The following is a 72,089-nucleotide window of genomic DNA, read 5'->3' as shown; positions in this document are numbered from 1 at the left end:
AGGCAGAGAAATGAGTATGTAAGGAATGTGCCACCTATGCCTGGATGGTGGACAACAAAACTGTGGGAGCTGCTCGTGCTTGTTGGCATATCAAATGATTTTCTCTACTGGTGGTCTGTCTGGGCCTTTCAGGGCCTATTGACTGTGTATGCATGACTTCACGTAACCACTGCCTCAATAGAAGAGCCTAGATAGTGGGCAGTTTGTCATAAAGATTATCCTGTACCCCGTAACAAATTCTGTTAATTGGGCAAAATATCTTCAAGTGCATAGTAAAGACATGTCTAGCAGTCAACAATTTCTCACCACGAAGTACGCTACTTAAAAGTAGCCTCTAATAGCCTTTTTTTTATATATAGAACAGCAGGGGAAGCACTTTTCCGCCCTCTTGTGGCAAGACCCGGTGTCTAATCAGACCACACCTGTAACTGCATCCTAGTTTTGAAGCAATCCAACATATTTATTTGGGTGCATTATTTTTTGTCAATAAGTATATACAGTGGATATAAAAAGTCCACACACCCATGTTAAAATGTCAGGTTTCTGTCAGAATCTTAGAAACCCCTTTAACTTTGAAGTTGTAAATTATGCTTCAACTGTATTTCTAGGGACATTCATTACCTTTGCTATCTGTTTGTATCCTTTGTCTTATTTGTTCAAGACAATGGTCTCTTAACATTTTACACTACTATAAGTTTCTTTCAAACATCATAGTCAACTAACCCCTAGCCAGTTGAGTTATTTCATTTGTTTTATCTCAAGGACACCATGATTGGATTAGTTGCATCAGACATGTCTAAGGCAACACATAATTTGCAAATATATGCTTTTATGAGGGATACTGTTCAGGGGAATACATTATTCTGAGACTGCAATAGGCATTAAAAGCATTTTTGTTGAACTTGGAGAATCTAATTGTTATATTTGTTATGCTGAGTTATTTTAAGTGTTTGTAATAAACTTACCTGTCTGGGCTCCAGGGCGCAATCCTTAGCCTTGGTACGGGCTTGCCGGGAGAGACAAGCTGCTGAGATTCCCCCTCCCCCAAGTCACGCGACAACATCCCTACTAACAGGATGCAATGCTCTGTTTCTCCCTGCAGCGGGTGCATGTTGTGGGAGATTAGCAGTAGATTGATTAGCTCAGCTGCTCTATTACTGTGTACTAGAATTTCTGTCTAATGGAGGGCTGAGTCAATGGACCCAGCCTGGGCCTGTAGATCCTGCACACTCGTAGATTGCCAAAGCTGGTAAACCAGCTGGTCCTATAAATTCCATTTTGGTGCAATCTTGTGGAAGCATTCCTGGGAAACCCTTGCTGTGTTTGGAAAAATGAAAAAAAAAAAGCCACTTGGAAGCCATGCCATGAGAGGCAACACATGTGGCCACAGGATGTTCTACACATATTAGTAAGTTGTTAGTGTCCCTCATATCACTACTAGGGCTGAACGACAGGTATAGTCAATGAATCTTCAGATCATCGCACCAGCAGTTTGGTGAAGTGTGTCTCTCCACAACAAAGACAGGATTGAAGTGCTCACCACAAGGCCTTCATATTCGAACATAACTGTTGTCGGATTCCAAGCATAACCTAGATTGATCACTAAAGACGATACGGTTCCAGATCGTAGGAGTCCAGGTTTTTCGATTACAGCACCACTGTAGACAGTGGTTGGCTGTCATTTGCAGGGCCAGAAATGGACACTGTGACACTAAATTTCCTTCTGCTGAGCCCTTGGAAATGACCCAGGCAGAGAAATGAGTATGTAAGGAATGTGCCACCTATGCCTGGATGGTGGACAACAAAACTGTGGGAGCTGCTCGAGCTTGTTGGCATATCAAATGATTTTCTCTACTGGTGGTCTGTCTGGGCCTTTCAGGGCCTATTGACTGTGTATGCATGACTTCACGTAACCACTGCCTCAATAGAAGAGCCTAGATAGTGGGCAGTTTGTCATAAAGATTATCCTGTACCCCGTAACAAATTCTGTTAATTGGGCAAAATATCTTCAAGTGCATAGTAAAGACATGTCTAGCAGTCAACAATTTCTCACCACGAAGTACGCTACTTAAAAGTAGCCTCTAATAGCCTTTTTTTTATATATAGAACAGCAGGGGAAGCACTTTTCCGCCCTCTTGTGGCAAGACCCGGTGTCTAATCAGACCACACCTGTAACTGCATCCTAGTTTTGAAGCAATCCAACATATTTATTTGGGTGCATTATTTTTTGTCAATAAGTATATACAGTGGATATAAAAAGTCCACACACCCATGTTAAAATGTCAGGTTTCTGTGATGTAAAAAAAAATGAGACAAAGATAAATCATTTCAAAACTTTTTCTACCTTTAATGTGACCTATAAACTGTACAACTCAATTGAAAGACAAACTGAAATCTTTTAGGTAGAGGGAAGAAAAAATATAAAAATAATATGGTTGCGTAAGTCTGCACACCATTAACTCAGTCTTTTTGGGAATGAATCTATCAGCATGGCACATTTTGACTTGGCAAGATTTGCCCACTCTTCTTTGCAAAAACACTCCAAATCTGTCAGATTGCGAGGGCATCTCCTGTGCATAGCCCTTTTCAGATCACCCCACAGATTTTCAATCGGATTCAGGTCTAGGCTCTGGCTGGGACATTACAAAACTTTAATCTTCCTCTGGTGAAGCCATTACTTGGTTGATTTGGATGTATGCTTTGGGTCGTTGTCATGCTGAAAGATGAAGTTCCTCTTCATGTTCAGCTTTCTAGCAGAAGCCTGAAGGTTTTGTGCCAATATTGACTGGTATTTGGAATTGTTCATAATTCCCTCTAGCTTAACTAAGGCCCCAGTTCCAGCTGAAGAAAAGCAGCCCCAAAGCATGATGCTGCCACCACCATGCTTCACTGTGGGTATGGGGTTCTTTTGGTGATGTGCAGTGTTGTTTTTGCGCCAAACATATCTTTTGGAATTCAACCTTGGTTTCATCAGACCATAACAACTTTTCCCACATGCTTTTGGGAGACTTCAGATGTGTTTTGCAAAATGTAGCCTGGCTTGGATGTTTTTTTTCGTCAGAAAATGCTTTCGTCTTGCCCCTCTACCCCATATCCCAGACATATGAAGAATACGGGAGATTGTTGTCACATGTACCACACAGCCAGTAATTGCCAGATATTCCTACAGCTCCTTTAATGTTGCTGTAAGCCTCTTGGTAGCCTCCCTGACCAGTTTTCTTCTCGTCTTTTCATCAATTTTGGAGGGACATCCAGTTCTTGGTGATGTCCCTGTTGTGCCATATTTTCTCCACTTGATGATGACTATCTTCACTGTGTTCCATGGTTTATCTAATGCCTTGGAAATCCTTTTGTACCCTTCTCCTGACTGATACCTTTTAACAATGAGATTCCTCTGATACTTTGGAAGCTCTCTGTGGACCATGGCTTTTGCTGTGGGATGCGATTAAGAAAATTTCAGGAAAGACCAACTAGAGCAGCTGAACTTTATTTGGGGTTAATCACAGACACTTTAATTGATGGCAGGTGTATGCTGACTCCTATTTAACAAGATTTTGAATGTGATTGCTTAATTCTGAACACAGCTACATCCCCAGTTATAAGAGGGTGTGCACACTTATGCAACCACAGTGCAGAGCAGAAAAAAGTCGCACATTTGTGCGCAGTTTTAGCGTTTGCGCATTTTTTTGCGACTTTTTCACTCCATTATTCTGACTTGAGCTAATGATAAATTTGGCCCATAGACTAAACACATAGTCAGTAATAGGCTGAGGTCAGCGAAGGCAGGGCTTATACATGTCCATAATACAGGTCCAAGGTCAAGGCATGCAACAGGAACAAAAGCCTTAGCAGGAACTTAACAGGCAGGGAAATGGGGTCGGTCAGTAGATGAGTGTTATAGCAGAAGATGATTAGGAATTAGAAGCAGGTATGTAGCTGTAACAGAGCAAGGAGAGGAGTGGTAGTGAAGGCAAAGAGAAGTTGTGTGAGTACAGGTAGGAGCAGCTGACATAACAGCTGATGTTCTGGAACACCAGGAGAAAAGCTCTGATAGCAGGAAAGAGAGAGAGAGGGGGGTGAGGGCCCTAGTACACCAATACAGGCCAGGTATTTTGCCATCAGATGGGTGCAATCAAGCACTAGGTATGCAATCCCTTAAAGCAGTGGTGTCCAACCATTTTTCGTCTGATGGTCGCACTAAACTTGGTATAGATTTTGCGGGCCAGAACCAGGTAGCTTTGCCAGAAAGAAATGAAAACACTGTGAGGGGCACGTGTGAGCATTACTACTGTGAAGAGGGCACATATCTGGCCATTATTACTGTGAGGGGGCATGTGTGAGCATTACTACTGTGAAGAGGGCACATATCTGGCCATTATTACTGGGAGGGGGCATGTGTGAGCATTACTGCTGTGAAGAGGGCACATATCTGGCCATTATTACTGTGAGGGGGCATGTGTGAGCATTACTACTGTGAAGAGGGCACATATCTGGCCATTATTATTGTGAGGGGCACGTGTGAGCATTACTGCTGTGAAGAGGGCACATATCTGGCCATTATTACTGTGAGGGGGCACATGTGAGCATTACTGCTGTGAAGAGGGCACATATCTGGCCATTATTACTGTGAGGGGGCACGTGTGAGCATTACTGCTGTGAAGAGGGCACATATCTGGCCATTATTACTTTGAGGGGGCATGTGATGTAAACATGTGTATGATGTATGTAGTGCAGTATGTGACGATCACACACTGCTCTACATACATTACACACATCGATACATTACACCCTGCGCTGTCACCTTCTTTTGCAGGTCCATCTTGATGTCTGGGCTGTAGGCTTCAGCTCCTTAGCCGCCATGTCTCTCAGGGTCCTTGAGCAGCGTGCCTGGCACTCTTTGCTTCAGCCACCCCTGGGAGCCGGACCCTCCTCCTTCCAGCTTCTGCCGCCTTCCCCTACTGCAGGGCACGCTATCGCTCTGGCGCCCGCCCAATCTAACCAATAGCAAAGCTCCTTACTTTCCGGAGCTTTGCTATTGGTTATTGCGGACACAGGCAGCATCGCCGCGCTGCTTGTGCCATTCACAGCGCACCTTGCGCTGATAAAAAACGGGGAAAAGTCTAAGGCCTCTGGTCACTGTGGGGTCCACATGACACAGCTTAGGGCCGTAGGTTGGGCATCACTGCCTTAAAGCATACAGTACCTCTGAGTTCTCCAAAAAAATAAAAAGTTTGCATAATGGCTGTGCTTCTTTGTACAATCATAACTGTGAAGGAGTAATGTTTGGGCTTCCCTAATGTTTTTTAACCATATTATCCCCTGTATCAACTGCACAGCTAGATGCATTCCACTCAGAAGCAGAGGTGCCCCCCTTCTAACAGCACTGTGCTATTGTGATATCCTTTCTCATACCTCCCACTATGTTTGTTTTCAGCACAGAACAGATAAGGAGGGGGAGATCACACTTGCAAACACACTGGAGGCTCCTGTGATGTTCAGAAGCTGTGTACAAGCAGTTATTTTATCAGGCTCCTGATGTCAGCTAGCTCAGACACGTCCCCACTTCCTTTTTGCTGTCTTCTGTGTCTCTTTTAGGCTACTTTCACACTTGCGCTTGATCGGATCCGTTCTGAACGGATCCGATCATATTAATGCAGACGGAGGCTCCGTTCAGTACGGATCCGTCTGCATTAATAACTTAGAAAAAATTCTAAGTGTGAAAGCAGCCTGAGCGGATCCGTTCAGACTTTCAATGTAAAGTCAATGGGGGACGGATCCGCTTGAAGATTGAGCCATATGGTGACATCTTCAAGCGGATCCGTTCCCATTGACTTACATTGTAAGTCTGAACGGATCCGCTCGCCTCCGCACGGCCAGGCGGACACCCGAACGCTGCAAGCAGCGTTCAGCTGTCCGCCTGTCCGTGCGGAGGCGAGCGGAGCGGAGGCTGAACGCCACCAGACTGATGCAGTCTGAGCGGATCCTCTCCATTCAGACTGCATCAGGGCTGGACGGAGGCATTTGGGTCCGGTCGTGAGCTCCTTCAAACGGAGCTCACGAACGGACCCATGAACGCTAGTGTGAAAGTAGCCTTACCAGGGATGGATCTTGCTTGACAACAAACAGTGGACTGCAAATTAGGTGGAAGTGAGACCCCTAGTGGTTATGATTTTACAGATTTTTTTTCAGGTGGATGCAGGTAGATATTTTAAATGAAACAATAAAAAAATTCACTAGTTTCTATTTTACATTAACCACTTCCTGACATGTGCCGTACATGTATGGCCGACGGATCTTTAAAGATGGTGTCCGCTCTAGAGTTTTCATACGGCAGACACCTGCGGCTAATTTCCACAATCAGCAGTAATGCCGACTGCGGACATTTAACCCCTCAGATACCGTCGTGAAATGTGGCCACAGCATGTGAGAGGGCTAAAACCTGGAAGCGTGCACTCCTGGGTAAGGAAGGCTCCGGGGTGGAGATTGGGGAAGAAGTTCATACATAGTAATGAGCCTGAGCCTGTACTGGGATTACTTATATATTACAGTTCAGGCCAGCAGGTGGCAGCACTGAACTGTAATATAGTGATTTCTGTATAGAATAATGGAGCAAATTCCAAAATTCCATTATTCTATACAAATTGCAATCATCAGATTGCAAGTTGGGATCCAACTGGGGACCTAACAAAATTTTTATTAAAAGTAAAAAAAAAAAAAAAATTATAAAAATGTAAATCCTTTCTCCAAAAACAAAATCTAAATAAACAATAAAAAATAAATAAAATTCCCCATACTATAAAAAAACAAAAAAACTATCCCATATCATAAGGAAAAGAAAAATGGCCGATTCGCCATTTTTTTGTATTTTACTTCCCCAAAAAATGTAATAAAAAGTGATCAAAAAGACATACACACCTCAAAATAGTATTAGCAAAAACTAAAAACATCGTAGATATAACTATAAAAAAGTTATGGAGGTCATAATACAGAAATAACAAGAAAAAATTCAAAAGCTTTTTTTAATTTCAGTATTAAAATGCATGAAAAACTATACATGTGGTATCGCCATAATCATACTGAACAGGAAAATGAAGAGCAAAAGTCAGTTTACTGCAAAGTGAACGTCGTAAAAAACAAAACTGGATTCTAGATTTGTTGGTTCTAGCTTTGTTAGAAATCTAGAATTCATTCTGTTCCGTTGTGTTATGGTTGTGTTCCCATGCCGGACAGAAAAACTTTTTCAGCCTGGCATGGGATGCGGAGCAAGACCCATTTGGCATGAAACAAAATGTAAGTCAATGGTTTTTGTACTGGATCGGTCATGGCCATTTTAGAGATAATACAACCGGAACTGTTTATAACGAATGCAGACGGTTTTATTATCATAACGGAAGCATTCTTGCTGATCCCTTCCAGATCAGGCAAAATAGCAGATGTGAAAGTAGAATTAACTTCCCCCCCAAAAATGTTTTTTTAATTACAACTGTGTGGAATATAAATACACATAAACTGATGATTGAGAGGCATTAGTAGCATGGTGCAGGGAGCTGCAGCAGCCATACAGAACATGATAATAGTCAGATAGACAGCAACAGTGGCAAGATGGGGCACTGCCAGCAAGGCGAGGTGGGCAAGTTCTATACAATGGATTCAGCCAGGGGAGTGGGAAAATCCTCCTGAATCCAGGCTTGGTTCATTTTGACAAAAGTGATGTTTTGGACACCGGCAGATGTCTGTTTGGGTGTCACCACACCCCCTCGGCACTGAAAACCCTCTCCAAGATGACACTGGAGGCAGGGCAAGAAAGAAGATAGAGAGAGTGCTGTGCCAGTCTGCCTGCCTAGAAATCCATGGGATCAGGGAACTGGGTATGCGACAGAGACTGGTCATAGTTTGAGGCAGGAGCTGTCAACTTGCTGACTGGCCTCAGCTGGGTGCAGCACATGGAAAAACATCTACATCATGTTGAGGAGACTGAAATGACTGCTGTTGCTGCTACTGCTGCTGAGGCTTCTAAATCGGATGGCGGCGGAAGGGGGGTGACACTGCGGGGGACAGAAGGGAGCCTCTCTTCGAGACACTCTGATGACCGGTGGGTGTCTTGGCCCATGCCATCCTCATCATCGTCCTCTTGCTCCTCCACCTCCGACTCCTCCTTCTCTTGCAGTGGCAACTCCTCATCCTCCTCCTCCATGGCAGATTCCCATTGTTGTCACTAGTGTTGATCGAGCACCAAAGTGCTCGGTGCTCTGGCCGAACACATCGGGAGTATAATGGAAGTCAATGGGAGAACCCGAGCATTAAACCAGGCACCCCCTGCTCTGAAGAGGGCAGGGTGCCTTGGTTCATAGGAAAAGGTCAGAAATTGATGGAAACACCACCTGAATGGTTCAGGAACAACATCGGGAGGATGTCTTGATGCATCTTGGACTCCCAGGTCGCTGCTTGGAACCATGTTGTCTGACCAGTGCGCCACTTTTACAAACTGACAATAATACACTCAAAACCGAAAAAAAATATTTTTGGGAGGAAAAATTGTTAAGAAACATTTTTTTCCTGTATATTTACATGTATATAAAGTGCAAGTGCTGCCAAAAATTACAAGGAAGAGGTACTTCAAAACAACCTGTATATCACATAATGAAGGGCCTCATTCACATTGTGGTACAATAGTTCAGGTAGTAGGAATCCTACTCTCATAAAGCCTATGCACAAGTGAAAGGGCTGCCAAAGATTACAAGGAAACGGCACTCCGATACACCCTTTGTTACACATAAAGGAGGGCATCATACACACCCTTGAAAAAGTATGATTGATGGCCTGCTGGTAACCCTCAAATACATTAGGAGCAAGGGCCTGCTGATCTGACTATCTAAAACATTAGGGGTGAGGGCCTGCTGCCGCATTGGTGACTCTAGATAACCTCTGGGCAATTGCACGTCCATATGAGAGCGACGATCCATTCGGATGTCTGCCCTATCAACTTTCAATGTCCTTTTCTGCGCCTACCATGTGATCACGGGTAACAGGTAATCAGGGTTCGATGCCGGAGAAGGAGCCTGAAAAACAGCTACCACATCCAAGGGAGGTCAATGGCTGAAATCTGATTTGCTGTTGTTGCCTTGCCCCCTTTTTTTCCTAAGTGTGAACCACCCAGAGAGGGTGGGTCAAGTTATTCAAGCACAAGCGTACAAGGAAGGCAGCAGGCGCGCTGCAATTACCCACTCCCGACTCGGGGAGGTAGTGACGATAAATAACAAGAGGCCCTGTTATTGGAATGAGTACAATTTCCTTTAACGAGGCTCTATTGGAGGGCAAGTCTGCTGCCAGCAGCCAACTTGCTCCTGGCCTCCACCCAGTGTTGTGTTGACCAGACTCTTGCCTACTGAGACTGGACTTGTAGGTGAGGGCCTGCTGACGCTTTGTTGACTCAAGATAACTTCTATGCGATCGCACGTCTCCGTGACAGCGACAATCCATTTGGATCAACTTTGGAGCAATTTTTCAACAAGGACCTTCTGGCACCATTTTGCTTGTCCTCTCCACCAGAGGAATGAGAGAAGAGAAGTTCTCTTTGTAGCGGAGGTCAAAAAGGGTGAACAACCAGTAATCCATGTTGTCTAAAATGCGTATAACGCGCGGGTTGTGGGAAAGGCAGCCTAACATGAAGTCAGCCATATGTGCCAGAGTACCAACAGGCAAGACTTTGCTGTCATCATCAGAAGGTGAGCTGACCCTGTAAAAGATTGTCGGTGAGGGCCTGCAGGTGAGCTGACCCTGTAAAACATTATATTCGAGGGCCTGCAGGTGATCTAACCCTGTAAAAGATTGTAGTTGAGGGCCTGTAGGTGATATGACCCTGTAGAACATTATATGTGAGCGCCTGCAGGTGAGCTGACCCTGTAAAATATTGTAGGTAAGGGCCTGCAGGTCAGCTGACCCTGTAAAACATTATATGTGTGGGCCTGCAGGTGAGCTGAACCTGTAAAACATTATATGCGAGGGCCTGCAGGTGAGCTGACCCTGTAAAACATTATATACGAGGACCTGCAGGTGAGCTGACCCTGTAAAATATTATATGTGAGGGCCTGCAGGTGAGCTGACCCTGTAAAAAACTATATGTGAGGGCCTGCAGGTAAGCTGACCCTGTAAAGCATTACATCTGGTATTGTTATAGAGCAGGTTGTTACGGACGTGGCGATACCTAATATGTATACTTTTTTTTTTTTTTACATTTAACACAATAAAAGCATTTATGAAACAAAAAGATATCATGTTTTCGTGTCTCCATAGACTGAGAGCCATAGTTTTTTTTATTTTTTTGGCGATTGTCCTATGTAGGGGCTTATTTTTTTTCGGGATGAGGTGAAGATTAGATTGGTACTATTTTTGGGGTCATAAGCCTTTTTGATCGCTTGGTGTTGCACTCTTAGTGATGTAAGGTGACAAAATAGGCTTTTTTTTTACAGTTTTATTTTTTTATGGTGTCTATCGGATGCTGTGGATCTTGCAATATATTTATATAGTCGGTTGTTACGGATGCGGCGATACCTAATATGTGAGTTATTTTTTTTATTATAAAATCAGAGGAAAGGGGTGTTTTTTTTCTTTTTTTTAACTTGAAACTATTTATTTTTATTAAAAACACTTTTTTTTTTTAACTTTATTTCTGTCCCACTCTGGGACTTTAACTTTTGGGGGTTTGATCCCCTCTGCAATGCATTACAATACATCTGTATTGTAATGCATTGCCTGTTAGTGTATTACACAGGGTAATACACTAACAGGTTGCCTAAGATGTGCATGTGCTGAGTGAATACATTGGAGAAAAAAATATTTAACAGCTTTGCTTTCTCCTCGTCGCTCTCTGCGACTCCCCCCTCATTACTCTTTAGAGGGCCGACACCTACAGATTTATACTTTTTAACATTTATATAATTGAAGAACATTTTAGGGTTAGTTTTACTCTCTTTAAAAAATAATCTCTCTGTCTCTAGTTTGGCCGCTTTTATTGGTTTTTTACATGTTCTATTTTTTTCCTTATAGTTTTTCAGTGCTTCCGTGCTACACCCCTGTTTTAGTGATTTTAAATGCTTTCTTTTTGTCATTTATTGCTTTCTTTACAGTTCTGTTTATCCACATTGGTTTCTTTTTGTTCCTTAACCTTTTATTCCCATATGGTATGTACCTCTAACAATGAGATTTTAGGATGTTTTTAAAGATATCCCATTTAGTGGCTGTAATAAAATTTTTGAGGACTTTGTCCCAGTTAGTTCGGCCTATGGCCTCTCTTGGTTGGCTAAATTTAGCTTTTTTGAAGTTTGGTATTTTGTTCCTCCCTGTAGAAATGCTCTAATTAAGGCCGAATGCACACGGCCGTGTTCTGCGGCCGAGTGCTGGCCGTAGAAACCTGGCCGGGATTCCTGCTGACTGCTGGAGCGCACGGCGTCATAGCAACCCAGCAGCGGCTGCATGAAGCGCATGGCGTCATAGCAACCCATGACGCCGTGCGCTCCAGCAGTCAGCAGGAATCCCGGCAGGGTTTTCACGGCCCGCTCTCGGCCGCAAACACGGCCGTGTGCATTCGGCCTAAAGCATAACTTTTATTTTATTCTTGTCTAAGTACCAGACAAATAAATACAAATAAAAATAACGGTCTTACTGGTATGTAGGTTTAACAATAAACTTGAATAGCTGACTAAAAAGGTGATGCCAGTATTTGGATGGGTCAGGACACCTGATGCTTGCCCTAGAAGACCCTGTCAGGGCTATTATACCCTAATGACATCCTAATTAGAGTGCCCTTGTCATCTCTAAGGGTGGCCCCGTCCAGAACCAGTCCTGCTATCAGGCCCTTGACATCACTTTGGGTGGGGGGGAAGGGATACATCACCTGAAAACCCAAAGGGATGCTTTCATCTTATTTCAATTGCCCCAGACTTATCAGGGGACAAGGGGCCAGAAGAATAGTGAGACCCACAAATAGTTAATCCAGGTCTCACTTGTACTGTATGTGAAAAGGGCCAGGTCGTCTACGAATGATTTAGCACTGGGTTCCCAGCGAACGCGCGATGCGCTCCTGGACAGGTTCAGGCACCTCTCCCCGGTCACAGGGCTGATGTGACATGTCAGGGGAGACCCCGTTTCCCACACCTTGCGGAAGAAGGTAGAGATCCTGACCGGTTCATGCTGCCTGCTGGCATCCAGGATATGAGCGCCTCTGGCCGGATGCAAGGTGCACCTATTCCCCGTTGTTGCCTCCATCTCTCTGACGCTTCCCTGGAGCTCCCCCTGGGTAGGGGACTCACTGGACAGCCGCTGACACTAATATATGCCCTTCTCCTAGAGTACAGCGCGTATGGCGGCCTGACTGATAGTAAGATTCAATAGTGTCTGTCAGCCAAGGTGCCACTATTACCACCACCATCAGCACAGGTATGCATGGGGTCACCTGCCTCCTCCTCCACCTCCTCCTTAGTGCAATACAAAAGCTGACTGCTCTGCCATACGGTGTGGTGGGGTTTTCTTGACGCTTCTTAGGAAAAAGGAAGGCACCCCTCTAGGAAGGGTCAGTGAAGACTTTGAGGACTCCACTGAAAGCCTTCTTTGGAGCTGCAAGGAGGAGGACCAGGAAGAATGCTGTGACCCCTGGCTCCACAGCACAGTGTCCGACTCTGAACTCAACTCCACTGAGAGAAGGAGTGAGCTATCCCATCCACAATCACATCTTCTTTCTCCTCAACTATAATGTTGCGCCTTTCCAAAGCCAGCAGGGACAACTGCGGCCTACTATGTACTACTACTACGTCTTCTGGCCTGATAGTTGGTGCTGCTACTATCCACATTCTGGCTCTGGGTCTTTTTTTTTGGAACCCTTCTGTTGCCTGGACATTTTTGAGCCTCTCAAATATACCCTCAATTACAAAGTGCAGCCTCCTTGATGGAAAAGTGCTCAGTGCAATCAAATAAATACCAAAATCCATCGAAAAATAATGCATGCTCATTATCCACATCCCCACCTCATCTCTGTACTTTATGTCTCTTCATGAACTCCATTCCTACAGAGATTCAGCTGAATATCTTATTAGCTTGCAGTATGCAGCCCTGCAGGGTGAGGCGAATGGTGAGGTCACAGGGATAGTTACTAACTGAGGGTGGTTATAGTACTCACAGTCTTTTATATACCCAGGGCAGACGTACAGCAGTGATGGAGAGGCTGGCACAGGGGTCCTCTGGGGCACTCTCTGTATATAGGGACCAGGCCGGGTGGTAGGTGAGGTGCCCTGGGTGTTGCAAGTTTAATGTGCCGGTGGCAAGATCTCTTTAAGTTCATGACGCCAGTGCTGGTAACAGTGGCACACCGATTTATTGTAGTAATAATTGAGGAACAACAAGTTGCAGTAAACCAGAACTTACAGGTCCTTCTAAAAAAAATTAGCATATTGTGATAAAGTTCATTATTTTCTGTAATGTACTGATAAACATTAGACTTTCATATATTTTAGATTCATTACACACAACTGAAGTAGTTCAAGCCTTTTATTGTTTTAATATTGATGATTTTGGCATACAGCTCATAAAAACCCCAAATTCCTATCTAAAAAAATTAGCATATCATGAAAAGGTTCTCTAAACGAGCTATTAACCTAATCATCTGAATCAACTAATTAACTCTAAACACCTGCAAAAGATTCCTGAGGCTTTTAAAAACTCCCAGCCTGGTTCATTACTCAAAACCGCAATCACGGGTAAGACTGGCGACCTGACTGCTGTCCAGAAGGCCATCATTGACACCCTCAAGCAAGAGGGTAAGACACAAAGAAATTTCTGAACGAATAGGCTGTTCCCAGAGTGCTGTATCAAGGCCCCTCAGTGGGAAGTCTGTGGGAAGGAAAAAGTGTGGCAGAAAACGCTGCACAATGAGAAGAGGTGACCGGACCCTGAGGAAGATTGTGGAGAAGGACCGATTCCAGACCTTGGGGGACCTGCGGAAGCAGTGGACTGAGTCTGGAGTAGAAACATCCAGAGCCACCGTGTACAGGCGTGTGCAGGAAATGGGCTACAGGTGCCGCATTCCCCAGGTCAAGCCACTTTTGAACCAGAAACAGCGGCAGAAGCGCCTGACCTGGGCTACAGAGAAGCAGCACTGGACTGTTGCTCAGTGGTCCAAAGTACTTTTTTCGGATGAAAGCAAATTTTGCATGTCATTCGGAAATCAAGGTGCCAGAGTCTGGAGGAAGACTGGGGAGAGGGAAATGCCAAAGTGCCTGAAGTCCAGTGTCAAGTACCCACAGTCAGTGATGGTCTGGGGTGCCATGTCAGCTGCTGGTGTTGGTCCACTGTGTTTTATCAAGGACAGGGTCAATGCAGCTAGCTATCAGGAGATTTTGGAGCACTTCATGCTTCCATCTGCTGAAAAGCTTTATGGAGATGAAGATTTCATTTTTCAGCACGTCCTGGCACCTGCTCACAGTGCCAAAACCACTGGTAAATGGTTTACTGACCATGGTATTACTGTGCTCAATTGGCCTGCTAACTCTCCTGACCTGAACCCCATAGAGAATCTGTGGGATATTGGGAAGAGAAAGTTGAGAGACGCAAGACCCAACACTCTGGATGAGCTTAAGGCCGCTATCGAAGCATCCTGGGCCTCCATAACACCTCAGCAGTGCCACAGGCTGATTGCCTCCATGCAGTGGCGTACCTACCATATAGGCAGACCACGCAGCTGCTATGGGGCCCGTGAGGAAGAGGGGCCCGCAGTGGAGAAGAGGCCCCGCCCCCGTCTATCTTCCTAACTGTCTCCTGTCTGCTAGCCCCGCCTCCTAGCCCCGCCTCCCGCCTGTTAGCTCCATTATGCCTGATTCCTCTCTGGATTGCCACTACCCCACCAGTAATGAAGTAAGTGACCAGTTGTTGGTGAGGACAGTGCAGGGGGGGGTGGGGTCACTCAGCTTTCCCAGGCTATTCCTCTGCACATATGCCATTCAGAACAGGAGGAAAGCTGGGTGCTATTATGTAATGTGACTCAGCTTTCCTGATGTCCTGCATGGCACAAGTGCAGAGGCAGGAGAAGATATGAGGGGAGGTGGGAGCTGTATCACTCAGCTTTCTCAGATTATTTTCATGTCTCTCCACATGTGCCATGCAGGGCAGTAGAAAAGCTGGGTGCTATTACATCATGCAATGTCCCTCAGATTTCCTGCTATCCTGCAAGGCATAAATGCTTACATCATGTAATGTTCACCCAGCTTTCCCAGAGACTCCTGTCTCTGCACATGTGTCATGCAGGATAGCGAGTAATGTCAGTGTCTTCTAGCTGTCCTGCATGACACAGAGGATGGGGGGCACTCGCTTCCTCAAACTTTTCTCATGTCTATGTGCATGTGCCATGCTGGACAGCAGGAAAGTTGGGTTGTATTACATCATGTAACGCCCCAGATTCTTGTCAATATATGCTGAACCCAGCCAGAACTATCAGATCCCATTCTCTATAAGGCGACTTTCACACTTGCGGCAGGACGGATCCGACAGGCTGTTCACCATGTCGGATCCGTCCTGTGGCTATTTCCCCATTGACTATAACGGGGGCGGATCTCTGGCGCAGCATGGCGGTGCACGGCGAAAGCCACCGGACTAAAAGGTACTGCATGTCTGACTTTTTAGTCCGGCGACTTTTGCCGTGCACTATATAGTCAATGGGGACGGAGCGGCGGTCCGGCGGCACGGCGAAATAGCCACAGGATGGATCCGACAAGGTGAACAGCCTGTCGGATCCGTCCTGCCGCAAGTGTGAAAGTAGCCTAATGGGTCTGTTGGGATCCGGCATGAGTACTGCCATTTTGTAGAACAAAATACTCCTGCATGAGGCAGGGGAGAAGTTAGGGAGGGTAGTAAGAGGAGCCAGGGCGCATAGTAGGAGGGACTAGGACGGGCATGGGGGCCCAATCTAAATTCTTGCTATGGGGCCCAATGATTTCTGTGTACGCCCCTGCCTCCATGCCACGCCACATTGAAGCAGTCATTTCTGCAGAAGGATTCCCGACCAAGTATTGAGTGCATAACCGAACATAATTATTTGAAGGTTGACTTTTTTTGTATTAAAAACTCTTTTTTTTTCATGGTCAGATGAAATATGCTAATTTTTTTAGATAGGAATTTTGGGTTTTCATGAGCTGTATGCCAAAATCATCAATATTAAAACAATAAAAGGCTTGAACTACTTCAGTTGGTGTGTAATGAATCTAAAATATATGAAAGTCTAATGTTTATCAGTACATTACAGAAAATAATGAACTTTATCACAATATGCTAATTTTTTGAGAAGGACCTGTAATTTACTGAAACAGTAAAATACATACGGTCATGTGCATGAGCCCTTAGGCTATGGGTGCTTTCAAATTTTTCTGTACTGTTGTGCGACGTGAGTACGCGCTGGAACTTGATGTTCCACATGTTGGTCAGGCTTTGTAAGCAGCAGAGGGCAGAAGTGAAATACCAGCTGCAACATTGGCATCGCCATTCCAGTCAGCTTCCACTCTTCACAAGCGAGAAGTGGGCATAGATGTCTGACCTCTCTAAGGTTTTAAGAAACTTTGAGGAATCAAAACAGATGGTGAGCGGCGATAACGCTGTTATTAGCGTCACCAACCCTTCTGTGTCTACTCAGACGCTCACAATTAAGGCCGATGCTTTGTATGTGGAAGAGGTGGAAATGGGGGAAGAGATTACACAGGGTGATAGACAGACAACCCTTAGTTTGTCTTCTCAGTGCAAATTGGATGATAATGAGGAGGAGCAGGAGCAGGAGACGGTTGCCTCCGCTACAGAGGGTATTACCCATGGAAGTTTAATTCCATCTGTTCAGTGTGGAAGGGCAGAAGAGGAAGAAGAGGATGAGGAGATTGAGAGTTATCCTCCTGGTGACGACAGCGAAGTCTTGCCTGTTCGGACTCTGGCACACATGGCTGACTTTGTTAGGCTGCCTTTCCCGTGACCCACACATTTTACGCATTTTGGGCAACACAGGATTACTGGTTGTTCACCCTTTTCGACCCCCGCTACAAAGAGAACTTCTCATCTCTCATTCCTGTGGTGGAGAGGACAAGCAAAATGGTGCAATACCAGAAGGTCCTTGTGGAAAAATTGCTCCAAAAATTTCCAGCTGACAACGCTGGAGGCAGAGTACGAAGTTCCTTGGGCAACCGAGGAGGGGAGACAAGGGGAACACACAGCAGTTCCAACAGAGGCAGAGCAACACACTCCAAAGCCTGGGACAGTTTCATAACACCCTGCCAGCACCCTCACCCTGATGCGTGGCCTAGTGTCACAAGGAGGGAAGTATTTTGGAAGATGGTGAAGGAGTACGTAGCAGACCATGTCAGCATCCTCAATGATCCCTCTGTGCCTTAAAACTACTGGGTGTCCAAGCTGGACACGTGGCACGAACGTGCGCTCTATGCCTTGGAGTTGCTGGCCTGCCCTGCCACCAGCGTTTTTTCTGAGCAGGTATTTAGTGCTGCTGGGGGCATAATAACTGATAAGCGCATCCATCTGTCAACTGAAAATGCTGACAGGTTGACTCTTATAAAAATGAACAGGGCCTGGACTTCTCTACTCCACCAGAAGAAAGCGGCTGAACATAATGGCACTTTAAATGTGTTTTTTATAAAGTACCAAATACACTGTATTCCCATGCACCCCTTCCTCCTCAAAAAGGGTATATGGTTCAACCTTCCTTTTCTCCACCTCCTCCTCCTCCTCCTCTTCCATCATATCAACATGCCTATTAATCTGCCTTTGCTCCTAATGTTGTAGCAGGTCAGCTCACCTCCAGGCCCTCGCATATTATGTTTTAGAGGGTCAGCCCACCAGCAGGCCCTCACCTACAATCTTTTAGAGGGTCAGCTCACCCGCAGGCCCTTGCATATAATGTTTTAGAGGGCCAGCTCACCAGCAGGCACTCACCTACAATCTTTTAGAGGGTCAGCTCACCTGCAGGCCCCTGCATGTAATGTATTAGAGGGTCAACTCACCAGCAGGCACTCACCTACAATCTTTTAGAGGGTCAGCTCACCTGCAGGCCCTCGCATATAATGTTTTTAAAGGTTAGCTCACCAGCAGTCCCTCAACCATAATGTTTTACAGAGTCAGCTCACCAGCAGGCCCTCACCTTCATTCTTTTAGAGGGCCAGCTCACCTGCAGACCCTTGCATATAATATTTTAGAGGGTCAGTTCACCAGTAGTCTTTCACCTACAATCTTTTAGAGGGCCAGCTCACCTGCAGGCCCTTGCATGTAATGTTTTAGAGGGTCAGCTCACCTGCAGGCCCTTGCATGTAATGTTTTTAGAGGGTTAGCTCACTAGCAGGCCCTCACGTACAATCTTTTAGAGGGTCAGCTCATCTGCAGGCCCTCACTTATAATGTTTTAGAGGGTCAGCTTACCAGCAGGCCCTCACCAACAATCTTTTAGAGGGTCAGCTCACTGGCATGCCCTCACATATAATGTTTTAGAGGGTCAGCTCACAAGCAGGCCCTCACCTACAATCTTTTAGAGGGTCAGCTCACCTGCAGGCCCTCGCATATAACGTTTTAGCGGGTCAGCTCACCAGCAGGCCCTCACCTACAATATTTTAGAGGGTCAGCTCACCAGCAAGCCCTCGCATATAATCTTTTTGAGGGTTGGCTCACCAGCAGGCCCTCAACCATAATGTTTTACAGGGTCAGCTCACCTGCAGGCACTCGCCTATAATTTTTTCTATGGTCAGCTTAGCAGCAGGCACTCGCCAATAATTTTTTAGATGCTCAGATCAGCAGCAAGCATTTGCCCCTAATGATTTAGAGAGTCAGCTCTGCAGCAGACCCTCACCCCTAATGTTTTAGAAGGTCACTAGCAGGCCCTTGCTCCTAATGTTTTTGAGGGTCACCAGCACGCCAGCAGTCATAATTTTTCAAGGGTGTATGATGCCCTCCTTTATGTGTAATAAAGGGTGTATTGGAGTGCCGGTTCCTTGTAATTTTTGGAAGTCTTTTCACTTAGTGCATAGGCTTTTAGAGTGTAGGAGTCCCACTACCTGAACTTTTGTACCACAATGTAGATGAGGCCCTCCATTATGTGATATACAGGTTGTATCAGAGTGCCTCTTCCTTGTAATTAGTAAATATACAGGATAGAATGTTTCCTAACAATTTTTCCTCTAAAATCTATTTTATCTTCGGTTTTGTGCGTATTAGTGTAAGTCTGTAAAAGTGGCGTACTACTCGGACAACATCATTTCCAGCAGCGACCTGGGAGTCCAAGATGCATCCACACATCCTCCCCATGCTGTTCCCGAACCATTTCGGTGGTGTTTCCATCAATTTCTGACCTTTTCCTATGAACCAGACACCCTCCCCTCTTCAGAGCAGGGGGTGCCTGGTTTAATGCTTGGGTTCTCCCATTGACTTCCATTGTGCTCAGGTGCACTTTGGTGCTCGATCAACACTACAAACCAGCCATACTTTAATGAAAAATCCAACACAAAAATGTCATAATTCATCTGCTTTATTTGATACTAAACTACAGCATGCAAGAAATGTGAATGGTAAAACATGTAATACTTTTATTATTGTCCCATTAAAAACTGATTGGAATGTATAAATTTCTTGAATGCTCAGGAGATGCTATCTGGTTTCTGTGATATGTTGTCAGGCACCGTTCACATTAGAGGTACCTATTTCTTGTTTGTCTGCCTCGCATGTATAATGTAAAAAAAATTAGAAGGAATTTATCATGTCCTTTCCATCAAAAACCAAAAGGTTTAAAATTTTCCAGATATTTTTGATTATTAAAGGGGTTGTCTCATCATGGATAATGGGGGCATATCACTAGGATATGCCCCCATTGTCTGATAGGTGCGGGTCCCAGCGGTATATCGAAAATGGAGCCTCTCAAGTGAAGGAGGGCGTACTGCACATGCGCAGCTGCCCTCCATTCATTTTCTATGGGGCCAGTGAAAATAGCCGAGCGCTGGTTCGGCTATTTCCGTCGGCCCCATAGAAATGAAGGGGAATGGGGGCCGAGCATTCACGTTACGCTCCCAATCACTTCTATGGGAAGCCAGCTTAGTGGTGGCCGGACCGGAGTCCTCCAGCCACCACCTTGCGAGGCTCCATTCTCGATATAGGTGTGGGTCCCAGCGGTGGGACCTGCACCTATAAGACAATGGGGGCATATCCTAGCGATATGCTCCCATTGTCCATGATGAAACTTTCCAATATTTTTTTTTACTGATGACCTATTCTGGGATATAATAATGGAAAAAGAACAGCACTCTGATGAATACTTCTGTTTAGACTTTTTATTATGCAGGGCAACTTCACCAGAAATGTGATGTTTCGGTCGTAAGACCTTTATCAAACACTGTGTGACATTAGAACAGAAATAATCTATAAGTATAGATATAATTGACAGCATCAAAATTGTAAATGCATGATACCAAATGTAGTAATACTATCAGGAAACCTTACATGTATAGTATAAGGCATTATTAAATGTTACAGAGGTATAACTGCTGTTAGATATCAGCTTCATTTACAATAGACATGGTTTGTTTATGCATTTGAATCCTCTATATCCATTTTTCAGCCCACCATGGGCTCTGGCACAGATGCCGTTTTAGTTGTAGTAGTTGTTGTTGATCATATCTTAGGGATCGCAGAGAGAATACTATAAATTAATACATGCCTATTATTTATCCTGAATATTTGTCTAACAGATATGTATTCCCATACTTACCGGTTCAACTTACACGACAAACTGTTAACAAACCATGTCTATTGTAAATGAAGCTGATATCTAACAGCGGTTATACCTCTGTAACATTTAATAATGCATTATACTATACATCTAAGGTTTCCTGATAGTACTACTACATTTGGTATCATCCATATACAATTTTGATGTTGTCAATTATACCTATACTATAGTGTTTGATAAAGGTCTTATGACCGAAACGTCACATTTCTGGTAAAGTTGCCCTGCATAATAAAAAGTCTAAACAGAAGTATTCATCAGAGTGCTGTTTTTCCGTTATTATACGATTCTGGCTGGGAAGTCAGCGCAACAAGCACCACCGAAACATCAGACAAGAGTACCATGCCTTATCTGTATCAAACTATTCTGGGATATGTTATTAGTATCTGATCAGTGGGGGTCTTACACATGGGACCGCCGCTGATCAGCTGTTTAAGAAGGCACTGGCGTTCACAGTAGCGCTTCAGCCTTCTCCAGCATTTCCTAGACCGTGTGACATGATGTTCACCTAGGTGCAGGTCAGCCCCATTTAAAGTAAATGGAGCCGTGCTGCGATACCAAACACAACTGCTATACCATGTGCAGAATTGTGCTTGGTAAGAAGAGAGAAGGCTGTGGCGCTACTGCGGGGCTGCTGCCTTCTCAAACATCTGATCGTCAGGGGTTCCTGATGTAAGACCCCCATGGATCAGATACTGATGACCTATCCAGAGGATAAATCATCAGTAAAAACTCTCGGAAAACCCCTTTAATGCCATTTACAACTTTGGGGGTTTAGTGGGAGGAGGAGTGACATCTGTGGCCTGCCTGCAACTATAATATATGCCAGAAACTGATAACATATAGCTGAAATCCATCCAAGCTTATAGTTGGCACAGATTTGCATTTGTGCACATGGACTGTTGAAGATGCACCAAATAAAATTTACTAAGAGGCCTGCACTCCTTAATAAATTTGGCAAATCTTTCTTCAGCATATTTAAGACTGGAATATGAAATGCCAGTCTTAAAGAGAATCTTTTAGGTCATATTTTCATCTATATAACTAACAGCATTGCCCCACATAAGATGGCAAACACATTTCAAACACCAGAATCGCAGCAGTATATTGCATTGGAAGATATAGCTGTTAGAAATCAAGTCAGGAGTGAAATCAGTGAAACCTGCATTCTCTGTCATCTCTATTTCTAACAGCTATATCTTCCGATGTAATCGATATAAAGCAGTGGTTCTGGTATTTGATATTGGGCCAGACCTCTAGCTGCTACCAACCCTAAAATATGATCAGCTAAAGCAGCCCTCTGCTCTTAGTTTGCTTTGGGCACTTGGAACAGCAAACGCCACCCAGCCGGGCACATGGGAGCTGTTTTGCAGCAGAATAAAAGCACTTTTTCTGGACATGGAATAAAGACACAAAGTTCACACAGGTACGTGGATTGTGTTTGTAATCTTCTGTGGGGCAATGCTGTTATATAGGTGAAAATGACGTGACATATTCCCTTTAATAAAGTTCCCACTCTATGTCTAGAACACACCTAAAGTACTATATATGTAGATTATATGTGGATATAGATCAAGGGCACCTAATGATGCCAGGGCAGTTCACCTTACTTTGGTTTTCGGGCATGAATATAGTAGAAGCCTTGGTAATCGGCAACATCCATGTTTGATCTGTCTTTACGAGAAGTATAGACAGCTTTTTCAATTTCATATCCTGCCTCTTTTAAAGCCTGCTCTAGCTCCTCCTTTCTTGTGGTCATACTGGAAAAATATTTATCACCAACATAGTAAAATGTAGCATCTAGCACACTCAAGATCACTAAGTGACCTCCAGGTTTAATCAGATCCTTGAAATTTTTCAGAACATTGCAATATGACTTAATGTCTTCACAAGGAGCTTCAAGGCAGAGACAAGTAAGGAGGCAGTCAGCAGGTTGCAGGACAATGGGATCAAAAGGATTTCTTTTCAAGGCATCACATTTCAGGACTTCTTTCACTTTACTGCGGAGTTTTTCAGCTTTTTTCTCATAATTCTCCCTTAAAAATACAAAAATAAATAGTTTTTTAACTCCATTTTATTTAACGAACAGCTGCTGTGAAAAGGACCTGTCACTTTTTGGTAACTACTTGCGTTGCCCATGAAATAATAACAATTCTGAAGCATCTATACTCACGACTCTATGTTGTGCCATTCCTTTATTATTCCTACTAGAAAATTATGAATACATTGCTAGCAGTCAGCAATTAAGGTCCACCTAGGTATTTAAAGTTAGGGGTGTGTCCCAGCACTGTCTGAAACTGCACTGATTGATAAGTGGCAGACTGTGAAGGGACAAACCTCCAGCTGGACCTTAATTTCAGATTCCTGGCAATCGATTCATAAACCTCTAGTTTGTAATGAAAGCACAGATAGAGAGCCTAAGTAGCAGTGCTCTGCTGACCTCATGGTCAGTAGCAAGCAGAATTAGATGGGTGCTACTGCTGGATACAGCCCAGGTGATTGATACTGGAACTAAGAGTACACCGCCTCGGGAATTAAAAGGGGTAATCCCATGACTAATGTAAAAAATGAAAATCAACGGTTATATACTACATGACAATCTCTTTCTAACAAAATTAGAACCAGCCGTGTACCTCACATAGATCCAGAGATCTTCCCTATTCATTGATCTGCTAGATTTATATCAAGCTGGCAGCTCAAGGGGAGTGTCTTTTCTGCTGCAGCTAAGGGGGCGTGTCCATGGTCTCCCTATCACAGATCAGGAGGAAGTTGAAGGATGAAACTGAGCATGTGCGGCCTTCTCAGTGAGCAGGATAAAGAAGAACAAGCACAGCAGGTGGCGCTATACAGATACATTTTACTGAATAATTTGATTAATAAAAATATAGCATAGCCACTGAGTTAGACCTCTTGCACACGACTGTATGCCCTCCGAGACACACTGTCCGTGAGAGGGCCATATGTTCTGGAGCGGCATTGATTGTACACAACATCATAGATTACAATGATGCTATACGCGTCAGGCCGCCGGCAGGACTATTATTCCGCATTTATATAACATACTAAAATAGTAACATAGTACATAAGGCCAAAAAAAGACATTTGTCCATACAGTTCGGCCTGTTATCCTGCAAGTTGACCCAGAGGAAGGCAAAAAAAAAAAAACTGTGAGGTAGAAGCCAATTTTCCCCACTTTAGAGGAATAAAAAATTCCTTCCCGACTCCAATCAGGCAATCAGAATAACTCCTTGGATCAACGATCTCTCTCTAGTAGCTATAGCCTGTAATATTATTACGCTCCAGAAATACATCCAGGCCCCTCTTGAATTCCTTTATTGTACTCACCATCACCATCTCCTCAGGCAGAGAGTTCCATAGTCTCACTGCTCTTACCGTAAAGAATCCTCTTCTATGTTTGTGTACAAACCTTCTTTCCTCCAGACGCAGAGGATGTCCCCTCGTCACAGTCACAGTCCTGGGGATAAATAGATGATGGGATAGATCTCTGTACTGACCCCTGATATATTTATACCTAGTAATTAGATCTCCCCTCAGTCGTCTTTTTTTCTAAAGTGAATAACCCTAATTTTGATAATCTTTCAGGGTACTGTAGTTGCCCCATTCCAGTTATTACTTTAGTTGCCCTCCTCTGGACCCTCTCCAGCTCTGCTATGTCTGCCTTGTTCACAGGAGCCCAGAATTGTACACAGAACTCCATGTGTGGTCTAACTAGCGATTTGTAAAGTGGTAGGACTATGTTCTTATCACAGGCATCTATGCCATTTTTGATGCAACCCATTATCTTATTGGCCTTGGCAGCAGCTGCCTGACATTGGTTTTTGCAGCTTAGTTTGCTGTTTATTAAAATTCCTAGATCCTTTTCCATGTCAGTGTTACCGAGTGTTTTACCATTTAGTATGTACGGGTGACTTGCATTATTCCTTCCCATGTGCATAACCTTATATTTGTCAGTGTTAAACCTCATCTGCCACTTATCTGCCCAAGCCTCCAATCTAGCCAGATCCCTCTGTAGTAGTATACTGTCCTCTACAGTGTAAATTACTTTACACAGTCTAGTGTCATCTGTGGAAATTGATATTTTACTATGCAAGCCTTCTCAAGATCATTAATAAATATATTGAAGAGAATAGGGCCCAATACTGACCTCTGAGGTACCCCACTAGTGACAGTGACCCAATCTGAGTGTGTACCATTAATAACCACCCTCTATTTTCTATCACTGAGCCAGTTACTTACCAACTTACAGACGTTTTCTCCCAGTCCGAGCATTCTCATTTTATATACTAACCTTTTATGTGGTACAGTGTTAAATGCTTTGGAGAAGTCCAGATATATACGACATCCATTGATTCGCCGCTGTCAAGTCTAGCACTTACCTCCTCATAGAAACTGATTAAATTAGTTTGACATGACCGATCCCTCATGAAGCCATGCTGATATGGCGTTATTTGCTTATTTCCGTTGAAATGCTCTAAGACAGCTTTGCTTTCTCCTCATCGCTCTCTGCGAATTCCCCCTCATTACTCTTTAAATGGCCGACACCTTCAGATTTATACTTTTTAACATTTATATCATTGAAGAACATTTTAGGGTAAGTTTTACTCTCTTTGGCAATTAATCTCTCAGTCTCTAGTTTGGCCGCTTTTATTTGTTTTTTACATGTTCTATTTTTTTCAGTGCTTTCATGCTACCCTCCTGTTTTTTGTAAGAGGGATGGAAATGGTGATTTTTATTTAAAACTTCACTTTTAATTAATTTTTATATAGAATAGGGTCCCTAGATATTCTCTTTAGAAACAAAGAAAGTGTATGATAACACCAGGGATACAAAGAAAGATTGTGCACAACGGCACCTTAGATACAATAAAGTATGTGCATGGCGGCACCTTGTAAAAACCAGTGGTCCTACCGTTCAGGCCAGGATCCTCCGGTCACCGTGGATGTTCAGTGAATTCAGTTAGCTGCAAAGAGGAGCAATTAAGGCTGGGTGGGGGTATTAGTTGGGTGGGGGCACCTAGACAGCCCTAAGATATAGGTACTGACTCGGCCCTAGCATCCTAACACGGAGCACCCGTTCTAATAAGAGCGACCCCGTCCGGAACCTTGCCCTTTTTGTCTACTTGGCCCTATTGTGCCCTAGTGTAGCTAATCCCTACATGCATGTTTCGTATATAAAACTCATCAGGGGAATTTTAGGCACACACAATGGGGCAATACAATAAGAACTATAGTGTTGGCCTTTTTGTTAGTTGTCAACATATAGTTATATATATATATATATATATATAGTTATACACAGTTGCATTAAGCAGTGGGTGACACAAATGGTACCTTTCAGTGGTGGCCTTTGATCCAGGCTCCACTCAAGTACCAGGGCACAAAACTTGCCTGAAGGTATTCGGGCAGTATTGAGAGGTTGACCTAGATAGTGGTCCGATTCTTATCATGGAGCGCAGCGTTGTGTCCGGAGGCCGTCATGTAGCCTGTTTGCCGGAGAGCGCTGGCTCCTATTTAAACATCCATTGGCCTCAGAATGAGGCTTGAGACGCAGCACGATGACGTCAGCGGCACATACGGCGCCATCGCGCATGCGCTCAAGATGCTCCTCAGAAGGAGACTTGATGCGCAGCGCGGTGACGTCAGCGGGCCAGCCGACGCAGCCGCGCATGCGCAGACTATGCTGGAGATAGGCAGCAAGCTGACTGACGTAATCAGAGAGAGACACGTCATTCCAAATGGCCGGGGATTAGGTCATCAACCCGGGACCAATAGTTGTCAGCGGCCAGTGTTTGGAGAGTTGCCTAGTAACCGGGACGCTGTGGGGCAACCTTTATTAGAAACACCGTCTATAGCAAGTGCGGTGTGTTTTAAAAAAAAAAGGAATTTTTTGCAGTGCGATTTAGAATAGAATAAAGGTGTTCTGGTCGGTATGTTCCAAATACGGATACATATAGAAAAGTATTCAGTGGATGTTTACTACTATATGCCTTTTAGGAGTCACAGGCACATGTATATTGTTATTAGCAGGGATTAACGTCATTATTAACTTATACTTCCTTTGGGGTATTTCTAGTCTCATAAGAGTGTGTACAGTGCGATTTATAGTCTGTGCATTGTCTAGGGCATGGGTGTCAAACGCGCGGCCCGCAATGAATATCTTTGCGGCCCGGCAGTCTAGTATCTCTGAACATGAGCGCGCTGCTATCGGCGCGCTCATGTTCTCTCAGCAGCACAGGGAGAAGGAAGCTGTCCTCCCTCCCCCTGTGCTGCTGCCGCTGCCACCAATGAGAAGAGAGGGGGGGAGGAGGGGCGGGCGCACTGCGCCACCAATGAGGAGAGAGGGGCGGAGGAGGGGCAGGCGCACTGAGCCACCAATGATAGGACTATTCCCATTTCCCACACAGAGCAGCGCCCAGCGATGTCTCAGCACTCACCATTAGTCCTGGGTGCCGCTCCGTTCGCCCGCAGTGCCCCATTACTGTCTCCTCTCCTGCTCCACATGCTGCTGATTACTATCGGAGCGATGGGAGGAGATATCAGCTTCACTAGTGGGCGTTCCTTCTCCCTGCGCTGCGATTGGACAGCGCTACAGCCAGGAAGAAGGAACGCCCACTAGTAAAGCTGATGTCTCCTCCCATCGCTCCGATAGTAATCAGCAGCATGTGGAGCAGGAGAGGAGACAGTAATGGAGCACTGCAGGCGAACGGAGCGGCGCCCAGGACTAATGGTGAGTGCTGAGACATCGCTGGGCGCCGCTCTGTGTGGCCTGATAGTGAAAGTCAGTCTTTAACACAATACAGGAGGCGGGTGCCGGCAGCAGAATCGCATTGCCGGCACCCTGCCGCCTACAGGGAGCTGCGATCAGAGGCAGTTAACCCCTTAGGTGCCGCACCTGAGGGGTTAACTGCTGATCTGCCAGTACCAGCCTCCTGTATAAAGGGGTAATTTATCATTGGTGGTGCAGTGTACCGCCCCCCTCAACCCCCCATCCCATTAAAATCATTGGTGGCACAGTGCGCCAGCCCCTCTCAACCCCCCCAGTATTAAAATCATTGGTGGCAGTGGCCACAGGGACCTCTCCCCTCCCCCTCATTGGTGGTGCAGTGGCAGCTTCTGATCGGAGCCCCAGCTGTGTAAGCCTGGGGCTCCGATCAGTTACCATGGCAGCCAGGACGCTACAGAAGCCCTGGTTGCCATGGTAACATCCCTGATGCTGTGTGCACAAGACACAGAGCAGCAGGGACAGTGTGAAGTCCTATTCACCCTGATAGAGCTGAATAGGACAAGGGATGAAAGATCCCAGGTTCTCGCCCCTAAGGCTACTTTCACACTTGCGTTCAGAACGGATCCGTCTGCATTATATTGTAAAAAAAATTATTATTTTTTGATGCGGCCCACATAAACTTAAATTTAGTTTTTTGTGGCCCATGTTAGCCTTTGAGTTTGACATGCTTGGTCTAGGGTGACAGATGATAGGTACAGTTAAAGGGAGATTGTCAGCACTGTTATCAATGTGACAGGTCTATAAGATAACCTGTGCTATTCTTTTTGGCACATGCCCTTTACTTGCCTTTTATGGACCTAAATTTCGTGCTACCCTCCTGTTTTAGTGATTTATATGCTTTCTTTTTGTCATTTATTGCTTTCTTCACAGTTCTATTTATTCACATTGTTTTTTTTTTTGTTCCTTAACCTTTTATTCCCATACGGTATGTACCTTTCACAATGAGATTTTAGGATGCTTTTAAAGATTTCCCATTTTGTGGCTGTATTTTTATTTGTGTGGACTTTATCCCATTTACTTAGGCCTATGGCCTCTCTTAGTTGGCTAAATTTAGCTTTTTTGAAGTTTGGTATTTTTGTTCCTCCCTGTAGAAACACTCTTTTGAATAATAATTGGAAGGTTATTACATTATGGTCACTATTTCCCAGGTGTCCCCCAACCTGCACGTCTGTTGTTCTGTCAGGTCTATTGGTTAATACTAAGTCCAGTATGGCCGTCCCTCTAGTCGGGTCCTGAACCAGTTGGGTGAGGTAATTGTCTTTGGTTTTTGCCATGAACCTGTTTCCTTTATGAGATATACAAGTTTCAGTTTCCCAGTCTATATCTGGGTAGTTGAAGTCCCTCATAATAACCACCTCATTATGATTTCATTTAGTAGTAGATTTTCTGTGGACTCTGGTATATTAGGTGGTTTATAGTAAACTCTTATCAGTAATTTATTATTGTTTTTAGCTCCAGGTATCTCTACCCACAGTGACTCCACATGTTCATGTCCCTCACTTATATCTTGCCGGAGTGCAGGACAATAGCCTCACGAGCGGCGCGACCTTCACAGCATCATTGTAATCTATGATGCTGTGTACTCCCGTGCGCACGATCAATGCCGCTCCGGAACATATGGCCCGCTTATGGGCCATATGTCTCGGAGGGCATACGGTCGTCTGCAAGAGGCCTAACTCAGTGGCTATGCTAAATTTGTATTAATCAAATGCAAATACAAAAGAATTCAGATCTAGGTGTTGGTTTGAAAGCTGTAAAATATTTTTTGTGGGACAATCCCTTCAAATAGAGCAACTGAAGCCAAATACCACAAAGAAGTTAAATTGGAGCTGATGGGAGAGAAAATGCCAAGTACAGACAGCACATTGTGGAAGCAGCTAAGACCTGTTGAAAAGGCAGACTAGTAACAATAACTAGCTAACCTGAAGCTTTGTGAAACATTGTTTACCCACTCCCCCCATACTTCCCATTGTGGCGGAATGAGTGGGAGAATGAGTTGAGCATTATCTGCAACTGCAGTGAGCCCCTGAGCAGTCAATGCAGAAGATGGGAGTGGTAGTAGCCCTAATTAGATGTTGTGTCGCAGTGTACTCCCTCGGGTCATCACTCCCTGAAGTTCAGTGCAGTGAAAAGGTGTGAAAAAAATCAGGCAGACATAGGAGAACATTCACATCAAATGGATTTCTTTACTGAGTGGAAAACTTGGATACATCCAGTAATTAGTAGGGAGAACGTGCAGTTTCTTTCACCAGATGATGAGCTATGGTGACTACTTAAATGACAATTTATAGCACTCAGAAGTATGCTAGCTGGCAAGTCTCTATCTCCTCATTCCCCTAAATTACGGCTATAAAGCTGGCAACGTGGCTGTATGTGTCCACTATGTAATGCAGGTTTCAGGTCTGCCTGTTCTGAACTATGGTGATGGGTGCCTTAACTTCTTATCCCCTCGCCTTGTAGCTTAGTCTGTAGTGCTGTGGTAGCTGGTGACTGCTGACTGTAAGCTTTGATGGGTCACTGTAGCCCTTGGACCTTTCCATCTCCTTGGTCAATTTCTAGTTCTAAGGCCCAAGGAGCAGCAACTGATGCATGTGCTCCCTGTCTCCTCACTAACCTAGCTAGCTCTCCCTCCTGACAGGAAGTAGGACCAGCCCACTCCTATCATGACAGATGGGGGGGGGGGGGGAGGAATTATTAGCTCCATTCCCAATGCCACCCATATACCATCTGCTGATGTAACAGTGTATGACATAGGAAAACGTAACAGTAGCGTTATAAACCAAACAATTTGCAGATACCCTATCTGGGGTATTGCAGATACTGTAAGTGACACTTTTACACCAGCGGCATAGCTATCCAGCTGGCTGTTGCAGCGAAGAAATGCCTGCTGGAGTCCTCCGGAATCTGCATAGCCAAATAGTTGCGCCTGCCCGCCGGACTCCATAGACTACAATGGGATCTAGTGGGAATAAAGCTGCTGAAAGGCATTTATGATAGGATTCGGTCTGACAAATATTGTAGCATTCAATGTTTTCTTCCAGCCGCATCCTGGCATAAATGCTGGTTAGAGGCCAGATTACCACCGAATACCATTATAGTCAATGGGGTCCAGCAGCCACGTAACACTATCCAGTAAGGCCATATCCGGAGAACTCTGGAAGGCAGTTCCTCTGCCACAACAACCTTCTGGGTAGCTATGCCGCTGGTGTGAAACTAGCCTAAGCATGTTTTGAGACTTATGCATGACATGACCTTGGAGGTGGCGTTCAGCTGGGCCACATTTGATGTGGTCGTACTTTACTCCTCCATTCCACATGACTTGGGTTTAATGTGGTCAGAATTAAAGGAGCACTTGTGCATCTCCACCTAATTTCTACTCCAACATAATTTTTTTCACTTTCAGTGGACGGTTCTTTTTTAAAAAAAAAAGGGGGGCTTCTATGAGGGAGGAATTTCCCCCTCGTTTGAAAATATTATATATGGTCAGTTGGGAGGCTTGCTATATATTTTCTTCTAATCCTTTTATTTCCTCCATAGTTTGGCTGGGCTGTTTCAATGATAACTTTCTGGTCAAATGGAAGGATTCTGAGGCCAGTTTCTATGATTCTGTATTATTGTATCTTAATTAAAATTACATGATTCAAAAATGTAATGCTAATTTTGAAGTAGAAAGTACTTCTTCCCTTGATATTATATACCTCAGTGATCACAATAATAGGGTACAGGTTGAATCATTCAGGAAGCAAACAGCAGGGAACTCAGTTCTTTTGGCGAGCTCATGTCCCCCTAGGCATGTTACAAACATTCCTTGTGCTAAATGGGGTTGTCTAGGAATGTTCCTCTATAGAGATATTACAGATAGTCATCTGCGTTATGTAACAGCTTATAAGACCCGGGTTATTCTAGGTATGTTCTCAATGCCACATATCATAGGGCATAATTTATGGCTAGGGGGGGTTGAATTCAGGATAATTGTGCTGCCATGTCCCTCTCTAGGAAGGATAATGTTCCATTCACACGGATCCGCAAAACACAGACACCTGCAATGTGCGATCCGCAATTTGCGGACAGCACATCACAGACACTATAATAGAAAATGCCTTTTCTGGTCCGCAATTGCGGACAAGAATAGGACATGTTCTATTTTTTTCAGGAACGAAATTGTGGATCCCGAAAAAACGGATACTGAAAATGCAGATGCGGATCCAGGAAATGTGGATTTGCATCCGTTCCAGCCCCATTGAAAGTGAATGGGTCCGCAAATTGCGTAACGAATGCGGACCCAAATTACGGACGTGTGAATGGACCCTAAACAAGAACACCACAGGTAATAGCAAGCAATATTATAAAGTTAAAAGGATTGTGCAAACCTGGTCAAGAACTGCAGGCTTCTGTACCAAATATTAACACAGATTTTCTCAGGTGTTCAAATACTTATGTGCAAGACAAATAAATTCTTTAAAAATCAAGTAATGTGATTTCCTGATTTTTATTTTATTTATTCTGTCTCTCAGAGTGGGAATGCACCTACAATGTGAATCTCAGACCCCTCTGATTTCTAAGTGGGAGAACTTGCAAAATCGCAGGGTGTTCAAATACTTCTGTTCCTCACTGTATATTCCTTTATTATATTAGGATGAAATTTTAATAATCGTGCAATTCTAGAAGTTCTACACTTTGAGTTCTCCTTGGCTCTCTTATAAGGGAAGTTAAATGTGGCCACAAAAACGTAAAACTTGCCCTTTAGGCTACATGCACACGACGCAAAACACGTATGTGTTTTGCGATCTGCAAATTGCGGATCCGCAAAAAAACGGATGAAGTTTTTTTGGTGGATCCATTGTAATAATGCCTATCCTAGAATAATGCCTATCCTAGAAAAAAATAGGATATGCACTATTTTTTTTGCGGAGCAACGGAACGGACATACTGATGCGGACAGCACGCAATGTGCTGTCCGTGTTTTTGGGGGACCTATTGAAATGAATGGGTCCGCATCCTATCCGCAAAAAAAAGGATCGGACATGGTAACAAAATACGGTCGTGTGCATGAGGCCTTAATGGAAGTGGAAAAACATTTTTCATTTTTTATCATCCAGAATTCTTACAATATTAAAAACTACATCCATTGCAATAATGCCAATGTGGTGCATCTTCATCTTGTTTTAGTTGTCATAAACAGTATGTCAGATGCACCACAACCCCCCTTAAAGTCAGAATCAGAAGACAGTTGTCTGAAGCTGAGGGCATAACACCTCCGATATTTCCATGTTATCTAGACATTTTAAAGAGATACAGGTCCTTCTAAAAAAATTTGCATATTGTGATAAAGTTCATTATTTTCTGTAATGTACTGATAAACATTAGATTTTCATATATTTTAGATTCATTACACACCAACTGAAGTAGTTCAAGCCTTTTCTTGTTTTAATATTGATGATTTTGGCATACAGCTCATGAAAACCCAAAATTCCTATCTAAAAAAATGTGCATATTTCATCCGACCAATAAAAGAAAAGTGTTTTTAATACAAAAAAAGTCAACCTTCAAATAATTATGTTCAGTTATGCACTCAATACTTGGTCGGGAATCCTTTTGCAGAAATGACTGCTTCAATGCGGCGTGGCATGGAGGCAATCAGCCTGTGGCACTGCTGAGGTGTTATGGAGGCCCAGGATGCTTCGATAGCGGCCTTAAGCTCATCCAGAGTGTTGGGTCTTGCGTCTCTCAACTTTCTCTTCCCAATATCCCACAGATTCTCTATGGGGTTCAGGTCAGGAGAGTTGGCAGGCCAATTGAGCACAGTAATACCATGGTCAGTAAACCATTTACCAGTGGTTTTGGCACTGTGAGCAGGTGCCAGGTCATGCTGAAAAATGAAATCTTCATCTCCATAAAGCTTTTCAGCAGATGGAAGCATGAAGTGCTCCAAAATCTCCTGATAGCTAGCTGCATTGACCCTGCCCTTGATAAAACACAGTGGACCAACATCAGCAGCTGACATGGCACCCCAGACCATCACCGACTGTGGGTACTTGACACTGGACTTCAGGCATTTTGGCATTTCCCTCTCCCCAGTCTTCCTCCAGACTCTGGCACCTTGATTTCTGAATGACATGCAAAATTTGCTTTCATCCGAAAAAAGTACTTTGGACCACTGAGCAACAGTCCAGTGCTGCTTCTCTGTAGCCCAGGTCAGGCGCTTCTGCCGCTGTTTCTGGTTCAAAAGTGGCTTGACCTAGGGAATGCGGCACCTGTAGCCCATTTCCTGCACACGCCTGTACACGGTGGCTCTGGATGTTTCTACTCCAGACTCAGTCCACTGCTTCCGCAGGTCCCCCAAGGTCTGGAATCGGTCCTTCTCCACAATCTTCCTCAGGGTCCGGTCACCTCTTCTCGTTGTGCAGCGTTTTCTGCCATACTTTTTCCTTCCCACAGACTTCCCACTGAGGTGCCTTGATACAGCACTCTGGGAACAGCCTATTCGTTCAGAAACTTCTTTCTGTGTCTTACCCTCTTGCTTGAGGGTGTCAATGATGGCCTTCTGGACAGCAGTCAGGTCGGCAGTCTTACCCATGATTGCGGTTTTGAGTAATGAACCAGGCTGGGAGTTTTTAAAAGCCTCAGGAATCTTTTGCAGGTTTATAGAGTTAATTAGTTGATTCAGATGATTAGGTTAATAGCTCGTTTAGAGAACCTTTTCATGATATGCTAATTTTTTTAGATAGGAATTTTGGGTTTTCATGAGCTGTATGCCAAAATCATCAATATTAAAACAATAAAAGGCTTGAACTACTTCAGTTGGTGTGTAATGAATCTAAAATATATGAAAGTCTAATGTTTATCAGTACATTACAGAAAATAATGAACTTTATCACAATATGCAAATTTTTTTAGAAGGACCTGTACATGGAGGGGATACCAGCAGTTTCTGTTTTAGAGGAATAGAGAGGGTATTCAGACCACAGAAGGAAATTGTTAAATAGGGAGGTTTTTAGGATCTCTCTGGTAAATATGAGATTACTTTTGGGTTTGAATCTTTGTCTCAAGATTTGATTTATCACTATTGCAATTATTTAGTCATTATTTATTCCATATACATCTATTCAAATACTTGTATTATGAGATTGTTGAACAAAAAACAAGCCTTCTCAGATGGAAATATAAAGTTATGGGAGTCAGAAGATTGTGATGCAAACCAATTTTAGATTTTTTTTTAAAGTAGTTAAAACATAACAAACACTGCACAAATTTGGTATTGCAATCAGTGGCGCACCTACAGGGGGGGTCCAGCAGGTCTGGACCCCCCATAGAACAACCAGACAAAATTATTTTTTCCTTCAGGGCCGCACCGCCGATCAGCTCAGGCAGCGTGGCCCTGGATGTAATTGCGGCGGTGGAGGTGGGGGGGAGGCAGTAGGAAGCACTCATCTCCATATCTAATGCATCTGTATCGCTGTCCATAGGACAGCGATACAGATGCCTGTGCTGCGGCAGGGGAGGGAGAGGTGTGTCCCTCCCCTGTTCTTCTGATAGGCCGCAGGCACTAATGCCTTGTTTTTTTCCTACGCAGCTTTTAGAATCGCCAAGTAAAAGAATCAGCGCAACACACTACACCCCGTCCCTGCAGTTTTAAATATAAAGGGGGCTTTGAAAAATTGAATTAGCACAGCGTACTACACATGCCACATTTTTTGGCCTTTCGGACCCCCCCTAGACAAAATTCCTGGGTGCTCCCCTGATTGCAATAATCGTATTGTCCCACAGAATAAGAATGTCATATCATTTTAGTGCACAGTGAAATCTGTAAGAGCAAAACCCAAAAAACTGTTTGTCAATACAAGATAAGCCTTATTCATATGACCGTTGTTCTGGTCCGAGCCGACTTTGTTCAGGGAATGCAGTTTGAGGGAGTGAGGGGCTGGGTGGAGCACAGTCAGTGTTTAATAAAACCATTGCTATTGAAATTCATAGCAGTTCTGTGTTACACAACCAGCTATCTGCTGCTTGTGCAATTGCACTTTTTTTTTGCATTATATCTGTCCAATTTTATTTAACACATTAAATTATAGCAAAAAGCATTTTATGGCATTAATACCATTTTATACCAATGAAATTATAGACAAAGGGGTGTTTTAGACGCCGGTCTTAATAGGACCCTGCACTGGTGGTGGATCCACCACCGCTTCTAAATGTAAGATAGCTTCCTAGCTGTCTTACGTTTAGACCATTTTCTAAGCCTAAAACAGGTGTAGAAAATGGTAAACTAGAGCGCTTGCATGAGAACATTGCTGCACGCCCGCCATCATAGGCGTGCAGCGTCTAAGTTTGCTACAGCACTGCTACACTCCAACGTATATGGGCGCGCAGTGCCTCCTACACCCTACAATTGCCGACTGCTCCTGATGATCTGCTCGTACATGGGGGCATTTCTCGGGGGATCAAAGCATTTAAGGTGCTGCAGGCAGTAACCAGCGCCTAAAATATTATCATCATATGTTTATGAATGACCCTGGGATAACATTCTAATGTATCCTGAGGAGAGTGTTACAAAGACAGTGATACACTGACATTCGCAACAAGGCAATCATCACACATCTCCTGTAGAGGATATTAACATTTTAGTGTGTGAGAGGCAATCCAATTAGAAATAGGGGTGGTGTCCCTATAATTCTGCGGACTACCACCATCCTCCCACATTAAACCTGAATAATATATTAAGTGGGAAGCCACAGGTTTTAATGAATTTGATTTAATAAAATAGTCTTTTAAGCCCGAAACAAACTGAATCTCATACGATTTGCTCATCTTTAGGGTAAATGGATTGTCCAACTAAAATAATTTATCACCTATCTGAACAACAGAGGGTCCCTGGGTCCTGTCTCTGAATGGACGTGTAGTGCGCATGTTGGTCCGTGGATCAACTTATTTCTATGGTCCTGACAGCATTCCTTCATGACAGTCCCATAGAAGTGAATGACGTGATGGACCAGCATACGCATTACCACTCAGAGAGAGGACTCACGAGCCACTTCTACGGATAAAAGCAGTCCCAGTAGTCGGACCTCCCGCAATCTGATATTATATCTTATTATAAGTTTTGTGGGTTTAATACCAAGCAGTGCATTCTTGCTGCAGACTGGAAACCCTAATTGGTGGTGCAAAGCCTTGTGGTACACCATTGCATATTGTCTGCTGCTTGTAGATGATGGCATGGAGAGAAAGAAGTGGCAGACTACAGCATGTTAAAGGGGTATTCCGTTTTCATGAAATTGTTGATCTATCCTCAGGATCAGATATGCGGGGTCTGACTCTTAGCATTCCCGCTGATTAGCTGTTTGAAAGGGCCGAGGCACCAGTGTGGAAGCTGCGTCGTCCTCAGTGTTTACCTGTATGCCGTCTGTATTGTAGTGGTGGTGCAATCTAATTCTGGCTATTTGCCCTATTCAAGAGAATGTGATAGGAAGCTGTAATTCCATTGCACCACCAATACAACTTAGACTGCGTACAGTTAAACACTGAATAGAATGCAGCCCCTTCAAACAGCTAATCAGTGAGAGGTGCCCAGAGTCAGACCCCTGAAGATCTGATGTTCATGTCCTATCCAGTGGATAGATCCTCAATACCATGAATCAGGACGACTCAATTTAAATGGCAGCACGTAGGCACTGATAGTAGTTTACAGTATATTTCTAAAGCTTTTGAGGACATTCTGACATTGCTGACCTGCTTTGTTGTCTTCACTATATAATTTTATTATTTAACACTGATAAGAGTGCTTATTGTACAGTAATGGGTAATTGCTAGAGTTCATGTTTCAGAGACAATTATACACTGCCAGTGACATTACCATAGTGCCATTAGATGCACAGTATCAAGTTAGTAGAAGCATGTAAAGAAGCATTTTGATACCTGTTTCCTTCCAGTTCACACACAATTTTTATGATTGGGGTCCAGTCGAAAGCACCGGGATCCTTCTTCAGCCATTTTTGCAATTCAGCACGGTTTTGTTCAAGGTAATCAGAAGTAATGATTTTATCAAATACTTCACAAGCTGAGAGAAGTTGATAAATGGCGGGTCCGGCACCAAAATCTATTATCGTGTCTCCTTTTACTCCACCTTAAAAGAGTTCAAAATATTTTCAATGTTGATATAAAAGAAACATAATGTTATTGGGAATATTTCAATAAAACATCTCTGAACAGCAAAAATCACCTAGACCTTGGTATAATATGCACCATAATTTGGTCCATTTCTGGTGCATAATGTCACATCACGTTTTAGACATATGTATGAAGCAAATGTACCGAAATTAATAATTCAATGTGCCTAACTTGTTGGACTTTGCCCACAGCTGAAGGGGTTTTCTGGGATTCTAATATTGATGACCTAGCCTCAGGATATCAGACCGGCGGGGATACCACACCTGGCACCCCCAGCTGATCAGCTAGTTGAAGAGAAGGCCACGATCCGCGAGACCGCTGCCTTCTCTTGACAATGCAGCAGTGAGCAGGTGTAATTACAAGCTATCCCGTTCATTTCTATGGGATGGCTCCCTCCTATACACTTGAATAGGAATGAGACGCCCCATTGAAGTACATGGGACAGAATTTTGTAATTTCACCTGCTGAACACTGCGATGTCGACGGTGAGCAGGTAAACAATAAAGAAAAGGCAACGCTCGCACGGAGCACGGCCTTCTCTGCAACCAGCTGATCAAGACTATGATTAGTCGTCAAAGAAAATGCTTATTATGCTTATAACGGTACGGCCTGATGGTGTGGCTAGCCACATAAGACCAAGTTGCTCTCATTTGCAGCAAGCAATAGCTGCTCAATTTTAACAAAAAATCATGCGCCCATTGGTCGCTGTGTGTGGGTGTAGCTTGGCCACATGTGGCCGGCTGCACAGTTGGGCTGTGCCCCTAGAGGTGGGCTGCTACTATTAATTGCTGATTCCGTCACCTTAATCCATGCTTTCATACAATCCTCTTCATAAAGTAAAGAAAAATATGTGCGCCATACTGTCCAAGCAAACATACTTTTTCACCATAAGGTGGTGGAGGTGCCTCCCGCATTCTGTCCTGCTTTACATTGTTTTTGGGCTACAAATCAACATATGTAAATATATATATATATATATATATATATATATATATATACACGCACACACACACACACACACACAATATATATTTATATACTATATATAAATACAAAAAATAAATATATATATATATATATATATATATATATAATATATAAAGCTGAGTGTATGTATGTCCGCTAAATGAATCCGCACTGTCGCATTTACAATCACGAAATTTGGCACACAGGTACATCAGGTGGCAAGGAAGGTTTTATACTTTGTCTCAGCTATCTAGCACATACCGTTCCTGAGATATTCCCAAAAAAAACGCAAACATGGCACATCACATGACCTACATTAGCCAATAGAAGCCTGGTCTTTCTCTTCATATCCCAACTTTAAATACCAACTGCCATACACACAGTCACATGTCCCTTATTAGCCAATAGATTCTTGCAGGCCCTTAGATTCCCCAAAAAATGCATTAGCCAATAGAAGCCTGCTCACATGACCCTTATCAGCCAATAGAAGCTCTCAGGCCCTTAGTCTCCACATACACACAGTTTTACACCAGGTTTCCATAACAGCGCAGCAAATGCATTTAGGCCAGTGGCGGATCCGGGGGGGGGGGGGCAACGGGGCAATTCCCACAGATTTTAATTTCCCTTTTAAGCCACCCCCGCTGCACCGCAGTGCCCCACTGTAATTACAATACCTGTCCTAAGTTCACATAGGGGGGGGGGCAGAGGCAGAAAAGCTGTGCATTCAGGCGCATGCAGCCAAGAGAGGGAGGGAGTGGTCCCGTCTGGGCAGCCGGCGGCAAAGTTGGAAGGAAGAGCCTGAGCTGCTTGCCAGGCCCGCGTGCCTAGTACTAGTGAGGTGAGGGTGGCTTAATAGTGTTCGTGCCCAGCTGCTGCTTTTTCTTACAGGATACAAGAAGAACACTGCTGCCCTGGCTGAGATCCATGAGTCCGTGACCCTACCCTACCTCTGTATAATTAAGTGATATATATATATATATATATATATATATATATATATTACACAGTAGCAGTATATAACACATATGTACCCTACACTGCTACCCCTCCTCAGTTATATTACCCCCTGTATATAATGTACCCTGCCTGATACCCCTCAGTTATATAACTGAAGGGTATCAGGCTACATTTTACAGGGGGTAATATAACTAAGGGTTATCAGGGTACATTATAAAGTGGTAATATAACATACAGGGGGTAATATAACTAAGGGGTATCAGGGTACATTATAAAGTAGTAATATAACTGAGGAGGGGTATCGGGGTACATTATACAGGGGTAATATAACTGAGGAGGGGTATCAGGGTAAATTATACAGTGGTAATGTAACTGAGTCTGCGGTAAGGTGTGGGGGTCCCGTGTTGTCTCTGCAGTGCGGGGGGAGAGCTGCGATCTGTCTCCTCAGTGCAGAGTGTAATCAGACTGGCCCTGAGCCGCCCGACCCCCAGGAAGACCTGCAGAAGACCAGTGTGTGACTGATCAGATCTGAGAGCCCCAATGAAAACAAATAATTTACTGCCCCTTGTGGTCAAAGATTATTACCAGGGACTCTGTATCCACAAAGGCGCACCGCCATCTTTATCGAAGACCGTACTAGTACTTCAGACAGTCTATTAGATTATAGGTAATGTGATTAACTAGCCATGGGGACTGGGACATTTCAGTTCGCCCCTCAGTTTGGCGGGACAGGCATCTGGCATCTGTCCGCCGCCACAAAACAATCTTGAAGTGCCCCTCCCAAGACCAGGCTCTGGATCCGCCACTGATTTAGGCACTGTTTATCCTACCGTAAATAGGTGGTCGTAGCTTGAATCAGTGTGGCCACGCATAGGTGTGTGAAATACCGTATCCTGAGAGACTAGCTGCAAATTTGGGAGTGCTTCACTTGCAACCAGGGCTGTGGAGTCGGTAAATAAATGCTCCGACTCCGACTCCTCAGTTTTTGGTTCTTCCGACTCCGACTCCTCTGTATTTAATATGCGAATGTATTTTATACATTCCTTGAAGGAAAGAAAGGCAACATACATGTCATTACCACAGAACTACTGGCTAGGAAGCCAAAAGTCTACTGTATTGAACAGTTTAAGCAAAAGACAAACACAATGTGTTCCACCAAGTTCTTCTAATCTCTTATAGCAGAGAGAGGTAGTTGGGCAGAACCTGCTGCCTTCTCCTTTGTGTGCTGATTTTCTGCTGAAGATAGGGCAGTGGGAGGATCCGGGAAGGGGCAGGGGAAGGGGCATTTATTGTAAAACACGATTTCCCTAGTAGAATCCCAAAGTCATGTTTAAAGTTTAAGCCAACAATCTGTTTACAAGCTTTTATAGCCTTAGCTGAATGACAGCAGTTTTTCAAATGGTTTACAGCTTCTGTCTTGAACTATTGACTATCCATTCCCTATCGTCTCTAGTCCTGCAAAAAACATATTTACTTAATCAGTTATCAGTAAGAGGCTAGGTTAACCAAGGGCATTGCGTTCCCTGTAACAGCGGGACACAACACAATGAAAGGTATAAGTATTTATCCTTAACTGTGCGTTATGTGCCATATAGTGAAGCATATGAAAAGCATGCTTCTTCATGGTCACTTAACGTGTTCGTTTTGCGGTAACGTGATGCACTGCATGCATTGGCCTTTATTCTTACAGTAGAGAAGTAATTAATTATAACTTTTTGTGAATCGGACATTTAAACTTGCTTTTTTTTTTTTATTCCAATTTAAATTTAGTAGGAGTTGGAGTCGGTTAATTTTTGCCGACTCTGACTACAGGTACCCAAAATTGCCTCTGACTCTGACTCCTCGACTCCGACTCCAACTCCACAGCCCTGCTTGCAACTTAAAGTGGCTGTCCCATCTTGTCCTTTCATGGCCAGTACAGAATATCCCCAGTAAGCACCGACACTAGGTAGCAGAAATTACAGAAACATCTGAGCGCTCTGCTGTTTCAGTCACCTCCATACTGTAGCAACGATCGGGATGTATGCGAACATCGTAGCACAGCCAATTATACTGTTGATTGGTGGTGCCAATGCAAGCATGCAGTGGTAGGCAGAGACTTTTGAGCAGGCAGGTCTAATGAACAAGTAAGCAAGGAAGTGCACTGGTAGAAATCTGCATCATTTATTGACATTCTGCAAATTTATAATTCGTACCGCAAGTAAAATACAGTAGTAGAAAAATCTCACCCACACATTTTAGAAAGTTTTTTCAATCAATCTGTAGCTAATGACATAAGGTGAGGATTTGAAATTACATTGCCAACTGCAGATTTTACAGTACAGTGGAACCGAGGAGGGCACCAGCGATATGCGTCGGCCCATGGGGAATTTTCCTGGTAGAGTCTAAAGCCAATTCACTCCTGACAGAAGAGACAGAGACTGTGACTAGTAAATTTTAAGATCCTTGCAAACAAAAGAATATTAAACCAGAGCAGAGCAGCTGGACAGTGAGCTGAGGAGCTAACCACATGTAGTCCTGAAGGTGAATAGTGTTGAGCGCGAATATTCTTTGAAAAGCAAATTTTTATCTCGAATATCGCAACTTCGAGAATTCGCGAATATTTCTAATATAGTGCTATATATTCAGGGGAAGGTAATAGAAACTCACCCACCTGAAGGTGTGGATAGGTGCTCTAGTCACGTTTTGACCCACCCAGTCAAAAAGAAATAAGCAAATTTGATATAAAATGTAGTGACTGGCACTCAACCTTTGACACCATGCATTAGTATTTTGAGGATGTAGATAAAAACTTCAATTTATTTGCAAGGTTAAAATGTGAATAAATACTAATTCATATATAACATTTCATACAATAATACCAATGCATAAAATCGCATAAGTAACATCGCATGATCAAAATCGCAATAAAATTTCATATGTAAAATGACACACCAACATACATCCACATATAATTGTTAGTGGTAGTCCTATATATTGAGGCCTATAGATGAGGGCTGATGAGACCTCTCACTTAATAGCCTCCTAAGTTAGGTAATGCAACTGATGGCAGATAGTGAAGTCCACTATTAATATGGCTGTAATGGACAATATTGAATTGAATTAGCAGCTATTCGAGTTAGTATTGGATACTTGGAATAGTATCTTTGGTGACAATTCCTTGCTTTGGTATAGTAGATGTTAAGGTGATACGGAAGATGGCTTGTTGATATAGTACAATTGTTCATACAAGTAGGTAATGACTAATTGCCAGTCTTTACCTCCGCTACTACGTGGCGTCCCACGGAGCGGTCAGTACCTGACTTGTTTTACCTCCCTTCTGCAGCTGACTCCAGCTGTGATGTTTCGCCGTCTGGATACAATACCCCGTGTGGTTCTGGAGGTGTCAGCTCGGTGTCCCACGTGAGGTAAGTTAGTTTCCGGCTGTGCGGTCGAGTCTTGGATATCGGAGGTAGTGCACAAATTCGGAAAAGAGAAGCGCTTTTATTTGTTAGCTGTCAAGGCCCTTGATATTGTCCATAAATGCTGAGAGTAGGTCCTGAAATATGGGAATCAAACCATATGCGTTTCGAAGTGTATACTCACTCCTTCATCAGACCACGTGGTGGCTACACGTGTGAGGACATGGGGCAAGGAACTCTGGGAAGGCGGGATGACCCATTATGACATGCATACAGCCAATCATCAGCCAGCCCTGTGATGTCACAGCCCTATAAATACGGCAGCCATCTTGAATTCAGACATTTTCCAGCGTTCTGAGTGCAGAGCTAGGGACAGCAATAAAACCTCATTGTGAAAAAAATACTGAAAAAATGATGTATAAGTTCAGGGAAAGGATAGGGAGGAATCATTTCACAGCTTCTTAGTGCAGGGAGAGACATCAGAAGGCGCTAGGGACAGTAATAGGAAAAACCTTGTGAAAAGAAAAGCGATTTACAAGTGCAGGGAAAGATTATTTGGGGATCCAAATAGCCATTATACAGCGCTGCCATTCCAGCTATTTGTTCTGGAGGTGCAAGTGCTCTGTTGAAAAGCCTTTAGTGGCTTTTATATGCAGTTCACTACTGCAGCTATATGTGGTAAAAGCGCTTAGTGGCGTATTTTGATACAAAAATAAAAATATATACGCAGTTCACTTCTAAAGCTATATGCATTGAAAGCATTTAGTGGTGTATTTCATTACAAAAAGAAAAATATATACGCAGTTCACTTCTGCAGCTATATGTGGTGAAAGCATTTAGTGGCCAATTTCAGTACAAAAAGAAAAATATATTCTCAGTTCACTTCTGCAGTTATATGTGGTGAAAGTGTTTGGTAGTGTATTTCAGTAGAGAAAGAAAAATATATATGCAGTTCACTTCTGCATTTAAATGTGTTGAAAGCTTTTAGTGGCGTATTTAATTACAAAAAAATATATACGGTATACGCAGTTCCCTTCTGCAGTTATATGTGGTGAAAGCGTTTAGTGATGTATGCAAGTACAAAAAAATATATACAGTACAAACCAAAAGTTTGGACAGACCTTCTCATTCAAAGAGTTTTCTTTATTTTCATGACTATGAAAACTGTAGATTCACACTGAAGGCATCAAAACAATGAATTAACACATGTGGAATTATAAACATAACAAAAAAGTGTGAAACAACTGAAAATATGTCATATTCTAGGTTCTTCAAAGTAGCCACCTTTTGCTGTGATTACTGCTTTGCACACTCTTGGTATTCTCTTGATGAGCTTCAAGAGGTAGTCACCTGAAATGGTCTTCCAACAGTCTTGAAGGAGTTCCTAGAGATGCTTAGCACTTGTTGGCCCTTTTGCCTTCACTCTGCGGTCCAGCTCACCCCAAAGCATCTTGATTGGGTTCAGGTCCGGTGACTGTGGAGGCCAGGTCATCTGGCCCAGCACCCCTTCACTCTCCTTCATGGTCAAATAGCCCTTACACAGCCTGGAGGTGTGTTTGGGGGTCATTGTCCTGTTGAAAAGTAAATGATGGTCCAACTAAACGCAAACTGGATGGAATAGCATGCCGCTGCAAAATGCTGTGGTAGCCATGCTGGTTCAATATGCCTTCAATTTTGAATAAATCCCCAACAGTGTCACCAGCAAAGCATCCCCACACCATCACACCTCCTCCTCCATGCTTCACGGTGGGAACCAGGCATGTAGAGTCCATCCGTTTTCTATGTCGTACAAAGACATGGTGGTTGACTCATCAGACCAAAGCACAGATTTCCACTGGTCTAATGTCCATTCCTTGTGTTCTTTAGCCCAAACAAGTCTCTTCTGCTTGTTGCCTGTCCTTAGCAGTGGTTTCCTAGCAGATATTCTACCATGAAGGCCTGATTCACACAGTCTCCTCTTAACATTTGTTAAAGAGATGTGTCTGCTGCTAGAACTCTGTGTGGCATTGACCTGGTCTCTAATCTGAGCTGCTGTTAACCTGCAATTTCTGAGGCTGGTGACTCGGATGAACTTATCCTCCGCAGCAGAGGTGACTCTTGGTCTTCCTTTCCTGGGGCGGTCCGCATGTGAGCCAGTTTCTTTGTAGCGCTTGATAGTTTTTGTAACTGCACTTGGGGACACTTTCAAAGTTTTCCTAATTTTTCGGACTGACTGACCTTCATTTCTTAAAGTAATGATGGCCACTCGTTTTTCTTTACTTAGCTGCTTTTTTCTTGCAATAATACAAATTCTAACAGTCTATTCAGTAGGACTATCAGCTGTGTATCCACCTGACTTCTCGACAATGCAACTGATGGTCCCAACCCCATTTATAAGGCAAGAAATCCCACTTATTAAACCTGACAGGGCACACCTGTGAAGTGAAAACCATTTCAGGTGACTACCTCTTGAAGCTCACCAAGAGAATGCCAAGAGTGTGCAAAGCAGTAATCAAAGCAAAAGGTGGCTACTTTGAAGAACCTAGAATATGACATTTTTTCAGCTGTTTCACAGTTTTTTGTTATGTATATAATTCCACATGTGTTAATGTATAGTTTTGATGCCTTCAGTGTGAATCTACAATTTTCATAATTATGAAAATAAAGAAAACTCTTTGAATGAGAACGTGTGTCCAAACTTTTGGTCTGTACTGCATATATTATATATATATATATATATATATATATATATATATATATATATATATATATATAGTTACTTTAGACAGCTTGTGAGTAGGGATGAGCGAACCCGAACTGTATAGTTCGGGTTCGTACCGAATTTTGGGGTGTCCGTGACACAGACCCAAACCCAGACATTTTCATAAAAGTCCGGGTTCGGGTTCGATGTTCGTCGCTTTCTTGGCGCTTTTTGAAAGGCTGCAAAGCAGCCAATCAATAAGCGTCATACTACTTGCCCCAAGAGGCCGTCACAGCCATGCCTACTATTGGCATGGCTGTGATTGGCCAGAGCACCATGTGACCCAGCCTCTATTTAAGCGGGAGTCACATAGCGCCGCCCGTCACTCTGCTCTGATCAGCATAGGGAGAGGTTGCAGCTGCGAAGTTAGGGCGAGATTAGGCAGTGATTAACTCCTCCAAAAGACTTCATTCAGAGATCAATCTGCAGCTGTGGATGATTGAACTGCTGCTATTGAATTGCTCACTGTTATTAGGCTGCCCAGAGCGTTTTTCAGTCACTTTTTTCTGGGGTGATCGGCGGCCATTTTGTGTCTTGTGGTGTGCCAGCACAAGCTGCCACCAAGTGCATTTAACCCTCAATGGTGTGGTTGTTTTTTGGCTAAATCCTACATCAGGGTCAAGCTGTCACACCAAGTGCATTTAACCAGCAATAGTGTGGTTATTTTTTGGCCATATACTACATCAGGGGCAAGCTGAGCCTGTCACCAAGTGCATTTAACCCTCAATGGTGTGGTTGTTTTTTGGCTAAATCCTACATCAGGGTCAAGCTGTCACACCAAGTGCATTTAACCAGCAATAGTGTGGTTATTTTTTGGCCATATACTACATCAGGGCAAGCTGAGCCTTTCACCAAGTGCATTTAACCCTCAATGGTGTGGTTGTTTTTTGGCTAAATCCTACATCAGGGTCAGGCTGTCACACCAAGTGCATTTAACCATCAATAGTCTGGTTATTTTTTGGCCATATACTACATCAGGGGCAAGCTGAGCCTGTCACCAAGTGCATTTAACCCTCAATAGTGTGGTTGGTCAAGCTGTCACACCAAGTGCATTTAACCATCAATAGTGTGGTTATTGTTTGGCCATATCCCAGTCTAATTCTGTCAGTAAACGTATACCTGTCACCCAGCGCCTAAATAATAGGCCTCAAATTTATATCCAGCTAAATCTGTCATTACTGCTGTGGCTGGTCAAGTTATTTAGTGTCCGTCAAAGCACAGTTTTTGTTCTGGGTTGAAATACAATTCCCAATTTAGCAATTTCCTAATTTAGTGGTTTCTGCTGTATCAGAGCTATTTTAAATCTATCTCTAAAAGGGTATATAAGATTCAAGGTGCACATAGGGTCATTCTGAATAACTTCACACACACGCTACTGTGCTTCTCCAAGTCTAATTCTGTCAGTAAACCTATACCTGTCACCCAGCGCCTAAATACTAGGCCTCAAATTTATATCCAGCTAAATCTGTCGTTACTGCTGTGGCTGGTCAAGTTATTTAGTGTCCGTCAAAGCACATTTTTTGTTCTGGGTTGAAATACAATTCCCAATTTAGCAATTTCCTAATTTAGTGGTTTCTGCTGTATCAGAGCTATTTTAAATCTATGTAACTAGAGTGATGGGCGAGCACACTTCATTTGGATCATAGAAATAAAATTTAATTAAATTACAATATACACGTGTGCAGGCTTAAAAAGTCCAATCCAATAAAATACAATAAAACAATAAAATACAATTGATAATACAATTCAGATGATACACGGATTGAATAATGGAAAGGGTGGTTATATCCTTCTCTTTTCCCAATGCACTAAGTCCAATATGACCAGAGTGCTGTGCAACAATGAATGTCTTATAAAGTTACAAATCCACAGATGTTTCAATTATTGGATATCGGAATTCAGACATCAATGCAGATGGATATAAAAATTGTAATTCAGTCTCTGGTCAGCTAAATGTGTTGGAATAGTTTTAACTATTTCTTATATAATGCTCAAACGTTGGGTGCCGATCATGTGCACCAGTTTTTTGAATGGTAGTGGACAGTCCCGTAATCACTGTAGTTGTTTAGGCTTATATGTTAAAGCTTCTTACCTCCCTCGTTATACACGGTCGCTTTCAAGCGTGAGTCGGGCAGCGCGGGACACTTCCGGCGTCTTACTTCATTCAGCTGCAGCTGACTTACCCAAAGTCTCACGAGATTTCCAAGCGAGATTGTCGTCTGCGAGGGAATACAGTGTATCTTTGGTATCGTCCCGATTATTGATGTGGTCCTACGGTCTAATTTTGCAGCATGGCCATGCTTACAGACGTGGAGGTGCTTTTCTTACAGGTGTGCGTAGGGTCATTCTGAATAACTTCACACACACGCTACTGAGCATTTCCAAGTCTAATTCTGTAGTAAACCTATACCTGTCACCCAGCGCCTAAATAATAGGCCTCAAATTTATATCCAGCTAAATCTGTCGTTACTGCTGTGCCTGTATTAGTGTAATACGGTACCTAAATAGATAGCCAGATAGTGTTAGGTGTCTGTAAAAAAAGGCCTGAATTTGAATTCAATACATTGGGCCAAATAATATTTTTCTTATTGTGGTGAACGGTAACAATGAGGAAAACATCTAGTAAGGGACGCGGACATGGTCGTGGTGGTGTTAGTTGACCCTCTGGTGCTGGGAGAGGACGTGGCCGTTCAGCCACACGTCCTAGTGTACCAACTACCTCAGGTCCCAGTAGCCGCCATAATGTACAGCAATATTTGGTGGGGCCCAATGCCGTTCTAAGGATGGTAAGGCCTGAGCAGGTACAGGCATTAGTCAATTGGGTGGCCGACAGTGGATCCAGCACGTTCACATTATCTCCCACCCAGTCTTCTGCAGAAAGCGCACAGATGGCGCCTGAAAACCAAGCCCATCAGTCTGTCACATCACCCCCATGCATACCAGGGAAACTGTCTGAGCCGCAAGTTATGCAGCAGTCTCTTATGCTGTTTGAAGACTCCGCTGGCAGGGTTTCCCAAGGGCATCCACCTAGCCCTTCCCCAGCGGTGGAAGACATAGAATGCACTGACACACAACCACTTATGTTTCCTGATGATGAGGACATGGGAATACCACCTCAGCATGTCTCTGATGATGACGAAACACAGGTGCCAACTGCTGCGTCTTTCTGCAGTGTGCAGACTGAACAGGAGGTCAGGGATCAAGACTGGGTGGAAGACGATGCAGGGGACGATGAGGTCATAGACCCCACATGGAATGAAGGTCGTGCCACTGACTTTCACAGTTCGGAGGAAGAGGCAGTGGTGAGACCGAGCCAACAGCGTAGCAAAAGAGGGAGCAGTGGGCAAAAGCAGAACACCCGCTGCCAAGAGACTCCGCCTGCTACTGACCGCCGCCATCTGGGACCGAGCACCCCAAAGGCAGCTTCGAGGAGTTCCCTGGCATGGCACTTCTTCAAACAATGTGCTGACGAAAAGACCTGAGTGGTTTGCACGCTGTGCCATCAGAGCATGAAGCGAGGCATTAACGTTCTGAACCTTAGCACAACCTGCATGACCAGGCACCTGCATGCAAAGCATGAACTGCAGTGGAGTAAACACCTTAAAAACAAGGAAGTCACTCAGGCTCCCCCTGCTACCTCTTCTGCTGCTGCCGCCTCGGCCTCTTCTGCTGCTGCCGCCTCGGCCTCTTCCTCCGCCTCTAGAGGAACGTTGGCACCTGCCGCCCAGCAAACAGGGGATGTACCACCAACATCACCACCTCCGTCACCAAGCATCTCAACCATGTCACACGGCAGCGTTCAGCTCTCCATCTCACAAACATTTGAGAGAAAGCGTAAATTCCCACCTAGCCACCCTCGATCCCTGGCCCTGAATGCCAACATTTCTAAACTACTGGCCTATGAAATGCTGTCATTTAGGCTGGTGGACACAGACAGCTTCAAACAGCTCATGTCGCTTGCTGTCCCACAGTATGCTGTTCCTAGCCGGCACTACTTCTCCAAGAGAGCCGTGCCTTCCCTGCACAACCAAGTATCCGATAAAATCAAGTGTGCACTGCGCAACGCCATCTGTGGCAAGGTCCACCTAACCACAGATACGTGGACCAGTAAGCACGGCCAGGGACGCTATATCTCCCTAACTGCACACTGGGTAAATGTAGTGGCAGCTGGGCCCCAGGCGGAGAGCTGTTTGGCGCACGTCCTTCCGCCGCCAAGGATCGCAGGGCAAGATTCTTTGCCTCCTGTTGCCACCTCCTCCTACTCAGCTTCCTCCTCCTCTTCTTCCACCTGCTCATCCAGTCAGCCACACACCTTCACCACCAACTTCAGCACAGCCAGGGGTAAACGTCAGCAGGCCATTCTGAAACTCATATGTTTGGGGGACAGGCCCCACACCGCACAGGAGTTGTGGCGGGGTATAGAACAACAGACCGACGAGTTGTTGCTGCCGGTGAGCCTCAAGCCCGGCCTGGTGGTGTGCGATAATGGGCGAAATCTCGTTGCAGCTCTGGGACTAGCCGGTTTGACGCACATCCCTTGCTTGGTGCATGTGCTGAATTTGGTGGTGCAGAAGTTTATTCACAACTACCCCGACATGTCAGAGCTGCTGCATAAAGTGCGGGCCGTCTGTTCGCGCTTCCGGCGTTCACATCCTGCCGCTGCTCGCCTGTCTGCGCTACAGCGTAACTTCGGCCTTCCCGCTCACCGCCTCATATGCGACGTGCCCACCAGGTTGAACTCCACCTTGCACATGCTGGACAGACTGTGCGAGCAGCAGCAGGCCATAGTGGAGTTTCAGCTGCAGCACGCACGGGTCAGTCGCACTATGGAACAGCACCACTTCACCACCAATGACTGGGCCTCCATGCGAGACCTGTGTGCCCTGTTGCGCTGTTTCGAGTACTCCACCAACATGGCCAGTGGCGATGACGCCGTTATCAGCGTTACATTACCACTTCTATGTCTCCTTGAGAAAACACTTAGGGCGATGATGGAAGAGGAGGTGGCCCAGGAGGAGGAGGAGGAAGAGGGGTCATTTTTAGCACTTTCAGGCCAGTCTCTTCGAAGAGGATGAGGAGGAGGTGGAGGAGGATGAGGATGAAGCATGGTCACAGCGGGGTGGCACCCAACGCAGCTCGTGCCCATCACTGGTGCGTGGCTGGGGGGAAAGGCAGGACGATGACGATACGCCTCCCACAGAGGACAGCTTGTCCTTACCCCTGGGCAGCCTGGCACACATAAGCGACTACATGCTGCAGTGCCTGCGCAACGACAGCAGAGTTGCCCACATTTTAACGTGTGCGGACTACTGGGTTGCCACCCTGCTGGATCCACGGTACAAAGACAATGTGCCCACCTTACTTCCTGCACTGGAGCATGTAAGGAAGATGCGCGAGTACAAGCGCACGTTGGTAGACGCGCTACTGAGAACATTCCCAAATGTCACAGGGGAACAAGTGGAAGCCCAAGGCCAAGGCAGAGAAGGAGCAAGAGGTCGCCAAGGCAGCTGTGTCACGGCCAGTTCCTCTGAGGGCAGAGTTAGCATGGCAGAGATGTGGAAAAGTTTTGTCAACACGCCACAGCTAACTGCACCACCACCTGATATGCAACGTGTTAGCAAGAGGCAACATTTCACTAACATGGTGGAACAGTACGTGTGCACACCCCTCCACGTACTGACTGATGGTTCGGCCCCATTCAACTTCTGGGTCTCTAAATTGTCCACGTGGCCAGAGCTAGCCTTTTATGCCTTGGAGGTGCTGGCCTGCCTGGCGGCCAGCGTTTTGTCTGAACGTGTATTCAGCATGGCAGGGGGCGTCATTACAGACAAACGCAGCCGCCTGTCTACAGCCAATGTGGACAAGCTGACGTTCATAAAAATAAACCAGGCATGGATCCCACAGGACCTGTCCATCCCTTGTGCAGATTAGACATTAACTACCTCCCCTTAACCATATATTATTGTACTCCAGGGCACTTCCTCATTCAATCCTATTTTTATTTTCATTTTCCATTATATTGCGAGGCTACCCAAAGTTGAATGAACCTCTCCTCTGTCTGGGTGCCAGGGCCTAAATATATGCCAATGGACTGTTCCAATGTTGGGTGACGTGAAGCCTGTTTCTCTGCTATGACATGCAGACTAATTCTCTGCTGACATGAAGCCAGATTCTCTGTTACGGGACCTCTCTCCTCTGCCTGGGTCTAAATATATGACAATGTACTGTTGCAGTGGTGGCTGACGTGAAGCCTGAGTCTCTGCTATGACATGCAGACTGATTCTCTGCTGACATGAAGCCAGATTCTCTGTTACGGGACCTCTCTCCTCTGCCTGGGTGCTGGGCCTAAATATATGACAATGGACTGTTACAGTGGTGGCTGACGTGAAGCCTGATTCTCTGCTATGACATGCAGACTGATTCTCTGCTGACATGAAGCCAGATTGTCTGTTACGGGACCTCTCTCCTCTGCCTGGGTGCTGGGCCTAAATATATGACAATGGACTGTTCCAATGTTGGGTGACGTGAAGCCTGATTCTCTGCTATGACATGCAGACTGATTCTCTGCTGACATATAGCCAGATTCTTTGTTACGGGACCTCTCTCCTCTGCCTGGGTGCCAGGGCCTAAATATATGACAATGGACTGTTACAGTGGTGGCTGACGTGAAGCCTGATTCTCTGCTATGACATGCAGACTGATTCTCTGCTGACATGAAGCCAGATTCTCTGTTACGGGACCTCTCTCCTCTGGCTGGGTGCTGGGCCTAAATATATGACAATGGACTGTTACAGTGGTGGCTGACGTGAATCCTGATTCTCTGCTATGACATGCAGACTGATTCTCTGCTGACATATAGCCAGATTCTCTGTTACGGGACCTCTCTCCTCTGCCTGGGTGCTGGGCCTAAATATATGACAATGGACTGTTCCAATGTTGGGTGACGTGAAGCCTGATTCTCTGCTATGACATGCAGACTGATTCTCTGCTGACATGAAGCCAGATTCTCTGTTACGGGACCTCTCTCCTCTGCCTGGGTGCTGGGCCTAAATATATGACAATGGACTGTTACAGTGGTGGGTGACGTGAAGCCTGATTCTCTGCTATGACATGCAGACTGATTCTCTGCTGACATGAAGCCAGATTCTCTGTTACGGGACCTCTCTCCTCTGCCTGGGTGCTGGGCCTAAATATATGACAATGGACTGTTACAGTGGTGGCTGACGTGAAGCCTGATTCTCTGCTATGACATGCAGACTGATTCTCTGCTGACATGAAGTCAGATTCTCTGTTATGGGACCTCTCTCCTCTGTCTTGGTGCCTGGGCCTAAATATATGCCAATGGACTGTTGCAGTGGTGGCTGACGTGAAGCCTGATTCTCTGCTATGGGACATCTCTCCAATTGATATTGGTTAATTTTTATTTATTTTATTTTTATTTTTATTCATTTCCCTATCCACATTTGTTTGCAGGGGGATTTACCTACATGTTGCTGCCTTTTGCAGCCTTCTAGCTCTTTCCTGGGCTGTTTTACAGCCTTTTTAGTGCCGAAAAGTTCGGGTCCCCATTGGCTTCAATGGGGTTCGGGTTCGGGACGAAGTTCGGATCGGGTTCGGATCCCGAACATTTCCGGGAAGTTCGGCCGAACTTCTCGAACCCGAACATCCAGGTGTCCGCTCAACTCTACTTGTGAGGTAACAGTGAAGTAATGACAGAAATTGCCTCAATGACAGCCACAATGCCCAACTGTAGATACAGCTAATGTGTCCCCATAATTCCAGGTACGTTGGCCCCATAACAGAGCCAGCTACAGAGCTTCAGTAACACAGCTAAAGAGTTAAAACAGAAACTGCTCCACAGTGTAATAGATTTGGGAAAAACAACTGTAACAGTTCAATCGGAATGTTAGTCAGAAGGGGCCAAGCAAAGGGCAGGCACAGCTGTGTGTGTAAAGATACTTCCAGTTCTCCACTGATACATGTTGACACTGCTTCAGCCTGCAGACTTCACCAGCCTAGAAATCTAAGGAACCATCTAAAAATGCAGGGATACAAGTGGTGCAAAGCATTTAACAAAATTGCATAAAACAATGTATAAAACAAAACAAAATGTACTACTTTTGAAGTCAGATCAACCACTTCTTCCGCTGTACATATGATAATGTCGTCAGAATAGTCTCAAAACATGTATTCCTTTTTGTATTGAAATTGTATGAAATAAAAATTATTAAACTGCATTAAACTGTAAATAACTTTTAAAATGGTAGTCATACGGGTTCAGGACAATAAGCAGAAGCTTTGAGGCTGATTTTCTGCAGATCTCACCCTTCCATTGAAAAGAGGGAAATACACGAAAACCGCAAACAGTTGACACTGACAGATTTAAAAATCGATACAGCCTTAATTTGCACTTCTTCTGTGTTTGACCTGCACCCCATTTTGGCTAACAATAACTGCTGGAAATAACTGACCAAATAAAGTGTGAATTTGGCCTACGATTTCTTTCTTGTGACACTTCGTACTTCATGTTGGTGATGAATTAGAGTTGATACGTTTTACCTTTATGTATAAAAAAAATCCATAATTTACAAAAAATTGGGAAAAACTAGCAAATTTCTAAATTGGAATTTTTAGGATTTTAAGACATATAGTGATTTCTCACTAAGTAATTATTAATTCCCCATGTGTCTACTTTATGTTGGCATAATTTTGGTAATGTCATTTAATTTTTTTAGGATGTTAGAAGGCCTTGAATTTTGGAAGCAAGTTTTGACATTTTCAAGAACATTTTTGAAACCCTGTTTTTAAGGACCAATTCAGTTCTGAAGTGACTTTAAGGGGCTTACATAATAGAAGCCACAAAAAATGACTGCATTTTTTAAAGTACACCCCTCAATTTATTTTTAAAAATGATGTTACAAACTTAAAGCAAAATGGAGGTGAAAGATTTTTCCATAATTTTTTTTCTGTAACACAGCAAGGGTTAACAGCAAAACAAACCTCAATATCTATTACCCGGATTGTGCAATTTACAGAAACATCCCATCTGTGGTTGTAAATATCTTCATGGGTACACGGCAGGGCTCAGAAGGACGGGAGGGCAGACTTTTCTGGAATAGTTTTTGGGCACCATGTCACATTTGAAGAGACCCTGAGGTATCCCTACAAAAGGAAATCCCAAAAATTGACCCCACTTTGGAAAGTACACCTCTCAAGTAATTGATAGAGGGGTGAAGTGCATTGCTTTGATGCAACAAACGTTTCAGAGAATTTAAAAACACTTAGCTGTGAAAATGAAAAATTACATTTTATTTCCAATACAATGTTGCTTTAGCCCCAAATTTTTTTATTTTCACAAGGGGTAACAGGAGAAAACGCACAATTTGTTATGCATGTTCCCTGAATATGGCAACAGCCGTATATGGTTATAATCTGCTGTTTGGGGGCATGGCAAGGTTCAGAAGGGAAGGAGCAGCATTGGGATTTTCGAACATGGAATTTACTAAAACAGTTTTTAGTAATGTAGTGTGAGGGCCTGTTTTTTGAAGAATGGGCTGCAGTTTTTATTGGTATCATTTGGGGGTACATATTTCTTTTTGATCCCTTTTATATCATTTTTTGGTGACATGGGCAAAAATTGCAATTCTGTCAGTGTTTTTTTTTTTTTTTTTTTTTTTTTTTTTATGGAGTTCCTCATGTGAAATATATATGATATTATAATTTTATTCTGTGTTGATATGGTTATGGTGATTTTATATAGATTGTTTATGTTTTTACTAATTTTTCATCATAAAATCACTTTGTATTTAAAATAATTTATATTTTGCATCGTTGTATACTAACATCCATATAATTTTTATTTTTTCACCAATGTAGTTGTATGAGGGCTTGTTTTTTGCTGGATGGGCTGTAGTGTTTATTGGTATCATTGTGGGGTACCTATGTGATTTTGATCACTTTTTATATGATTTTATGTGAGGTTAGGTGGGCAAAAATTGCAATTCTGTCAGTGTTTGTTACTTTTATTATTCATGTGGTTCCTCATGTGGTATATATGATATGATAATATTCTGTCTTTCCGTTCTGTTGAAAGATAGAACATGTCCTATTATTGCTCACAAATCAAGTTCCGTGGCTCTATTCAAGTCAATGGTTCCGCCCAAAAGAATGGAACACATACAGAATGTTCTCCGTATGTCTTCCGTATCTATTCAGTTTTTGCGGAACCACCTATTGCAAATTTTATGCCCAGCCCAATTTTTTCTATGTAATTGCTGTCTACTATATATGCCATATGGAAAAACTGAACCCTAAAACGGAGATAAACCGGAAACTCTGAAGAAAAAAAAAAAACTAAAAATTTGATCCTGGAAAAACGTCCCGCAAAACACTGAGAAAGACATATGGTCGTGTGACAGAGCCCTTAAATCAACTTTTTGGGAGGGGAAGTGACAAAAGCAGCAATTTTGTCATAGTTTTTTTTTTTTTACTGCGTTCGCCACACAGGATTAATAACATGATCATTCTATAGGTCAGGTCGTTATGGATGCGGCGATACCAATTATGTGTAATTAATTTTATTTATTACATTTTTAATCAATTATAAATGAGTGGATGATCTTGAAGATCCAGTGGGCCTGATGGCTGTATAGTGCATTGCATTAGTTACCTTTAGTGAATGTTTCGTGCAGGGTCCGCAAGGCAAAATCTGTCCATTCTTCATTTGCAATTGCTCCTTCTGCTACATAGTACGTTTTGAAGTAATCTGAAGATTTAAATTCATCTACGTAGGTTTGCTGACTTGTAAAAGGGGTCTCCATGATGTTCTGTGCCCAATATTAATGTTTCTCAGATGCTTCAGATTACAATTCTGCTGCAAAATAAAACATTATATTCTTACTCACAATTAAATCAAATGTTCTGTATTGAATCTCTACCCTTCATTGTCCATTCATTTTGGGTAGAAAATTCTTTGTTCATTACAGAGAGACTAGAGTTAAACAAAATTCAATTTGGCACCATCGTCAAAGTGTATCACTAAATTCAATGAGTTACAAATTAATTTGTCATGAATCATTATCAATCAAGTATAACCAGACTACTTAGGGTATGGCCACACTGAGCCGCCGTGCTGTGTACCGATTGCGGCCATGCTGTGGTGAAGAACCGTGTGACCAATTAGCCCACAGCTGCCTTTCATATATTAATGAAAACAGCAATGTATAGTCCTTCTTCATTGTTAATGGCCATTTGGTACCTTTAATGCTCCTTTAAACAGGCCCTGTACCCTTCTTTTGCCATCTGCTTTTCCTCCTTTTCTTTATCATCTAATATTGATGAGAATATGTCATCAGGAACATCCAGCTCCCCCTCTCTCTGCATCTTGCTGACTTTTCTAGGACAGGTAGAGTCTGAAGGATGATTTTGAAGAAGTGAAGCCAGCAAAAGATGAGGATGTTAATCATTAAGACCTGGCCCCCCTAAGGGATGCAGACTGGATGTTATTGGTCGGCACGCTGGCGGTGGAATAATAATGGCATCCATCCTATTGGTATTGAATTACATATTTTACACTGAACAAAAATATAAACGCAACACTTTCGGTTTTGCTCCCATTTTGAATGAGCTGAACTCAAAGATCTGAAACATTTCCTACCTACACAAAAGACCCATTACTCTCGAATATTGTTCACAAATCTGTCTAAATCTGTGTTAGTGAACATTTTTCCTTCGCCGAGATAATCCATCCCACCTCACGGTGGCATATCAAGGTGCTGATTAGACAGCATGAATATTGCACAGTTGTGCCTTAGACTGCCCACAATAAAAGACCACTCTGAAATGTGCACAGTTTTGCCCTACTGGCGGGGGGGGGGGGGGGGGTCAGAAAACCAGTCAGCATCTGGTGTGGCCACCATTTTCCTCACGCAGTGCAACACATCTCCGTCGCATAGAGTTGATCAGGTTGTTGATTTTGTTGATTGTGGCCTGTGGAATGTTGGTCCACAACTCAAATTTGCTGAATATTGGCAGGAACTGGAGTATGCTTTCGTATACGCCGATCCAGAGCATCCCAAACATGCTCAATGGGTGACATGTCCAGTGAGTATGCTGGTCATGCAAAAACTGGGATGTTTTCAGCTTCCAGGAATTGTGTACAGATCCTTGCAATATGGGGCCATGTATTATCATGCTGCAACATGATGGTCGTGGATGAATGGCACAACAATGGGCCTCAGGATCTCGTCACGCTATCTCTGTGCATTCAAAATGCCATCAATAAAATGCACCTGTGTTTGTTGTCTATAACATACGCCTGCCCATACCATAACCCCACCGCCACCACGGGCCACTCGATCCACAACGTTGACGTCAGCAAACTGCTCACCCACACAATGCCACAAACGCTGTCTGCCATTTGCCCTGAACAGTGAAAACCGGGACTCATCCTTGAACAGAATGCCCCTCCAATGTGCCAGACGCAATTGAATGTGAGCATTTGCCTACTCAAGTCGGTTACGACGACAAACTGCAGTCAGGCCCAGACCCTGATCAGGACGAAGAGCATGCAAAAGAGCTTCCCTGAGACTGTTTCTGACAGTTTGTGTAGAAATTCTTTGCTTATGCAAACCGATTGTTGCTGCAGCTATCCGGGTGGCTGGTCTCAGATGATCATGGAGGTGAACATGCTGGATGTGGAGGTCCTGGGCTGGTGTGGTTACACGTGGTCTGCGGTTGTGAAGCCAGTTGGATGTACTGCCAAATTCTCTGAAACGCCTTTGGAGACGGCTTATGGTAGGGAAATTAACATGCATTGCACTGGCAACAGCTCTGGTAGACATTCCTGCAGTCAGCATGTCAATTGCACGCTCCCTCAAACGTTGCGACATCTATGGCATAGTGCTGTGTGACAAACTGCACATTTCAGAGTGGGCTTTTATTGTGGGCAGTCTTATGCACACCTGTGCAATATTCATGCTGTCTAATCAGCACCTTGATATGCCACACTTGTGAGGTGGGATGGATTATTTCGGCAAAGGAGAAGTGCTCACTAACACAGATTTGAACAGATTTGTGAACAATATTTGAGAAAAATTTGTATTTTGTGTATGAAGAAAATGTTTCAGATATTTGAGTTAAGCTCATGCAAAATGGGAGCAAAACCGAAAGTATTGTGTTTATATTTTTGTTCAGTGTAGTTTACAACTGATGCAGAATTAAGTAAATGTAGGAATAAATAAAACTGACAAATAATAAGTCTCTTTGCACTCTCCCTGCACTCTCCCTGCACTCTCCCTCTCAATCATTTTCAGTAACAGTGTCCCTAGGGCATGGGCGCTTACCACGTCTCTTCCTATGCTCTGCTCATAGGACAATGGTGGAGACCACGTGGGATAATGTTTTTTTATAGGGCTGTGACATCACAAGGGATGGCTACCTGTGGATTGGTTGGCTGCACTGCATCATGGGTGATCTTGTGTTCCTGGGCTTGTCTCCTCTACGCTTAGTTTCACTTTGTAACAAGTGCAGCCGCCACAGGAAAACCTGATTCGCTACCATGATTCGCAAGGAGATTCGGATTTATTACTAATACAAGTTTTCATAAACTTCGGACCGAATTCCACTTCAAATGCTTCGCTTCACACAACACTATCTCCAGCCAACCATAAAATAAAAATTTTCTAACATTGTACAGATCCACCTGGTGCCTTCAAAACAGCTCTGACCTGTCAAGGCACAGACTCTAAAATAGCCCTGAAGGTTTCCTGTGCTTTCTGGCACCGAGATGATGGTAGTGGATCTTAGTTTAGTTTACTTCAGCTGACGTGGTGATGTTATCACAGGCCGCGCAAGATTTCGCACTGGATCTTCAATCAAGATGGCGGTAGGCGGCTCTTTGCGATCAAATTGATCAGGTAAGTATGATATTTTTTTTTATTATACACTTTAATATTAAACTCAGATGTCCCAATTTTTTTTGTCAAATTCAGCAAAGCAGCCGAATCGAATTGTACAAAACTTCGCTCATCACTAGTCATAAAAACATCCACATCGATACAAAGACCCAATGGTTCTCAAAAGAACATCTCTTACAGCACCACATGTCCTTCAACAGCTTGACATCTTCTCATAGTGTACCCTAGTTGCATCACTAGTTCATCTTCTTTCATTGCAATGTCCAGTTCTGATACTAAAATGTCCATTAGAGGCAATTTGTAAGGTGGATAGGAGTCAGCATGGGCACTGTGATTGCTCTGTAGCTATGCAGCTCCATATGAGGCAAAGCTGTGATGCATTGTGTTTCCTCATACCTTCCTACTAAAGTAAGTATTGACATTTACAGAAATGTGTGCTACAGTGGTTCTTCTGTGGGATCAGATAGGTTATCTTTTACTTCCCAGTTGTCCCTTCTTGACCTACATATGTTAGAAAGTAACCATTGCCATAAGACCTGCAGATTTGAAGATGCTCTAACCCAGGTAAGTGCTTCCAACAGATCAACTTTATAACTCCTCCCTATCTCCCTAATGATCAGGAAAACTACTCACAGAGGGAACTGTGTGGCTGTTCCTAGCCAATTGGTTCCAGTCCAACATTGATCTGTATGATTAATGCTGGGGAAGAGGGGGATCATGAGAATGTGATCTGCAGAATGCATTGAGAGATAACACAACATAGGTCACATTTAACCCCTCTTATAAAATGAAACATCAGGGGAAATGTACCCCCTTTTTCCACTTTTCCAGCAGCCTGACCACAGAGCTCAGAATCTACCATCACTCAGTCTTTCCCCTTTAATTTTCATAGAGAGACTCTCAACTACTTTTCCCAATCCTAAAGAGAACAGTGCAGCCATACAGTTACAGCTGCACAGTCTTCTCTATCATCTCCACATTCTCATTTCTTTGATTACTTCAAGGAGGAAACAGGAAGCTGAAGTATGATAGGTCAGCTCCTGTTACTGTCACGGAAGGTGTACAGAAAACTAGAAGACACAAAAAGAAGATCCGACTGACTGGATCCAAAACTAAGGAACCAAAGGGGTCGCCCTGCAACAGACCTGGCTCTCTCCCTAACTGCTCAGCCTATGCAAAAATCTCAATGGTAGATGATCGCATATCCTCGTTCCTCGACTGTATAACACCTGAACACCCTATAATAGTGAGGGGACACGACCACCGGCTCCCTACTCTTGATACGGAGGGAGTCAGGGTCACCTGGGATCCAGCAAACAGGAAAATACAAATGAATGAACAAAACTTATCTGTAGAAGACTCAGTAGTAGCATCCAACATGCACACACTCCAGGAAGTTGTATAAACCGCAAAGTGATGCAGTATGGGAGGGGATTTAAAAGGGATGCAATCAGTGCAACTACATGACAGCCGAGAGAGGCTAACGAGATGAGAAAATTAAAGCAAAACAAAAGGAACCTCAAGGAGGAGGTTCTGAAGGACGTCTGTCAGAGCTTCTCAGATGTCTGGTGGTGACAGTTACAAAATGGACACCACTGGAGCCTAGAGAAGTGAGTAAGCCACTCGAACCAAGATATGCTTAAATAACCTTTCCAGTGCACTGTACTACTACTTGACTGTCCAGGGATAATAATATTAACTCCTTCACTGTCATGGATCACCAAGGATACTGTAGTTAAACTCCTAATTGCTGTAAATACCACCAGGTACACAGGCATAAACCCTGCAACTGACCTATAGCACTAAGGATTCCTACATTAACCACTTAACTGACCCAAAATACCAGGGATGCTGTATTTAATGGAGCATTTAGATGCCCCAAGTAAGCAGGCAATTATCGGTAAGGGACCGTTCCTTCCCAATAACTACCTGCTGGTAATGGGTGAAGAGCTACATTTACATGCAGCGATCACCTCCACTGTATGGGGACAAGCAATAGCTACTGCTCACACAGATTTATTGTTTCTGGGCAGTAGACTGTTGTTCACACAGTGTCCAGAAGCAATGATTTTATGTGCTGCATGAAAGATTAGTTCACAGGATGAAAGTCATTTTCATTTCCATGGATCTGCCTTACAGTTGTGCATTGTAAATCTGCTTTAACTCTCTTGTTGCCATGAAACCACCAGGTGCATAGAAATCAACCCCATCACTACCATAAACCACTGGGGTACATTCATTAACCCCTTTACTACCTTTGACCACCAGGGATGTAGTCAATAACCTTCACTGGGCTAGACTGAAGTGCTGTTTAACCCCTTCCTGACCAATGACGTAAAAGTACGACATAGCGGGAAGTGACTTCCCGCAATTTGACGTACTATTATGTCATAATGATCGAGCGGACGTGCAGGGTCCCGGCAGTCACTGATAGCCGGGCCCCCGCTGTATCTGCCGGCATCACTGTAAAAGCCGATGCCAGCGGATTATCCCTTTCTATGCCACAGTCAGCGCTCACCGCGGCATAGAAGTTGTTTGCAGTGAGTGAAGATCCCCATCGGGTCCCCATGCTCTTCATTCTTTATTATGAAAAACTGAAACAAACAAAAAAGTAAACATATTTGATATTATCAAGTCTTTAACAACCTGATCTATAAAAAATAGCACACAATCTAATCTGTCAGAATTGCATAGTAAAAAATAAAAACTGTGCCAGAACAGACTTTTTTTGTTACTTTGCCTCACAAAAAGTGTAATATAGAGCAATCAAAAATCATATGTACCCCAAATTAGTATCAATAAAACTGTCACCTTATCCCATAGTTTCCAAAATGGGGTCATTTTTTGGAAGTTTCTACTGAAGGGGTGCATCAGGAGGGCTTCAAATAGGACATGGTGTCTAAAAATCAGTCAAGAAAAATTGGCCTTACAAAAACTGTGCAGCACTCCTTTCCTTCTTCTGCGCCCTGCCGCGTGCCCTTACATCAGTTTACCACCACATGTGGGGTGTTTCTGTCAACTGCAAAATCAGGGTAATAGATATTGAGTTTTGTTTGGATGTGTTACAGAAAAATACATTTAATTAAAATGTAAAATCTCCCAAAAAGTGAAATTTAGAAATGTCATCTCCATTTTCCTTAATTCTTGTGGAATACCTAAAGGGTTAGCAAAGTTTGTAAAATCAGTTTTTAATAACTTGAGAGGTGTAGTTTCTAAAATGGGGTTATTTATGGGTAGTCTCTACTAGGTAAGCCCCACAAAGTGACTTCAGAACTTAACTGGTCCGTAAAGTGTGTTTTGGAAAAAAATGCTTCTAAAATTCTAAGCCTTCTAACATCCTAAAAAATAAAATGACATTTGCAAAATGGGGAATGTTAAGTCATAAATATTTCATGAGGTATCACTTTCTGTTTTAAAAGCAGAGAAATGGAAATGTTGAAATTTGCGACTTTTTAAAATTTTTGCTAAAATTTGGATTCAAATTTATGACTGTCATTAAGTACAATAAGTCACGAGAAAACAATCTCAGAATGGCTTGGATAAGTAAAATGTTCCAAAGTTATTACCACATAAAGTGACACATGTCAGATTTTCAAAAAAATAGGCTCGGCAGGAAGGTGAAAACTGGCCCAGGGTAGAAGGGGTTAACACTTTATTGCCTGGATGCTATGTGACACTGTATTTCTGGCTTCTTTATAGCTGATTATTAGGACGCTGTACATTATTGTTTATTTGATGAAGTTCTGTATAACATTATGCTCACAAGCTACAAAGACTTACAAGGGAATATTGTCCATTTACACCCTAGGAATTAAATATGCAACAATTATCCTAATCTAGAATGGAGCATTACCCTAGACCACCAAGAATTTTTTTTTTTTTTTATGATTTTGCTGCGGTATACAGCTGGGTACATTCTATATCATGGTTTTCCACTTCAGCAATGAAATATGGTACCAAGTAATGTATGAAACCAAAAATAACCAGCCATGGAGAGAGCACTTCTACCTGCAAGTTTGTGACCTTTAATCCAGATGCGATGTTTCAGCTAATCAAAGCCTTTATCAGAGCAGAATTTTGAACATATTTAGTTGATAAATCACTGTATTATATTTCTGGCTAATAGTGTGCTGTGCTTATCCATTAAAACCGTTTATTACATGATATCTGTGTTTATTCACTGCCCATACTCAGAAGCAGAAATACTTCAAGTCTAAGGGGGGAAAAAGTATTCTCATAGTAACCCATTAGCTTCCCAGCATGCCATCCAGTTCCCAAATCCATACACATCCATGCATTCGAGAACTATTAACTCTATAACCTCTTTTTACACTTTGGAATAAACTCTATGATGTCAATTGCTTGTCAAGAATAGATTTTTTGTCTTGTTCCAACAGATGTTTTTTTGTGTTGGCCTATATGTTAATGGACAATCATTTCTTTGGCAATATAGTGCGTAGCACAGTGTGAGCTCCTCATGTGCACACTCCAATATATTATATATGTAAATTCCTAACTCATTAAACATTACTCTATTTTCTGGGTACATTAATTTTTATCATGGAGCATACGCACATACTGTACTTCTGTCAGATAGATATCATTCATAATAGTGGATCAATGTCCCTTACCTCTGCTGCCCTGCTGTCCCCGATCGGTGCAGATTTTATAGTGAACTAGATTTGGCTGCGTTGCCACAAAAGATCTACAAGAAATGCATTTTTTTATTAGTTCAGTGAAACATGTGGGAATAGGATTATTTGTTTGGCTGAAGCAACTGATAAGCATTCGTTTAAACAGGATATCATGTAAGGTTATACAGGGTGAGCCCAAAAACGCTCTTTCATTTCAAGTAGTTGAAAAATCAAAACATCTAGAAATAGGTTTATAAATATGAAACTTTATTAGTTGATGCAACTGTATCCACCACCGTGTAAGAATATTCTCAACCCTAAAATATGCTATCATGATCTGTGTTGTTTTTTTCTGAGTAAGTTATGCTTATGTTATAGCCAGGGGCGTAGCTATAGGGGGTATAGGGGGTGCAGAGGTAGCAGTCACTACAGGGCCCAGCAGCCTGAGAGGGCCCTGAAGGGTTCCATTACAGTCCAAAGTCTATTTCTTATATAAGCTTATATTCCATCACTATCTATACATCATCACGTACACAGGAACACATAGGGGGCAAAGAGTTCTTGGAAAACTATTACTTAAGAACTAAGTGGTTTTGCTCACATATAGCCTTGGACTCTAATAAAAGATAAAATAACTGAAATGTGTAGCTGGCTAAGACGTGTGTTACTTTGATTGGTTAACTTAACCCCTTCAGGACGAAGGGCATACCGGTACGCCCTATTTCCCGAGTCCTTAAGGACTCAGGGCGTACCGGTAAGTCCTAACTTTAAATCGGGATTCCGGTGCCGCGGGGGTTAATCGCAACAGGATGCCGGCTGAAATCATTCAGCCGGCATCCCGTAACAACGTATTGGCGATCGCAGAAAACCGCAGGTCAATTCAGACCTGCGGTTTTCTGTGTTTCCGGTCCATTCGGGTGTCCTGTGACAAGATGAACCGGAAAAAGACTGCGATCGGTGGCGAAGATTTGCAGAGGCGGTGCTGGCCCTGGTGCTGAACACTGCTGTCTAGGGTGCTGATTGGTCCAGGGGAGAGAGGCGCGAGATTCAAACTTCCTGCTCTCCCCTTCTCTTCCTGTTCTGCACAAGCACCCGGCAGCATCGTCCAGCCCCAGCTCCATCTCCTGTGTCCCCCTAATAGCCATCCATCACCCTCCTGCACCCATCGCCACCCTGGTAGGTTAGGGTCAGTGAGGGAGAGGCACCGTTAGGCAGGGAAAGAAGGGAAAAGTTAGTTAGGAAAAAAAAAAGCACTTTTATTCCAAACTTTCTTTGATCCATCTATCAGACCCCAGCCTGCCCCTGCCACTTGCCCCCCCTACCAGTCCCCCACCACCACCAACATGCGTTGCCCCCACACACACGCACATATAATAAAGTTTTCCACACACGCACACATACACGCATGGCCCGCCGGATGTTCTCGGCCGAGGAGGCATATGCCCAGATTGCCTCCGACTCTGAGAGCCCCAGTGAGGATGAGGATGACCCCACATTCCTTTTATCATCTGTATCCTCCTCATCATCATCGGATGACGATGAGCCACCAAGGCGGTAGAGACGCCGCCAGGCGGAGCCAGGGGCCCCACATGCTAGGGATCCTGTGGCCCACCCGAGTACGAGCTGCCCTGGGGTTCGTACTGGTTTCCCGGCCCACCAAATAAGTTCACCGGAGCCCCCTGCCGATGAACTTAGCTGGTGTCCCCCAGTGGACTTTGAGCCTGAGATTCCGGATTTTGCTGGCAATCCTGGAATCCAGATTCCCACAGTGGGGTTTACTGAAATTGACTATTTTTTTTTTTTTTTTCAGTAACCCACTGGTGAATTTGATGGTGGAGCAGACGAATCTGTACGCCCAACAGTTCGTCACTCAAAACCCAGGCTCATTTTTGGCTAGACCCGGTGGCTGGATGCCGGTCAGTGCAGCCGAGATGAGGACATTTTGGGGCCTCGTGCTGCATATGGGTCTAGTCCAAAAACCCAGTGTCAGGCAATACTGGAGTGGGGACATCCTATACCAGACCCCACTGTACAGTATGGTCATGACACGTCCCCGGTTTGAGGCCATCTGGAAATGTCTGCATTATTCCGATAATGCAGAATTGGGGCCAAATTCATGGAGGCCTATGTACCTGGAAGCGAGGTCGCGGTTGATGAGTCTCTCGTTGCGTTCCGCCAATATATTCCCACAAAGCGGGCGAGGTATGGTGTGAAGCTATACAAAATTTGTGAGAGTACCTCAGGGTACACTTACAAATTTCATGTGTACGAGGGGCGAGATTCCCGTATTCAACCCCCACAATGTCCCCCCACTCTGGGTGTTAGCGGGAAACTCGTGTGGGAGCTTATGTACCCACTGCTGGATAATGGTTACCACTTGTACGTGGATAACTTTTATACCAGCATTCCCTTGTTCAGGTCCCTTGCCGCCAGATCTACGTTCGCTTGTGGGACCGTGCGGAAAAATCAACGCGGCCTCGCTGCCTACCCCCTCCAGGTACCTATTCCCAGGGGTGAGACCCGTGAACTTACCAGTGGAAACCTGTTGCTGGTCAGGTATAAGGACAAGAGGGATGTCCTTATGCTGTCCACAATCCACGGTAACAGCACCACCCCAGTCTCTGTGCGAGGTACCATGGCAACGGTCCTCAAGCCCGATTGTATCGTCGACTACAATCGGTATATGGGAGGAGTTGATCTCTCTGATCAAGTCCTCAAGCCATATAACGCCATGCGCAAAACCCGGGCATTGTACAAAAAAGTTGCGGTCTACTTGGTACAGGTTGCCATATACAACTCTTTTGTACTATCCCGAAGCGCTGGCAGCACAGGGACATTCCTCCAATTCTATAAGGCAGTCCTCAAGGACCTGATCTTTTCGGACCGGGAAAGAGCAGGCCGGAGTACCTCGGGAACTGCAGGCGCCCGGCTCGTCCCTGTCCAACACTTTCCAGGTGTGGTCCCCCATACTGGAAAGAAGGGACGAACCAAAAAAAAGTGCAGAGTGTCGCAGGAGGGGGATATGGAAGGACACCACCACTCAGTGCGACACGTGCCCCGATCATCTGGGCCTCTGCGTTATCGATTGCTTCAGGGAGTATCACACTTCCATGGTGTACAAAATTTTTATAATCCCCAACAGTCCACTAGAGAACATAAAAAACTATGGCTCTCAGACTTTGGAGACACAAAAACAATTTTTTTTCCCCAAAAAATATTAGTTTTAGTGCAGGCATCCTCAAACTGCGGCCCTCCAGGTGTTGTAAAACTATAACTCCCAGCACGCGCAGTCAACCTACAGCCATCAGCAGGTCATGGTGGGAATTGTAGTTTTACAACATCTGGAGGGCCGCAGTTTTTAGGATGCCTGCTTAGTGTCTCCAAAGTCTGAGAGCCATACATATTGGGCATCGTCGCGTGCGTAAAAGTCGTCGCTATAAAAATAACTTTTGACCAAACGCCTCGGATGAACAGTGTTAAAAATATAAAATAAAAACGGTGCCAAAAATTTCCATTTGAATCCTTTTTGCCGGTAATAAAGCAAGGGTTAACAGCCAAACAAAACTCAATATTTATTGCCCTGATTCTGTAGTTTGCAGAAACACCACATATATGGTCGTAAATGGCTATATAGCTGCACGGCAGGGCATAGAACGAAGAGAACTCCATACGGTTTCTGGAAGGCAGATTTTGATGGACAGTTTTTTTTTTTACACCATGTCCCATTAGAAGCCCCCCCTGATGTAGCCTAGACTAGAAACTCCAAAAAAGTTACCCCATCTAAGAAACTACACCCCTCAAGGTATTCAAAAGTTACTTTACAAACTATGTTAACCCTTTAGGTGTTTCACAAAACTAAATAGCGAATGTAGAAACAATTTTAGAATTTATTTTTTTGTTACATTGCCTCAAAAAAGAGTAATATACCAAAAATCATATTTACCCCTAAAATAGTCCCAAAACAACAACCACCTTATCCCGTAGTTTCCTAGATGGGGTCACTTTTATGGAGTTTCTACTCTAGGGGTGCATCAGGGGGCTTGAAAGGGTACATGGTGTAAATAAACCAGTCCAGCAAATTCTGCCTTCCCAAAACCATATGACGTTCCCCTTCTTCTATGTCCTGCCGTTTATCCAAATAGTAGTTTACGACCACATATGGGGTGTTTCTGCAAACTACAGAATCAGGGCAACCCATTTTGAGTTTGTTTGGCTGTTAACCCATTTTTCCAGTAATAAAGGAATTGTTAAAATGGAAAATTTTCAAAAAAATAGAAATTTCAAAATTGTTTCTCCATCTGCCATTAACTCTTGTGGAATACCTAAAGGGTTAACAAAGTTTGTAAGCCCAGTTTTGAATACCTTGAGGGGTGTACTTTCTTAGATGGAGTAACTTTTTTGAAATTTCTATTCTAGGGGTGCAACAGGGGGCTTCAAATGGGACATGGTATAAACTACAGAATCGGGGCAACCCATTTAGTGTTCTGCTTGGCAGTTAACCCTTGTTTTACTCCTGTAAAAAAATTATTATATTGGAAAATTTTCAAAAAAATAGAAATTTCGAAATTGTTTCTCAATCTGCCATTAACTCTTGTGGAAGACCTAAAGGGTTAATAAAGTTTGAAAAAACTGTTTTGAATACCTTGAGGGGTGTAGTTTCTAGAATGGGGTAATTTTTGGGATGTTTCTTTTATCTAAGCCTCACAATATGACTTCAAACCTGAACTGGTCCATAAAAAGGATTTTGAAGATTTCTGAAAAATTTCAAAATTTGCTTCTAAACTTCTAAGCCTTGTAACATCCCCAAAAAATAAAATATCATTCCCAAAATGCTACAAACATGAAGTAGACATATGGGGAATGTAAAGTCATCACAATTTTTGGGGGTATTACTATGTATTACAGAAGTAGAGAAACTGAAACTTTGAAATTTGCTAATTTTTTAAAAAAATTGGTAAAAATTGTATTTTTTTATGCAAAAAAAAATTAACTTTTTTGACCCAATTTTAGCCATGTCATGAAGTACAATATGTGACGAAAAAACTATCTCAGAACGGCCTGGGTAAGTCAAAGCGTTTTAAAGTTATGAGCACTTAAAGTGACACTGGTCAGATTTGCAAAAATGGCCAAGTCCTTAAGGTGAAATAGGGCTGAGTCTTTAAGGGGGTTAAACATCATGTCATTAGATTAGGACTATATATGTCTCATGAGATCAATAAAAACTTAGATTGACTTTGAACTACACCAGAAGTGTGTCTTGTGTCAACATTGCTCTCTCTGGCGCCAGATAAGAATCAAATCAAGCTGAATACTGAAGTCTTGTACCAGGGGTACAAATAAGAGGGAAAGAAAAGAATATTCCTTACAATTTGGGGGCTCTTGTCCGGGATCGAGAAGGTCATCCTCGGGTCTGGTGAGAAGAGGCATTTGTTTTCTGGCCAATCCAAGGGCACTGGCCACGTCTCGATTCAAGTAAGTACATAAGGGACCCTTAGATAGACTTCGAGTGAAGTACTGTGTCAGGGATACAGTAAGCATAACTCAGGGAGTTTTGCCTTAGGACTCAGGGAAGTCCAGTAACAAGGAAAGTGCACTTTAGAGGGCTCAGGGAGTCCCGTAAAAAATCTGTTCAGGGAACAGAAGGTTTTACAGCTTAATTTGATTCTTAATAAGATAATTGAAGTTATGCATGATAAGTTGTTTGATAACTGTAGAAGTTTTGCACGATAAGTTGTTTTGTCTAACACAGTTATATAAGGGGAAGTGACAGGCTGGGTCGTCCCAAGACTAACATTCTGTTTTGTTTTTTGCTATTACTGTTTTGAATTCTTTTTGTAAGAAAATAAGTTTTGATAATGGGTAGTCAAAAATCTAAGACAGAATACCCTAAACTAGAACCAGGAGAAACATGTAAACAATATGTTGCCCGAGTCAGTCCTACAAAGTATTACCTTGTTAACCCATGGGTAGATCATTTGTCAGGGTGGACAGAGGCAATGGAAGCGGTAGACCCCTTTCCCAGGGAAGGAGACAATAGCATATATCACATAGACATGGTCAAGGGTCTATGCTTAGGCGACACTGCCGCCTGGCCGTATTTTGAACCTGACCCTTCATGGGATATGGATTATATGCAGAAAAAGGAGGAGAACAATGGCTAGAGAGAGCTCCCCGCTGGTATGACCCTTACATGTGCAAGACAAAAGGTTTAAAAAGATCAAAAGATGATAGAAAACTACATGAGATACAGACTAAGAAGGAAAATGATAAAAAAAAAACATCAGATGTATCCCCCCACCATCATATGTACATAAAATGAACTGTTCAGCGCCCCTACCACCCCCTCACACACCACTCCCTCTCTACCCATCCTTACAGAAATATAAAAATGATGAAGAGGATTTAATAGCAGCCAGTCACATAATAGCAGGTAAACAACCCACACCCCCAACTGTATCGAGATATAATTTAAGGAAAAAGAGGAAAAGGATAGTGAGACCAGGGAACCTGAGACATCCATGCCTTTTTTGACGGTTGGTAATTAACTAATGAAAAAGGCTTTGGACATAGATGACCTTAATAAAATGATTAAACACTGCCCCAAGCCTACTGTGGCTCCGTCTGGCACAGTGGCTTATTTAAAGAAAGCCTGTAAAGGGAGGAATTTCACCCAAGAAGACCTTAGACTCATAATTGACGGAATAATGGGTTCCCACAGTTCATGGGATTGGAAAACGGTAACAACAGTATCAGAAATAGACCCCAATACTAACGCAAAGGACTATATTTGTAACACTGAGCACGGACAACAGTTAATATGGAAAGAGATAGAAGAACACATGATAGAGGTATTTAAACAAAAGTCTTCACTCCCAGTAGCCGTAGCATGTAAGCAAAAACCCTCAGAAAGTGTTACTGATTTCTGGAGGAGATTTATGGATTGCTGGAAATTGGAGGCAGGGCTACCGGTTCTCCAGAATGACATTCTAATTATTTCCACATTTATTAACAATCTGATAGGCTAATGCTTACAGTAAAACAGAACGTCTCCACATGGACTTCAGACAACATAGATCAATTTGAAAAGCACCTTTATGAAAAGGAAGCCGCAGGGTGTTTCGACATTAGCAAATCCACTGCCTCCACACATGCGTATGCAGGGAACAGAGGGAGAGGGAGAAACAAGCGAAAGACAGCAGGAAACTTTCATAGATCAAATCAGTGGCGTTATGAGGGGGGTGCGGGCCGCACCGGGTGACACCAGTCTGATGGGGTGTCACCCTCAGCCGCCGGAGTTCTCCTTGACTGATCCGAGCCGTTTTGAAACGGCTCAGCTCAGTCACACAGACAATGCAGAGACGCTGGCAGCAGGGAGCCTGAGGGAGGGACGGGGAGGAGCGTAAATGATCTTAGAGTGGAAGCTGCTTCTGCCAGCCCCACCCCTCCCACCAACCAATCACCGACCAGAGCTGAGGGGGCAAGGCAAGCACACTGGCAGCTCTCTGAATCGAGTCGTCTGAGTCACACAAGTAAGTGCAGGGGAGTCTAAGAATAGAAAGGAATCGAATGAGTCACAAGTTAAAAGAATCTAAAGATCCGACTTAGTTTGTGACTCATTCGATTCTTTGAGTTAAAAGAGCCGTGAGTCAGAGTGTAGAGCAGTTTACATTGCACTGAGGCTGAGGCTGTCTGGCTGCTTTTGTTGCAGCAG

At 43.7% G+C, this 72,089-nt stretch overlaps 1 protein-coding gene across 2 annotated transcripts; it reads right to left on the bottom strand.

Moving 5' to 3' along the window:
* Positions 1-20,980: 20,980 nt before the first annotated feature.
* LOC122926935 (nicotinamide N-methyltransferase-like) lies at positions 20,981-64,441 on the bottom strand. 2 transcript variants are annotated; one of them, XM_044278457.1, is made up of 4 exons: positions 64,376-64,441; positions 56,498-56,701; positions 37,513-37,720; positions 20,981-22,832 (listed from the first exon to the last, which is right to left on the bottom strand). In XM_044278457.1, exons 2-4 carry the CDS (start codon positions 56,646-56,648, stop codon positions 22,403-22,405), a joined length of 789 nt encoding a protein of 262 aa, XP_044134392.1. In that variant the 5' UTR covers positions 56,649-56,701; positions 64,376-64,441; the 3' UTR covers positions 20,981-22,402. The 2 variants fall into 2 exon arrangements, with proteins under 2 accessions (XP_044134392.1, XP_044134394.1); XM_044278459.1 differs by having other exon boundaries at positions 56,498-56,698; positions 64,376-64,431.
* Positions 64,442-72,089: the final 7,648 nt, after the last annotated feature.

The sequence above is a fragment of the Bufo gargarizans genome, chromosome 2 (genome assembly GCF_014858855.1).
Source record: "Bufo gargarizans isolate SCDJY-AF-19 chromosome 2, ASM1485885v1, whole genome shotgun sequence".
NCBI lineage: Eukaryota > Metazoa > Chordata > Amphibia > Anura > Bufonidae > Bufo > Bufo gargarizans.
Note: the sequence above shows the minus strand (reverse complement) of the source record. Positions and strands in the feature narration are given on the sequence as shown.

Bases quoted from the DNA above. Each gene is read 5' to 3' on its own strand.
- LOC122926935 (XM_044278457.1), bottom strand. From the start codon at position 56,648: ATGGAGACCCCTTTTACAAGTCAGCAAACCTACGTAGATGAATTTAAA. The intron at 37,721-56,497 runs GTAACTAATGCA...AACTCTTTTAAG, and splicing joins GCACGAAACATTCACTAAAG to GTGGAGTAAAAGGAGACACG. The intron at 22,833-37,512 runs GTATCAAAATGC...TGTATTTTTAAG, and splicing joins TGTGAACTGGAAGGAAACAG to GGAGAATTATGAGAAAAAAG.